The 72,089-nt window shown below is 36.0% G+C and overlaps 2 protein-coding genes across 2 annotated transcripts; both read right to left on the bottom strand.

Moving 5' to 3' along the window:
* Positions 1-18,651: 18,651 nt before the first annotated feature.
* On the bottom strand, positions 18,652-20,220 carry LOC113326216. The gene is made up of 4 exons (XM_026573984.1): positions 19,840-20,220; positions 19,568-19,750; positions 19,272-19,467; positions 18,652-19,178 (listed from the first exon to the last, which is right to left on the bottom strand). Exons 1-4 carry the CDS (start codon positions 20,218-20,220, stop codon positions 18,652-18,654), a joined length of 1,287 nt encoding a protein of 428 aa, XP_026429769.1.
* Positions 20,221-50,915: 30,695 nt separating this feature from the next.
* LOC113326215 lies at positions 50,916-54,995 on the bottom strand. Its single transcript, XM_026573983.1, has 6 exons — positions 54,899-54,995; positions 53,615-53,749; positions 53,407-53,507; positions 51,647-51,742; positions 51,321-51,569; positions 50,916-51,218 (listed from the first exon to the last, which is right to left on the bottom strand). Exons 1-6 carry the CDS (start codon positions 54,993-54,995, stop codon positions 51,057-51,059), a joined length of 840 nt encoding a protein of 279 aa, XP_026429768.1. The 3' UTR covers positions 50,916-51,056.
* Between the last annotated feature and the right edge of the window lie 17,094 nt (positions 54,996-72,089).

Here is a 72,089-nt window from a genome sequence, read left to right as displayed (position 1 = left end):
TGTTGTTGCGGAGATATAGGGAGCTCATTCGTTTCATCAAATCGATCACTTCCATTATAAAGGAGCTAAGTATCAATAACTTTTGCTTATTTGATTTTTCCTTGTTTTTGATTATTGCACCCAACAATCTTAAGACATTTAATTTGTAATAATCGAAAATGGTTGGTTGGTTTGTGAATCATGGATGTTAATTGTGGAGTGAAAAACAAAAAAATTTTTGGTCAGCTGTAGAGTTTCGAGATTATCTCTTAACCTAGAAGGAATTTCGATGAACCCTTTTGACACAACGTAGTAGACATCCTGATAGTTACCCACGTAAAATTTCAGAATTTTTGGAGTTGTAAAAGTATTTTTTTGATTTTACAAAACAGACAAATTCCTGAAAAATTCTGACGGGCAAACTTTTGTTGTTAACTAAAGTATTTTTTATGGGGTAATCATGAGTTTTTTGATATGGTGGTTCAAACGAAGTTTGTAAATCTAGATATTATCTTCAAAACTCATATTTTATCTTCCGTTTCGGAACTAAGGTTTGTGAGATGTGGTGTATTAGGTGATTGGGAAATTACCGTGTCCGTGGTCAGAGTATAAACGAAGATTGTGACATGAAATTGAAAAGGAAAATGACTACCGGGCGCATGTGGATGAACACAAATCTTCCATAGATTAAAAAGGCGGGAATATCAAAAACAACTCTAACCGTAGTCTTCATAAGAAAGGTATGTTTCGTAAAACTGAATCCGACGTTACTTTAATTAAGGGTGATTGTTATGTTTGTAAAATTCCGGGCCATACGGTAGTAAAGTGTAGACAACATAAAACCTTAATAAGTAGAAAGTTAATGCTAATTTAGTTGAAACAAATTAGAACGAGTTTATTCACATGATGTCGGAAGTTATTTTAACAACCAATGTGAGAGACCAGAAGGTGGACTCTGGAGCCACCAAGAATGTTTGTTGAAACAGAGACCTGTTCACCTCCTATCAGAGGATAGGGGATGTCGAGAAACTCTTTTTGAGTAACTCATCTGCAATAGAGGTTGCATAAAAGGAAAAGGTCGAGCATAAGCTCATATCTGTAATACTCTCACATTGAATGAAGTTTTCATGTTCCAAGCATATGCAAGAATCTTGTATCTTGTTCTATTGTAGATGGAAAAAGATTTAAGATCTTATTGAATCTGGAAAACTTGTTGTAACAAGGAAGTTATTTTTTAAGCAAGAGTTATAGGACTTTGGGTCTGTATAAGCTTAACGGAAAAATCTGATGATGTGAACATAGTTGATTCTTGTGTTTTCTTTATGTGATTGATTGTTTTATGTGGTAAGCTTGTAACCGTAAAATTATAAGTCAATGCTTAACTGGATAACATAGGTTGCGTACCCAAATTTAGTTTGGACTTTGAACACAAAAGTGAAATCTGTGAAGAATCAAATATGCTTTAAAACCTTTTAGCACAAATGTTCAAAGTAATTCTAAGCCTTTAGAATTAATTTAGAATGAGTTCAACCCAAAATCATTGTGGTAAAAGATGGTTTATAACTTCCGTAGATGATTGTACGAGGTACTGTCTTGTATACTTGCTTAGGGATAAGGATGATGCCTTAGAAGCCTTAAGATGTATAAACTTGAAGTTAAAAACCAATTAGAAGCCTTGAACATAACAACTGTATCCTTAAGAAGATGATAATTGTCATGTTGATTAGTTCAGGATTACCTGCGACCTTGTGGGGGGAGGCAGTCATGTTAACTAGTATATCCTGAATAGGGTACCCTTAAGGATCAGATAAAACTCCATATGATTTATGGATAGGTAGATGACCTTCTTATGAATGCGTCGAAGTGTGGGGGTGTTTGACTAAGTTTTCCATTCGTCTTCCTAAAAGAAGTAGATAGAAACCAAAAATCTTGATTGTGTCTTCATATAAGGTATGCTGAGTATACTTCTACATATAGATTTTTGGTTGTGTTCTGATTTTTCAGACTTTGGTGTGATTTTTTCTGACTTTGTTGTGAATACTATTACATAATTTAGGGATGCAGAGTTCTTTGAACATGTTTATTCTTAAACCTGTACCTCATTAGAGATGTGTTGTTGATCCCCTAGATTTATTTTCAAATAGTCAGAACTTATCTTAAAGGAAAATAAAGTTAAGGCTGAGCCTAAGAGAAGTAAAACAATTATACTTGAGACTTCTTATGAAGCCGACTTCATAACATGCCTAGCTTAGTCTAAGCCCTGGACTTGTAAAGAAGCCTTGATATCTACTGAAACCCCATTCTGGTAAGAAGCTTCATTTAGTGAAATGGACTCAGTCTGTCGGAACCTGACTTGGGAGGTTTATAGTTTACCTCCAGAGAATAAGACCATGAGATGTAAATGAGTCTTTAAGAGGAAACATTAGGTATATGGAACTGTAGAAAAATATTAGGCTAAGTTGGTAGCAAAAGGCTATAAACTAAAAGAAGGTGTATATTTCCTTGATTCTTATTCACATGTGACGAGATTTACTTCCGTTGAGATGCTAATTGTTATTGTTGTCATAAACAAATTAGAGATACATCAGATGGATGTTAAGACAACGTTTCTAAAATCGTGAATTAGATAAAGAAATTTACATAGACCAACCTGAGGACTTTGTAGTGAAAGGTTATGATGACAAAGTTTGTAAGTTGAACAAAATTTTGTATGGTTTATAAAATAAGCACGTAAACAGTGACATGGAAAATTTGATCATATGATAATGTGTAGTGGATTTAAGTTAATGAATCTGACAAGTATATTTACAAGTAACTTGTTAAGGATACCTGTGTGATTGTATGCTTGTATGTTGATGATATGCTTATACTTGATACAAACATAGATGTGATTAATTCCACTAAAAACATGCGCTGAATGAGAACGTTGACTTGAAAGACTTAGGCCCTGTTGATGTAATCTTAGGGATGATGATTAGAAAATAATCTAACATATGTAGTCTTTGTCATTATCATTATTTTGAATTTGTGCTTAAGAGATACAATCAGTGTGATTGTAAGACTGCTTGTACTCTGTACGATTATTCATGTAGACTCAAGAAAAAAGGGTAATGGAGTATCTTAACTTGAATATTCAAGAGTTATAGGATGACTGATGAATTTAATGAACTGTAAGAGTCCATACATTGCCTATATTGTGAGTAAGTTAAGTAGATATAATTGTAGTCCAGAGCAATAACATTCAGATGCACTGAGTAGAGTATTATGGTACCTAAAATACTCTATTACCATTTATTTGATTTATCAAAGGTATCTTGCTGTCCTTGAGGGACTTTGTGACGTAAACTGGATAGTTGACTCAGAGGAGTCTAAGTCTACGAGTGGATATGTTTCACTCTAGCATCAGAGTTTGTTTTTGGAAGATTTACAAACAAACATATATTGCTCAATTCATTATGGAATCTGAGAGTATTGAGTTAGATAAAGCACGAGAGGGGGCCGAGTGCCTAAGATGTTTTTTAGAAGACATTCCTCTCTGGCATAGGCCTGTGCCAGCTATATCTATACATTGTGTTAGCCAAGATATAATAGCTAAAGCTGAAAATAACTAATCTCAGTCGGCGTTATTTCCATTGATTGGATAAAGTCCAAGGAGAATATCGCGCAATCTTTAACGAAAGGTTTATCCCAAGAGATAGTTAGAAATGCATCGAGGGGGAAGGGGCTTAAGCTCATAAATTAAACTTGCCATGAAGGATACTCAACCTTGCTGACTGGAGATCCCAAGATCAAGGTTTCGAATGAGACAACTAATTTGTGGTGGGTAAAGGTAAACACTATCAGAGAATTTTATTCTATGTCCCTTCCCTATGGTGTAGACGTGATAGTGTGACTGCATGTGAAGGATGACTTTTAAGAAGTCTTAATGAGTTCTATAGTTTCAATTTAAGATTGAAATGGGGTGTAGCAGTAACACTCTTTATGGAAACTCACCTATATGAATGAGCAAGTGGGACGCTTCCTATGAGAATATGAGCTTTGATTCTCTAGAGCATTCTCAGAAACAGGATATGTCCAGGGCCAAATTGGACAAAACGGCACGAGCTTGGCAGCAATCTTGGAGATATCACCCGTGGTTGTTATCACGAATTACATCAAATGCTAGCAGTTCAAGACATAGTTCACTGTCTCTAGCAAGTAATTCCGGTAATATCTCACTAAGCAAAGGTTCAAGACCTCATGGACACCTCTGCCTAAAATGGTATTTCCTGCGCTTTTATGTGATTTTCGTTTTGATGGTTTTGGTATTACTGTAACTTAGGACCTAAAGGTCACTAAGGGTTCACTAGTTCATGCTTTTTCACTTTGGTGAAAGATACCTATAGTCTCACCATGTGAGAACTAAAGATGAAAGCTCTCAATACTATTATGATCTATGCAATCGATAGTATGACCCTGGGGTCAACACACTTTTGTGTGAAGGAGAGGACGTAGAAATGACTAGTATGATTTCAACACTTGCACGATCAGTCTGTTTGGATCGTGAGGTTGGGATGTTGATTTACCAAGATCTATCTGTGTTTTCATGTTTTATTGAGTTTTCATTCATGTGGGGGATTGTTGGAAAACGATTAACAAAAAAATAACTTTTTAAAGTTTTAATAAAAAATTATTACTTATTGTTTTATTTTGTGAATGAAACTTTTTAGTCCCACATCGTGGAGTTTCCAATTTTTAGTAGTTTTAAGAAACTATATAAACCTTTTAGTCCCACATCGGGGAGTTTTTCTTCTTAAATTGTTTTATTCCATTATATAAAGAAATTCACTACTTTTGTAAAATCTATGAGAAAGGGGTTGCTCTATATTTTAGAGGGACCCCTAAGGGAAAATATTTTATAGCGTTTCTTAAGAGTTCGCGATTTTCCTTAACGTTTTTTTCGGAGTTGCCAAGCTCAAGTTGAGCATCTACTACATATGCTAGTAGTAGGTGTAGTAGGGTGTTTTATCCTGGAGATATCCGTCCTGTGAGGGCTATAGCATCACTCTTGAGTGTAGCCGGGAGCAAATGTCTTAAGGGCAAAGTGTTGAACACGTGACTCACTCTGTTTTTCCCAAGTTTTGCCTTGTTGTTGTTGCTGAGATATAGGGAGCTCATTTGTTTCATCAAATCGATCACTTCCATTATAAAGGAGCTAAGTATCAATAACTTTTTCTTATTTGATTTTTCCTTGTTTTTGATTATTTCACCCAACAATCTTAAGACATTTGTAATTTGTAATAATTGAAAATGGTTGGTTGGTTTGTGAATCATGGATGTTAATTGTGGAGTGAAAAACAAAAATAATGTTTTGGTCAGCTGTAGAGTTTCGAGATTATCTCTTAACCTAGAAGGAATTTCGATGATCCCTTTTGACACAACGTAGTAGACATCTTGCTAGTTACCCACATAACAGACAAATGTTCCTGAAAAATTCTGACGGGCAAACTTTTGTTGTTAACTAAAGTATTTTTTATGGGGTAATCATGAGTTTTTTGATATGGTGGTTCAAACGAAGTTTGTAAATCTAGATATTATCTTCAAAACTCATATTTTATCTTCCGTTTCGGAACTAAGGTTTGTGAAATGTGGTGTATTAGGTGATTGGGAAATTACCGTGTCCGTGGTCAGAGTATAAACGAAGATTGTGACATGAAATTGAAAAGGAACATGGCTACCGGGCGCATGTGGATGAACACAAATCTTCCATAGATGACAAAGGCGGGAATATCAAAAACAACTCTAACCGTAGTCTTCATAAGAAAGGTATGTTTCGTAAAACTGAATCCGACGTTACTTTAATTAAGCGTGATTGTTATGTTTGTAAAATTCCGGGCCATACGGTAGTAAAGTGTAGACAACATAAAACCTTAATAAGTAGAAAGTTAATGCTAATTTAGTTGAAACAAATTAAAACGAGTTTATTCACATCATGTCGGAAGTTATTTTAACAACCAATGTGAGAGACCAGAAGGTGGACTCTGGAGCCACCAAGAATGTTTGTTGAAACAGAGACATGTTCACCTCCTATCAGAGGATAGGGGATGTCGAGAAACTCTTTTTGAGTAACTCATCTGCAATAGAGGTTGCATAAAAGGAAAAGGTCGAGCATAAGCTCATATCTGTAATACTCTCACATTGAATGAATTTTTCATATTCCAAGCATATGCAAGAATCTTGTATCTTGTTCTATTGTAGATGGAAAAAGATTTAAGATCTTATTGAATCTGGAAAACTTGTTGTAACAAGGAAGTTATTTTTTAAGCAAGAGTTATAGGACTTTGGGTCTATATAAGCTTAACGGAAAAATCTATGTAACAAGGAAGTTATTTTTGAACACGTGACTCACTCTGTTTTCCAAGGTTTTGCCTTGTTGCTGTTGCTGAGATATAGGGAGCTCATTTGTTTCATCAAATCGATCACTTCCATTATAAAGGATCTAAGTATCAATAACTTTTGCTTATTTGATTTTTCCTTGTTTTTGATTATTACACCCAACAGTTTGGACATCCTAATTGAAAGTGCATCTTGAGAGAGGAAAATAGAGTCCCTGATAGTCTATATCATAATCTATCAGAGAAACGACTGTCCATCAAATGATAAAAATTATCACAGAGTTAATTTACATTTTATTGGCAAGGAGAAGAGAAACGGCTGGGTAATTGAATGCGAAGAGGAAAAAGAGAAAGAATGTGATTTAGGGCGTGTAAGAGTGGAATGATGTACTCCGTGGCCCAATCGTGACGGTCGTTTACATGGACAAAATGTAAATCTATCCACTGGTTAAAAATCACTTTTTCTCACCATATAGAGAAAAAACACATGGTATTGGCTCAATCTGGACCGCCCTTTATATACCTGAAATGTAGATAACCGTTGATGTGGAAAAACACCATTGTCCCTTATAATATAGATAAAGATTGAATTTGGTGTAACCAAACTTTTGGTGGTCGTTTTCATTGGATAAAATTGTCCAATTACTAGTGTATCCTATTTTTTTAGGGGTATAATTGGCAACCAAACTTTAATATAACATATCTAAAAATCCGTTCCTTTGAATTTTACAAATTGTATCTGGTTGGAATGGTTTAAAAAAATCTACACAATGAGTATAAACAACAATATCAAATTTAGAGTTTTTACGAAAAATTCGGAGGTGTTTATCATTTTAGGCATAATTTTCGAAAATTAAATATATATATTATTATGCAAACCACCACAAAAGATACACAATAGTTTATGTAGCCATATTTTGGTTTATGCATCAACTTATTTTCCGTTGCAACTAATAAAGCAATGTACTCCCTCCGTTTCAAGAAAAATGACACTTTAACTTTAGGCATAATTTTCGAAAACTGAATGCATAGACATTATGCAAACCACCACAAAGGGTCCATAACACATTATGCAGCCATATTTTGGTTATGCATCGACAAATTTTTTGATTCGGGGAAAACTGATACTTTCACCCGTATCAGAAAAATGATACTTTCATGCCATATCAGGAAAAATAATATTTTCATACCAAAAAGTAAACCAAAAAAAAATACCCCCAGGTATCACCACTACACCAAAATATATACCCCCAAAAAGATAGTTCATCCATTAGCAGTTAGAACAATCTTATAATCCATCATCCTCAGTCATAATCATCTGTCGAATCTTCCTCGTAGAAGTCATGTCCATTATTTTCCTCATCTTCATCTTCATATTCCTATTCTTCCTTATCTTCATCCTCTTCGTATTAGTCGATGACTTTACTTGTCTCATCTTCCTCATAGTCTTCATCATTATCGGCATTATCTTCAGCATCCACTAGTGCTTGAGCATACTCCTCCTCTTCCGGATCAACATGCCCCATGAGAAAGTTATGCCAATTGTGTGCTTCTATTTCTTCCTCCAAATCAGCATGCGCGAGCTGCTCAACCTCCTCATCTGGTGAGTATGGCTCAGGCACATGTTGAAAAGGTTTCCAATCTGGTTCATCCTCTGATTCAACATCAAAGGCCAGAAAATCTACTCGTAGAGGATATTGCAACATACTAGCTGCAAGTAATGCATGTGCATGACGAAACTGTTCGTCTATGAACTTTTCATACTTCTCTTGAAAAGCAGCTTCTTCAGCAGCCTTCCTCCGGCGTGATGCTTCTTCCTCTTTAATTTTGATCCCTATATCATGACATGTGACGAAGTCGTTCATACACTTCCGTAGCCGTGTCAACTGCTCATGGGTCATGAGCTCAACCAGTTTATAAGTCTCATTAATATGATTCTTGGAGCTGCCTACCTCTAGTTCATTATCCGAACAACAGACCTTAGGTTTCTTTCCTTTCATGTCTCTCTCCCTCTCATGTGACGAATCAGGACTCCGGCTCCTCCTTGACGCCATACAGCAGTGTATAAAAAGTATTGCTGTAAAATAATTAATTTGGTGTTAAACATAATCAAATACATTACAAGAGAGACAACAACTTGCATTTTCATTGGAAAACAGATTGGATCCTAGAAACAACAACAGAAACAATCTGCAATTTCACTCAAAAATAGATCAAACCCTAGAAATAAGAGAAAGTTAACAACAACCACAAAACTTAAATCAAACACATCTTCATAGTAAAATGTAATTCAAACAAAACTCTTATCATGATTACACTTAGTTCTTAAACCAGCAACGCACCACCAACACAAACAAATTGTTCACACTAGATAGTGTACCACAAAACAGAGTAAAAAAAAATTAAAATAATACATTAAAAGCTATTACACTTCTCTGCATTCTCTTTGTAATAAAGAAAAAAGGATCATTAGAAAAAGAATCCATTTTTATGCAATCATGAAGAGGAAGATGAAGAAAAACATCATTTAAAAGAATACAAACCCATACCTGTGTAGATCAAGATTGACGAGTGTGGTTTACTGAAAGATTCAGAAGGAACTAAAATTAAAGATGATTTCGTTGTTGTTTTCCAGCTCCTGAACTATTGAAGAACAACTAATAACTACTAGTTTTTTTGTCTCTGGTTAGAAAACATAAACTACTTTCCCAAAGAAAATGATTTTGTTGGGAAAGGGGGTGTTTGTTTGGTAGTGATAAAAGGAGATGTTGGGTGGAAACAGGGGTGGAAACAACAAAGTAATTTACACAGGTATCTGTAAGCAAATATGTGTAGAAATGGCGAGGGTGGTGAAAAAGACAACAATTTGTTATTGCACAATCTAGAGTCAAACATGGGGCAAATTTTACGAAACATCTGAAAAAACATAGAGCTCGGAGGTCTAAATACAACTCTAGATCTTGCAATTGGAATCTTCATATATTCAAGACCAGCATTCTGGTCAAATGCAAAGTATCTTGCAATTGGAATCTTCTTACAATCAAGACCAGATCTTGCAATTGGAATCTGTATATCACAAGCAAAAAAAATTTCACAATATGACAAGAAAAATATATACATGTATATATAGTTATAAAGGAACTTACGGATTGCACATATATTGGAAAATTTTCATTTCTTGCTTTTTGGGAGACGTTTTTGCTTCAAAAATTTACGTAGATGTGGTTCCTCTGCTAAAATATCTTGAAAATTGTCGCAACCTGGTATCTCTGTTTTGTTCACGTCTTCCGTCATTCCTCTTCTAATCTGGATGTTTTACGTCTCTGGAGTAGAAAACTTGGGCAGCATCTTCAGTGAGAATCACAGACTCGTCTGAAATATTGTTACGACTCTTCAATCTTGAAAGATTTACTAAAGGAAAACATGAATCCTGACAGGTATTTCTCCCATTCTCTACCTTCACCCAATCACAGTAGAAGACAGTTTCTTTAAATGTGCCATACTTCAACTCTAAGATTTGTCTGATCACCCCATACCACCGGGTTAGGTTAGTAACATGTCTTTGGTCCCTTTTTGATCTCCTAAAAGTGGTCGATGCAATCAAGGTGACACCACTATCCCGGGTCTTAGCCTTTTCCTGGTTTGCTTGGGAAAAAAAACTAAATCCATTCACACGGTATCTTTTGTACTCTTTCTGAGATACCGGACCTCTAACGTAACACCACAAATCTGTATCCATTTTTTCTCCTGTTCTGAGCTATGAAAGAGAAGAAAATCAACACATCATCATACTGCATCATTATTACGCTAACAAACGGGAGCGTCAATGCAAACCTCTTCATACAGCCAAGTAAGGAACTTGGTTTGCATCTAGACTTCCTCCATTGCAATCCCATCATCTTCACAGTTCTCGGAATAGTCCCTACATTTAGCATACATAGTATTAAAATATAAATTGAATAACCTATTCTCCACATACAAACAAAACACGGCGAACCAATACATGTAATAAACATCAAGACCTTCTGGATTTTGCCTGCATCCACTGAATAGGGCTCACCTGAACTGGATTTTCATCAAGCAGAGAACCCACGTCATTGAATTCGTGTTCATCTTTTAAGAAGCGCTCCAGATTTACTTTGTGACCTCCTTTATCAGCATTTTTCATGTTCTCCATGGCAAATCTAACACAGTCATCCAATTCAGCCGACTTGGTAATTGACCCTTCAATATATCTATTGTTATTTGGGATGTTTTTGCACTCCTTCATTGCGCTGATTCAGCATGTACATGTAAACTTCAGTATAAAAACAACAAAAATACATAAAAATAAAGGACAAAAAGGTAAAATATCAATTCACCTTTCGAATGGGTACATCCATCGATACCTAAAAGGTCCACAGACAAAATCCTCATCAGCCAAATGAACCATGTTGTGCACGCTTATATCAAAAAATCTAGCCGGGAAATACTTTTCCAGCATACACATGGCCTCTGCAATCATTCACTTAGCCTAGTTTAGATATTCTCTGCTAACCACCTTTGAGCACAAAATTCTAAAATACAAACTTACTTTTTGAAGCGCAGTATGGAAGTCTCTCTCCTGAAAAGGCATGTTGAAGCATAACAGGTAATAAGTACCCCATAATCACATGGTAGTCATGTGACTTCAAGCTGCTCAGATTCAATTTCTCCATATTTACATTGTGACTTATATTCGACGAAAAGCATGTGGGAACTTTCAGATCTTTAAGAATCTGACAAAAAACAGTTTTCTCTTGTTTGCTCAAAACAAACAACAGAACCATCTCCACTCCTTTATTTTTTTTCTTCTCTTTCCACTCTCCACAATTTAGTTTATTCTCCTTCAATTTGTCACGATGATTCCATGCAACAATAGCCTTAATATCCTTATCAAAGATAGTGTAGATAATGTGTTCCATGACGTTCTTTTCTATGTGCATCACGTCGACACAATTCCGTATAGTCAATGAACAATACAAATCAAGATCACAAGGAATACACTTCTTCAAGAAAGCACCTGTGACAAGCTCAGAATCACCTTCCTCTTCATCAGACTGATATCTCTTTCGTTTACCTGTCTTGCAGGCCACTAACTTACCAGGTTCATAATGAACATCGACTAACTTCTCAAGCGACCGTGCTCCTGTAAGTCTCAGCGGTGCACTATTATCATCCCTTTTTTCCAATCAAAAAAGAGTCTCATACCTAAATGGGTGCCTTGACTGCCGTAACCTAGATAAGTACTTCGGGTTTCGTCTGCGCAATAAATACACTCACAGTATCCATGAGTGGTATATCCACTTAAAACACATTGAGAAGGAAAGTCATGAATCCCAAACATCAGAGTTGCTTTTAGAGTACAATTCTCCATTTTCAAAGAATCAAAAGCTTGTACCCCTGGATGCCAAAGTTTTTTTAGCGTACGTGTTGACCAGTGGCCGCAAAAAAAACATCAATGTCTTGACCCGGTGAATTACGCCGAGGTATCAACAGATTCATCATTTGGAATTCAGAATTCATACACATAGAAGGCGAAAGATTATAAACCACAAGGATCATAGGACAACAACTCCAACTCAAATTCTGTGCATCATGAGGATTAAACCCATCTGTTGATATTCCAAGCCAAACATTTCTTCCTTCCGCAGAAAACAACGGAAACTTCATTTTCATTTGTGACCACTGAGATGAATCGATTGTATGACGCGTATATCCGTATGAAACTTGCGCTCGATCGTGCCAAAACATTGCATATGATATCCAAGGTAGAGAATAAATTTTCTTTAGTTTTTCGTTTACAACAAAGTATATCAGCACTTAGCAAGGTTCATTTGTCACCACAAGACCATATTTGGTAGCTTTTAACTTAAACCTTGGAGTTTTGCATACCAGACACTCTATTAAATCCTGATTCTCCTCATAATATAGAATACAATGATTCTCACAAGCATGAATAGCTTTTGCTTTCATCCTCAGATCCTTAAGCATTGACCTCATAGCATCATAGTTTTTGGGAAACTTGTTAGGTTTCAGAAGCCACTCACTTAACAATTCCAACAAACTGTTGACAAAGTTACTCGAAACTCTATAAGTTTTCTTCACAATATGTAATTCTACCATAGCAGAGAGGATTGTGAGATTGTCTTCACATGAAGAGTACAACTTCTCTGCCGCTATGATTTGTACCTATTATAGAGCTTATCGACATATGTATCTTCGAAGGATGATTTTCCAATTTGTGTTCCATCATGGTCATGATGAATACCAAAGGAATCGCCAATAAAATCATTCAAATTTAAACAATCTGATTGCTTATCAGGCATTTCTTCGACTACTACCTTCCTCTTGGAACGACTTGTTAAAGCATTATCCTCTCTCTCACCATGTAATCTCCATATGGTGTATGTCTTGTCGACACCATGCTCATAAATATGAGTCCCAACCAGCGAGAATCCATGTCGATGTCTATTTTCATACTTTCTACAAGGGAAAAAACACGTTTTTGCACAAGTACCATTTGCCATTGCAAAATCAATGAATTTTCTAACCCCTTGTTTGTATTCTAGGCTAGAATTTTCTATTATACGCATCCAATATTTATACACCAAATTTAACATCCTACAAACAAGCAAAATACTATGTCTTAGTAACCTAAGTTTATCAACTAAACCTAAAAACTTCACAGATGTATCAACATATTACAGTGGAATAAAATTCACAACAACATCTATAATCCTAAATTTCTAAAACTAATAAACCTCAGATGTTGAAAAACGTCAATTAAGAAAACAATAAAAGAAATATCTTAATTAGCTGAAGATAACCCAGGAGAATCGATAGATTTAGAAATCTTAATCAAACTCAATCCTTCTGTGATAACTCGATTAAGCTTAAATCTTATATGAAATCGACGAGTCACGAATGAATCGGTTGAATCAATTTTGTTGATGAAGTTTCCTGCAACTGAATCTCAAATTGAATCTGATGAATTTTCTGGTGAAATTGATGGCAGCTGCGGGGATATACCAAGAAGTCCGTGAGATGTGAAATAAATGGAGGTGAAGATATAATATGTAGTAATGTCTCAACCGTTTTGCTGTCAACGCCTTAAGTTGTTTATCTACCTCCCAACTGATTTTTATTCTAATTTTCAGACATATTAAATGAGAAACTAATTTCATTTTAATTTGTTTTCTTATTTTAATTTTTTTTTTCTGATTTTCAGTAATTAAAATGAGGAGTTATAATGTCAAAAATATTTTGGAGAAAAAAGACAAAATCGTTGAGAGGATGGGTAGCTCTTGAGTGTGAGAAGGATTTGGGAGCTGATAGTAGTAATAGAGGCGCTAATAGTAATAAAGGACGGTAACAATGTAACTTGTAAATTTAAATTGAGGAAAGGAAGGAAATTACCCACAACCCTCCTGAAACTCTGTAACATATACCAAAAATTGTAACGATTATCCAACGTTACAAAGTTACCAACGTCGATACGACGTTACTTAAAAAAATCCGTTACAAAATCGATCGTTACAAATTCCCTGATTTCGTGTAGTGAGACATCACAAAAAGTTATGAAATTTGTGTGGCATCTAAGTTTGCAATGTTTTCATACCAAACAACTAGTCGATATAATAGTAAGAATGTGATCGAATTTGAGTTCTGACTACTCTAGCATGCAACCTATAATTTATGTTGTACTGGAAGTTAATATGTTGAGTGTTGATGCATAAAAATAGTTACCCCTTAGCGGGGCTAGGAACCCTCTATGGAAAGGATAAGCCCTATACGAAACATACGGATTTGGGAAGTAGGGCCTAAGTCCACAAAAAAATATCCATAAAATAGAAAGGATGAGGAAGGAATTAATGGAAAAAAAAGAAGGTCACGTTAGGAGGAGTGGCATTGGTTGTAAATAAAAATACTTGACATGTGGCATGATTTCATGGAAATAATGGTTTTGGGAAAATCCTATAAAAGGAGGACATAGTACAATGGAAGTCAACCTCTCTCTCATACTATTCCTGGAAGGTGTGACTAGAACGGGTAGGACTAATCTCATATCCACCCATTAATAGTGAGCAACTAGAATGAATAGTGGGTCGTTACTGGACAACTATTTTTTGATATTTGTATGTTTTCTATATGATAAACCAATGATAATGTGAACCTGTATAAATCGGTAATTCTACGACGTTAACAGTTAAAGGAAAGGAAAATATAGTACTCAAGTTTATGTCATGCAATAAGATTAGTTTGACACAAGTGCTACGTGTTTCTGACATTTGCAGAAATATAATTTCTGGCGGTTTACTTGTGAAACATATATGTTCTGAAGTTAGAGTTTATGTCAAATGTCTTCGTTATATTAAAAAAAAAATAATATATATTTGGAAAGCGTTGTCTTATTAAAGAACTCTTCAAATTAAATGGTATTACAGTTATGTCAGAAATAAATAAAAATAAATATAGGTATATACTTCCTCCACATACATAGTAGAAGCTAGTTCAATTTCTCATTAAAGAGTAGGTGATATTAATTATAATCCTCTTAATAGATTGGTAGATATGGAATAACTATCCAAGTGTGATATACACATCACTAAAAGATATGAAATTTGTGTGAGATAGAAGTTTGCTAAACTTCCATATCCTAGCGTTAAATACATAACCATTGAACTTGAAACATACCGTCGAAGGACTTAAATGGATCCAGTAGAGTGGTAAGAAATATGTTATGACTTTTATAGATGATGGTACAAGGTATATTGCCAAATTTTCTTTTTAAGAAGTAAAGATGAAGATCTTGAAAATTTCAAATTTATAAAAATGAAGTCAAGAATCAATTATGTGAAACTAGCGGAATAACTCATCAATTAACATCATTATATTCTTCATAATCTATCAGTATTTTGTTACACAAGAATAAAACATTAAAAAATTAAAAAAATTAATATTCTCTTTGGAAAATTTCTGGAGCACATGAGAAATTGTTTTGGGTGGGGACGGCTATACATAATGCAAATTACATTCTCAACAAGTTCCCTCAAAAGAAGATTGAAAAGACCCTTAAAATTGAGCAGTTTGAGATATGGCGTTTACTCAGTAACTAATTTAAGTTAAATCTTTTGGTGAACCGTCAACTTTTCGCATTATAAGAACATAATGTTTTTAATGAACTAACATAAAAAAATGAAAAAAGCTTCGACTGTTGTTTCTGGAAAATAATGCATTTCGAGTGTTATTCCGAGAGTTTGTGTTACTTGATTGTGTTCGACTGTTTGATGTTATTAGAGTGCAAAGATAACATCAAAGGTATTGTTGTGTCTTAACTAGACTTCCTTCGAAATTCGTTTTGCACCGGTGACTCAAAGTTAAAGTTTCCAGGAAAAAGGGTTGATTAACTCTCTTGGAAATTTCTTGGCCATTGCGAATAATGTACGTGAATTCACTGTTTGCTTTTAAGATGTTTGACAAATTGTCTCATTCAAATCCAGATCATTATTAGAATGAAATGTAACTCATACTTTCTAACCAGGGGATCAAACTAGATCTATTCTGATATTTGTTAGACGAATCAGTTGATCTAGTAGATCTAACGAACGGTTGTTGATGAAGACTGGATCAGCTGATATTAAAAGAACATTCACAAGTTTTATTAACTGCAGATCCAGTTTAAACTGTAGTGATTAACACTACAATTGCTAATCAGAATCAATATATAGGATCTACACTGAGATTGAATGATAAAAACCTCAAAGGAGACAGAAGAAGAAAAAAACACAATAATTCTATCCACTGTCGAAAAGAGATAAACACTCTAAACATAATAAATTTTCCCCCAAGGAACATGTGCCAACCACACTGAACAATGATAACTACACCGGACTGACCTTACAAAGGGGTGCCCAAAACACTAACTCAAGACATACTAACTTAGGAGGGGTGCTACAGATCATGGGACATACTAACTTAGGAGGGGTGAAATCAGGTAGAACCAGAAAAGGGGTTGTAGTTACCTTTTTCTTTAATTGTTCAAAAGCTAACTCGGCAGCTGAAGACCAAACAAAACTATTCATTTTTCTTGAAATCAGGTAGAAATTGGGTACTTATCTTTTATAGTGATGGAGTTGAGCTTGCGATAGTCCACGCAAAAACGCCAATCACCATCCTTCTTCTTGACTAACAACGCTGGAGAAGAGAACGAATTGTGGCTCGGCTGAATGACTCCCGCCGCAAGCATCTCTTGCACCAATTTCTTAATTACTGTTTTTTGCACAAAAGGGACGCGGTAAGGCCTCTGATTCGGTGGAACTGAGTTTGGTAATAAGGGAATATGGTGATCATGTGCCCTCTCTGGTGGAAGTGATGTAGGCAGTTGGAAAACAGATGAGAATTCTTTTAATACTTCAGTAATTGGAGCAACAGTACTGCTTTAAGTAGTTGCACCAGATATGGAGGACAATTGACCAATCAAAACTGGTTCACCACTGCGAAGCAGTCTCCGAAATGCTTTGGCTGACATTAGAGAAACTTGAGATGCTTCCTCCTTGAGACCTACCAATTCAATATCTTCACCCAGACGTGGAGTCTGAATTGTCAGCTTTTTGAAGTCAAACATCATAGGTCTCAATTCTCGCATCCAATCCACACCGAGAACCAAATCACAATCACCTAAATCAAGAAGGTGTAGGTCATGAGAAAATGTATGACCCTGCATAACCCAAGTGAACTCGGAACATTTAACTTGACTCAGCAATTTATTTTCATCCGCTACCGTGACCTACAAGGTCTGAGTTGGAAATATAGTGCAACCACTCTGTTTGGAAACTGATGGATTGAGAAAACTATGAGTACTGCTACTGCCTATTAGAATAGTCATTCCTTGTGTCTTCACTTGTCCTCTAATATTTATGGTAGTGTGAGAAATGTTACCTGCTAAAGCATGCACTGATATTTCCATTTCTTCGTCCAGTTCTACAATTGATGGAATAGATCCTTCTCCTACTTCTTCAGAAGGAAAACTCTCTTCATCATCAGCTACTATTGTATACAATTGTTGCTTTTGACAGTTATGACCCTTTATGTATTGTTCATCGCAGTTGTAGTAGAGCCCTTTCTCCCTCTTTGCACGCATTTCAGCATAAGTAAGTCTCTTCACATGCTGCAATTTTGGGCTTGTGGTGGGACTGGTAACAGTTGGTGCAGTGACTAAGGGAGTTAGATGTGAAGGTTTGTTGGAAACTGTTAATTTCTTGCCCCCATAAGTAAACCTGTTTGAAAATCTTGGCTGAGTTTTAGCAGCTTTGTCTATGATACACTCATGTCTCCTAGCTAGGAAAATAGCTTGTTGTAAGGTAGTAGGTGTAAACATCTGCACTACCATTCTTATATCTTCTTTCAATCCACTAATAAAACTATGGATGAAATAATCTTCAGAGAAGGATGAATTCTTAGCTAACATCAAGGTTTTTAACTCTTCAGATTTTTCTTGATTATCCAAGATTGTATTATTTTGATCTAGTTTGTTAAGTTCTCCTACCACACTATCATGACCTAAGTCTTGAAATCGAGTGCAAACATCGATAATAAAATCTTCCCAATACAAAGTACCCTTACCTGCTTGGTAGTCTTGGAACAACACATTTGCTTTTCCATCCAAGTAGAGGGTAGCCATATGAACCTTCTGTTCATCATTTATCTGATGTAGAAAGAAGTATTTCTTGCATTTCCTGACCCAAGCCCTAGGGTTCGTTCCATCAAAACGACGGAAATCAACTTTAGGTCTGTAATTGGAGAAGTAAGCTTAACCCATCTGATGATTTTGAATTACTTGCTGAGAATGAGAAGATCTATATCCATGAGACTTGTTTCTGGAAAAAGAATCAGAACCCTCACCATATTCCATATTTGGTACCCAAAACACTAACTCAAGACATACTAACTTAGGAGGGGTGCGATCATGGGACATGACATAAACACCACAAACAAAATCTTACATGGAGAAACAAAATCACAGACTCAAAACATAAGAGAAACCCACAGGCGGAATTAAAGACAAGGAACATAAACACAATTAACAACATCTTCTTGGGAGGACCAGGTGGCCAGTCATGTGGTAACTTTCTCCTCCATCTTGATGAAGATAAGGGCATGAAGGAGTGAAGTCTCCTGCTGGCAAACGCATACTCCATGCTCTATTTGGATCCTGAGTCGCGAACTTGGTCCAAGTAGCAGTAGAATACTCGTACCTACTGTGTGTAATTCGCGTGAATTATTCCACATCCCTAACATGATGTCCACCCTGGTATTCTCCATCCTGGTATGTTACTAGGTGATCATCGGGAAGATCAATAGAAAAAATATCTCCATAAGACCTCACAGAGTGCTCGAATAGAGGCAACGATATGGGATCAACAGATACACCAGCAATATCGGAAGTCACAACAATGCTACGGCCATCCGGACTGAAGCACGGATGGTTCACATGCCCTGAGATATTGCTTCCACTAGTCATCACTCTTACCAAAACATCTGGATTGTCCCACTTCACCAGAAACTCCGCGAAGTATCCTGGGTCAAGACCCTGGTCTGATTCTGGTGCACCTGCAGGCTTGTCACGGGTTGATGAAAATACTATCCAATCTCCCTTTGGCGACCACTGGCAATGTGTATCAGTCCATTCCCCTTTTGTTAGCCTTCTTGGTTCCCTTCCATTGACCACCCCTCGTTTTGAATCTTCCATTATGTATAGATTTTTGAATCCGTCTTTCCCAGTTGATCGGTAAACTAATTTCTTCCCTGATGAAGTTTTCAAATCATTAGTACATACAGTTGCGAAAGCACGTGCTTATGGAAAAGGAATTTGTAATTTGGTGTAAAGCAAATTATTACCATCTGGACTGCTGGATGGAAAGGCATTATTATGCTGATCTGTAAGCGCATGACACTTACGTCTATACTTCGATACGTGCGTGATAGCGTTGATGTTCACGTTCCTTCTCATATTAAAAGAAGGTCCAACACATACATACAATGTGTCCTCACATTGGTTCCAAACTGGGGAGAAGAGTCTGTCCGGTCCGTCCTCCTATATAAGCAAACCCAATTACGTTTCACATGATAAGTAACAACATATTTCTGCAACAATTCATAGGAAACAGAGACACACACATATGTTATAGACATACCTCGTATGCAATATGCAATCCATTACTATCAGCAACCCAAACAGCTTTGAACTCATTGTCAACAAATGCAAGCCTTTTTCCATATTTTGAAATTGTTGGAAACACTCCTGACACTCTGAATAGACCTACATCTGGTAATGAGGAGTCAAGCGTCTGAAATTGTCTTTCCACTGCTTGATCAAACTATTTCCGGCACAAAAAACGTACAACTACTTTAGCATACACTTCATAAATAATAAATAATGGATTGATAGCTAATTCAAATTAATTACCGAGAGTTTGTCGCTCCTTCCCCGATGGTAACCAATGAGCTTCCCACCATCAATCAAAAATGGGTTAAAGTGATCCGCTTTTGATGATTTAGTATTTTGAGTGATTTTTGTGCTACTTCCGTTTCTTGAATCAAAAATCTCAATCTGTCTAAACTGGTCCACGACACGTGCTGCGCCTAACCCCTGTGATTCTTCACGAACAGTTACAACAGCCACTCTGTTCGGATCTATGGCTACAGGAGTGAACCCGTCGATATTTGGCGGGGTTACACGTTTTACAATACCAGTGCTAATTTCAACCCGGTATACACCCCAGAATACGTCCTTGGGGAACTTTTGCGAATATGACATTGTCACTTCCCCAAGTCGGCCACCCGCCATTCTTTACAATCATCTTGCGAGTGTGGGGTGACTTTACGTCCATGGTATAAATGTTAGTCTTTAGATCTTCGATTTCACCTTCCCAACCACCTGCTTTTCCATGGAATGATGCCACAGCTATCATCTTTTTGGACGGTGACACCGAGGGGCTTAAATCAGCAGTCTCTGATTTGGTATACCCGCGTATGGACAGTGACAACAAAATCAGTATCATCATAAAAAGGCATGGAACTTATAACTAATAGTAACAGAAGAGAGTACAAACCTGGTGGTGTGAGACGGTCAGGTACACCGGTCTGGAGATTGGTTTGATAAACGGCAGTCCAAGGCTGGCGACGTTCCGTAGCTGGTTCCTTAGTGCTAACATAGATGAGATGATTATCAGTAAAGCAGCCACCATCTTCCAAGCAAACCTTTTTGAAATCATCAGTGACGCCGAAAATTTCAGTAAACAGGTAAACTTCGACTTTTGGCGGGCTCTGAAAGCGGAGAGCTACGTGAAGCAATTCCAGCCTGTTTCGCTCGGAGACGAAAACAATGCCTGAAAGATTACCGTTATCTACATCAGCTTCTTTACCTTCGGTTTTTGATCTCAAGTTCGGGAGCTTGAGAAGTTTCTTGAGAGCATCCTTTGGAATTTCTCGGCCGTTGTAATTGTATTCATCTTTTTTGTCATCAATCATGGGGAGTTCATCGTTCTCCGTTGGCTTTGGAAGTGGGAACGGGCATGAGAATATGTCTAGTGGCACCGGTGTTCTATAGGTTGCAAAGAAAGCAATGCTACCTCTCTTATGTCCAACCATCTGCAATTATAAGAGTCAAAATGTATCAGAAAATATTCCAGCTAATTCTCAAACTAGTAACAATTAAGAGAGGAGTAATAAAGAAGAATGAATGAGCTGAGCACAACCAAGATAGTGCTTCAATAGCTGAAACATTTATTATTATGTCAAGGGATTAGTCGTTTCACTCGAATTCGTATATATACATGAACAATTAGCAGTTCCTAATTAACAAACATATTAGCTTTTGTAAATATTTAAGAAAAAACGTACCTTGTGCAAATATTTCTAGCAGTTCTGAACTGGCCGGTAGAATGGCGACTCCACACTCCGGTGGCTGCTGGTTAAATGGCCGGCCGGTGAGATGAAGTAGAGGAAGAAGGTAAAAGTAGAACGAAAAGAATTTCTAGTCTTGGATGTGGGAGAACATGTCAATGTTGGGTACTCAATGCAAGGATATCTTTTTATATACGCTCAACATAAGCGTCAGTTAATGCCAATTAATTATATCCTTGAAGTTTAACCACGTATGTGAAAATGAGACCGGAGAGGACTTGCTCGACAAAGACTTGAAAACTAATAGTAAGGAAATTAATTATAAAAAGAAAGGTATATGTAGCAAATGCCCCTGGTTACCCGGTAGATATCTTGCAGCTGAGACGTGATTATTAGATTATTATTATTTGCTTGACTCTACTTGGTCTTGGTGGTAGCTTTTTTGTTTGTACGTAGCAGACGTCCTTGTAAGACAATGTGGAGTTTGTTTTTTTTTTTATTTTTTTTATTTTTTTTGCCAATAATAAAGTACTTACTGTATAAAGTGAAGAGTCAAGACAGTCAAAAACTGCAAATCGCGATCACGACTGAGCAAGAGCCACTAGGACGAAATAGGAGGCCGGCCTTATCTTCCACGAATGCATCCGACCCATTTTACTTGCATCTTCAGTCTCTACTTTGTTGTTGGTCGATTTTATGGGGCCGGTAGGGGGTAAGCTCGTCTAAAATAGAGGGTGGTGGGTGTTCCCGTGGTTAGCAAATGACTAGACTATCCTTTCATTTTTAAGAACAAAAAAATAATTTAATTCAAAAGGAAAATAATTTAAATTTTGTTTTATTTTATTTTTCTTCATCCTCCATCCAAATCTTTAAAGATTTGACCGACTTGGATGGCCAACTCAGTTATTTTTTATATTAACTCTCAAAAAATTGAATCTTTTTTGCTTTTATTAATTGATTAAATAGTTGGAACACCAAAAAAAAATATAATATAAACTTTTGTATGAAGAACAATACAAAGGGTCGGCTAGGAAATTAAAATTGACGTAGCCAAATCCAGAGTTCGGTCTGAAAAAGTCAAACTTGCCGAACCCAATGTGTTTTTCTTCTTTACATACACGAAACAGTTTAATGATTTAGCTAGTTTAGGATTTCAAAATTGACTGGCTAATAAACACTAAAGAAATGGTTGACAAGGTTGTTTGATTTCACAACAATGTAAAGTTTCAATTCATTGATCAGTGTATTTTATATACACGGTTACAATTGTGTTTACAAAAATAAGGAAAGGAAAATAACTAAAGATCCGGAAGACTTAAAACAAGAATAACAACAAAATAGGGAAACAAAGTGTGTACAACAGAATGTCGTTATAGGAACGACAACAGAATGTCGACATACGTCGTCATAGTAGTCTGATTATTCTAATACCCCCCCTCAAGTTGGAGCGGTAGAGCCCGAATGAACGCCCAACTTGGTAACCAATCGGCCAAACTGTGGAGCACCTAAAGGCTTTGTAAAAGTATCTGCAAGTTGATCGGAGGACGGAAGATACTTCAGCAAAATCAATCCACTAATCAACTTCTCACGAACGAAATAACAATCAATTTCAATATGTTTAGTACGTTCGTGAAATACAGGATTCTGAGCAATATGAATTGTTGCTTGACTATCACAGGAGATGGTGATAGGAAGAGGACATGAAATGCGCATGTCATTAAAAAGATATCGCAACCATTGTAGATCAGCTGTTAAGTTGGCCAATGCACGATATTCAGCTTCAGTCGAAGAGCGAGAAACCGTTGGATGCTTCTTTGATTTCCAGGAAATAGGACTGGAACCTATTGTAACTAAATATCCTGTGGTAGAACGCCTAGTTATAGGACATCCTGCCCAGTCTGAATCAGAGTATCCATGTAAATAAAGATTATTGGACGAAGAAAGAAAAATACCATGTCCAATGGTACCTTTAAGATATTGTAAGACACGATGGGCAGCATCAAGATGAGCGGTATGCGGATGCTGCATGAATTGACTCAAATAATTTACGTCATATGTAATATCTGGACGAGTGACAGTAAGATACAAAATTCTTCCAATAAGACGACGATAAGAGCTGAAATCAGGTAAATCCTTACCATCAGTAGGTAATAACTTAAGATGTGTGTATCCATCGGAAATGATGAAACACGAGCTCCTGTAAGTCCAGAGTCCTTAAGAATGTCAAGAATATACTTTCGTTGACATAGAAAAATACCTTTAGAGGATCGTGAAACTTCAGTGCCTAAGAAATATTGAAGACGACCAAGATCTTTAATTGAAAAATGAGAGGCAAGACGTGATTTAAGTGAAATAATGAAATCATTATCTGTGCCAGTAATGATGATATCATCTACATAGACAAGGACAAAAATAGATGTTATGTCTTGATGATATGTGAAAAGAGAATTATCACATAGAGATTTCTGAAATCCTTCCTGTAATAAAACGGAGGAAAGTTTGGCAAACCATTGACGAGAGGCTTGTTTAAGACCATAAATGGATTTCTTAAGTTTAAAAACTTTGGACTCACCTTTTCTAGCTAGACCGGGAGGAATTTTCATGTATATTTCTTCATCTAGATCTCCCCGAAGAAACGCATTATTGACATCGAGTTGATGAAGAGACCAATTTTTAATTGCCGCAATAGACAGTAGGACGCGAACAGTCACCAGTTTGGAAACAGGTGCAAAGGTGTCATAGTAGTCGATTCCTTCTTGCTGAGTGTATCCCTTTGCCATGAGACGAGCCTTGTATCGTTCCACGGTACCATCAGATTTAAATTTGATTTTAAACACCCATTTGCATCCAATGGATGTTTTCCCTGGTGGCAAATGAACAATAATCCAAGTGTCATTTGCTTTGAGAGCCATTATCTCTTTTGCCATTGTTGCACGCCATTTAGGGCAGTGAGTGGCTTGAGAAAAGGATTTGGGTTCTGCGGACAAAATAACCTTAGTAAGGAAAGCTTTATGAGAAGATGAAAACTTGTCGAATGACAAATAATTAGTCATAAGATGAACTGAAGTTGAAGTACATTCAGTAGAAAAGCAGTGATAGTCTTTTAAATAGGCTGGTGGATTCCTAGCACGAGAAAATCGAGAATCTGTAGGAGCTGCAGGTATTTGTTGCAGATTTGAGGAGTCCACAGAAGGGACTGCAGGGGCTGATGAAGGAGCATGTGTAGGTCCTGGATCATCTGCAGGGATAGAGGTAGAAGGAACTGCAGTTACAGGCGGAAAATCTGTGCATGTAACAACAGATGCGTCTGGCGAAGAGAGAACTGGCGTGTTCGACGAACTAGAACCGGGAGATTTGCTGCTCGGCAAGGATTGTGAGAGAACTGGAAGAGAAGGAGGTGCACTGGGAAAAGGATCAGTGGCTGCAGAATCCAAGTTACTCAGCAGAGAATCAGTAACATTGGAGTTTCCTATATGGCTGTCAGGAACGTGCATGGAAGGATCATGCAGTGAAGACTGTGACAAATGCACAGGAGTAGAAGATTGTGAATTAAAAATAGAATTGTAATAATATATTCTGAAGATTTCACAGGTGGGGATGCCTGGAAGTGAGTATTGATATCATGAAACCGGAAACAATCCTCATGAAAAACGACATCCCGAGAAACATATATATTTTTGATTCGATATCAAAAATTTTGTACCCTTTCTGACCATGGGGGTAACCAATGAAAATGCCTGGTTTAGCACGCTGAACAAACTTATGAGAGATTCTCGTGTTTCTGCCAAAACACAAACAACCAAAGACACACAAAGACATATAGTCCGGAGATTTATGTAACAACAGTTCATGCGGAGTTTTGTGAGACAGAACTGGTGTGGGCATTAAGTTTATTAAGTACGCAGCGGTGAGAATACACTCGCCCCAAAAACGAAGAGGCAAGTTGGATTGAAACCGTAATGAACGTGCAACGTTGAGAAGATGTCGATGTTTTCTTTCGACAACACCATTCTGTTGTGGTGTATAAACACAACTGGTTTGGTGTAAAACACCGTTTTGATGGAACCACTTTTGTAATTCAGTGGATTTGAACTCAGACCCATTATCAGAACGAAAAGTCTATAATTGAAGAATGAGAAATTTATTGATACCAGAGGAGACGCTGGTAATAGAATGACCAAACTGAGTGATCACAAAAGCAAAAAAATATTTGAGAAACTTTAAAGTTTCGGATTTAGTTTTCATGAGATAAACCCAAGTACACCTAGTATAATCAACCACAATGGTAAGGAAATATTTCGCACCAGTGAATGATTCAGTTGCAAAGGGACCCCATATATCAGCAGGAATTAATTGAAAAGGTCGTGAAGACAAAGAATGACTTTTATTAAACTTCAATCGTGTTTGTTTTTCCATAGGGCATACATCACATGAATGATTAAACCGAGAGCTAATATAAGCAAATTTGGAAGCTAAAAAACGAAAACAATCCATACCAAGATGGCCGAGACGGCGACGCCATTGTATCTTTATCACTTTCTGCAAATAAGTCTGTTGATACACGAAAACAATCTCCGTGTTCATGGACAGGTCCTGAAAGATATAATAATCTTTTGATAATTTGAGACAACAATTCGTTGAACTAGTCAATTGACTAACCGAGATTAAATTGAGTTTGAAACTAGGAATATAAAAAACTTCCAATAGTTTGAGAGTCGGAGACAAATCAATATTGCCAATATGTGTCACGGAGGTAAGAGATCCATCCGGCAGTTGCACACTAATTGGTTTGGTAACCAAAGTATAAGTAGTAAATAAAGAAAGAGATGAACATATGTGATGAGTAGCACCACTATCTATTATCCAAACATGATTCTAACAAGATAAAATAGTACCTGCAAAGTTTGCATAGGGGCTAATATCGATACCTTCATTGGCTGGATCCAACAGCGAGAGAAGTCGGGCATACTGGGCTGCGGAGATAGTCGGTGCAGGAACAGCCGGCATAGGCACAGACACTGGTATGGTGGCAGCAGCGGGAGGATGAGAATCAGAGTCTCTGGGCTTTGGTAAGTCTTTTGGATATCCATTCAGTTTCCAGCAGGTGGCCCTGATATGACCGTGCTTGTTGCAATGGTCACAAAAGGGGCGTTGTCGTTTGTTATTTCCCGAGCTATGGTTGTTGTTTCCTCCAGGTTATGCAGATAACCTTTGGGTTCGATAATCACCACGAGAAGCATATAAAGTTGTTGATTCAATCATAGGAAAAGAGGAAGAATTGATACCTTGTTGCTCTTCCTCCTGCCTAACATGGTTGTAGATCTTAGCAGGAGATGGCATAGGTTCCATTAAAAGAATCTGGCTTCGCAGAGAGGAAAATCTTTCATGTAAACCCTGCAAAAATTCCATCGATCTATCTTGATTATGATGATCCACATAATTTTTACCTGCTCTGCAGATGCATGGTTAAATCGGCCTGAAGGTATCTAGATGATCCCAAAGAGTTTTGAGTTGAGTATAATACATCGCCACATTCAGATTCTCTTGCTTTAATGTTGCAATCGACTGCTTGATTGCATAAAGCTTGGATGCATTGTGATGTGAGAACCGGGACTTTATCTCCAGCCATTGTTCACGCGCGGAAGGAAAGTTCTGTGTGCTGGATCGAATCCCTGGATCGACCGAGTTGGAAATCCAACTTCCAACGAGATCATCGCAACGCGTCCAGTGAGAGATGTCTGTCGGGTTTGTAGGTTTCACAATAGTTCCATCTATGTATCCTTTTTTTCCTTTCGCACTAAGTGCTTTCATCATTCCTCTTCCCCAAGTGCAGTAGTTTTCACTATTAAGAAGAGGAGTATAGATGACTGATGTAGGATTATCAGAAGGATGTACATAATATGGACTTGATGGAGTTAAAAAAGTATCTGTTTCAGGATTAACTTTAGGAGGGTTTAGATTTGATTGATCTTCTGCTAGAGTCATGATGATTAGGATTCTCAAAAAAAAAAAAAAATTAAGCTAGCTCTTGTATACCATAAAGAAATGGTTGACAATGTTGTTTGATTTCACAACAATGTAAAGTTTCAATTCATTGATCAGTGTATTTTATATACACGGTTACAATTGTGTTTACAAAAATAAGGAAAGGAAAATAACTAAAGATCCGGAAGACTTAAAACAATAATAACAACAAAATAGGGAAACAGAATGTCGTCATAGGAATGACAACAGAATATCGACATACGTCGTCATAGTAGTATGATTATTCTAATAAACACGATGTTTTTCCAGCACCACAAGAAACCTAACCTATTGTATCACCCAATGGTTATGGTATAAACCCCTATTAGTGCCGCGACAACCTATGCAACAAGAAGTTTATTATTGCACCTACTCTCTATTACTGCAGTAAGAGATTATACTTTTTTGCCACAATTTTTTCATATTGTTCCTACAGTTGTGTGGAAAAAAATTCATTTTGCAGCAGTAATCTTTTAGCTGCACCTGAAAAGTACAGTTACTAAAAGTTTTCTTTTGCAACACCCGTATTGAAAGTGTAATAGTATGCAGTCTAGCAGTAGGTAGATTTTTTTGCAGTGAGAGGGAAAAAATCCTATCATAACCATGGGAAATAAAAAGTTCACCTGACGAACTTTCATGTTATTCTTCACATAAGAAGAACATACTGAGTTCATTTATAACAATAAAATAATATATAAATTTTAGCAGGTTATATTTATTTGTTATAAATTTCAAAATTTACCTAATTATTACTAAGGTAAACAAAGACATTGCCTACATTTTTTTTAATTGGTATTTATATTACCTTTTTTTATATGAGAATTTATTAAATAAATATTGTTTAATTTTTTATGGGAGATGTTAGTATTTTGGTTGTTCCACCAAAAAGAAAAACAGTCAACTCACCGTAAACGTGGTTGGACACCATTGCTCTTATGCTTCACGGGAACTTCCGGTCCAGATTGACATTTTGGATACCAACATTTTTCTGAAAAAAATAATGTTATATATAAGCCTCTTTCATACTACCTTATCGTCCTTACCCAGACTCGAAAGCCTACTTTTTGGGATGAAAATGAGAGGGTACCTTGTACGACGCCAACTTTTACGTTCGTGAACCTATATCGAAAATTTCTTGTACAATCAATAGATACAAATAAACAAAAAAGATCCTTGAACCTGATTTTGAAATAAGTTCAACCTAGTATGTACACCACCTGACTTCAAACAAGAGAAAGTCAAATAATTTATATTTCAAGCCACAAATCCCCCCACCCCCCACCACCGTTTATTTGTTATAAATTTCAAATCCACTGCCAACTGAACCACCATTTCTTGCCATATTATTTACTGGAAAGCCAACACAGCTCGCACCTGCATCACTTGCACACTGCACTTGCAATCCTTTCAAATGAAAAAAAAATAGAAACCAATAATGAACGCGTCATCAACGATGACGTTTATTCATCCGTTGTCGTATTCCTCTCATATCAAATTTACAGACAGTTCAGTTTAATGATTGAATGCAAGTATGCAACATCTTAAATTAACTCTTACAGATCGAATCAATCGACGACCACGATTTTAGTCTTTTTTTTTGAAGTCTATCTTCATTTGGGATAACTCTAGCACCAAGATGAACACCCAATGTCTAATCAGTAACATTACATATTTCGTCAGCAGTCGGAACATGAACTGACTGAAAGATATTAAAAAATTGTTGGAGGTTAGGGTATTTCCAATTTAAGTTTTCAAGTAATCTAGACTGAATGGAAAGAATTGCTAGTCTAGTAGTCGAGAGATTTTGATGAGGAGCTAATTTAATTAAGTTGCCTAAAACAAAATTAGTAGTTTCAAAATGGCCTCCTTGAGTCTGAGTAAAACTTCTTTGAAAGCTTTCTTGAACTCCCATTTGGTACCCTTCCTGAATGGCTTGGAGAATTGCATCATCTTCAGCACCAAAGTCTATGTTGGATTTATGCATCTCCTTACCCCATTCAATGTCTACATATGCTCCTACGACTGCTCTGGTAGCTCTGCGGAGTCCAATTTTTGTGTCCTTATAATTTCTGGCTCCCACACATTGGCCTGACAAGGACATAACAATAAGAGCAAAGTTAGTATAAGGAAGTAAATCACCAGTAGCATTGTTAGTATTGACTTCTATAATACTAACGCTAATGAGGATTCCAAACTTTTATTTATGATGTCTTATGAGTATGGAATTCCTAGAATGATCTACCATACTATTAACTTGATAGTACAAATTATTGAGAATGTGCCATAGATCATGTTAGATCAGTTGAAAGAGCATACATGCTAAGTTATTTTTAAACCAAAACTAGCAGCATAAAGGGATATATTTATAAACAACAGATTACATCTGACTTTCCAAATGAACCGACAAGTAGTAGCATAAGTGGCATTCCGGCTGGCATTTTGGTTGTGATCAATAAACCAGTTATTGAACCACTTATGGAAAGAGCAAAAGTTACTGAAAAGCTGATGAGATCTCCCAAATAGTCTTCCCAAACTTCATAAGAAGCAGGATAAGTGAGGAGAACATGAGTGATATCTTCCTTGGAATTCTTGCAAATATTGCACATTAGATCAAAATAAGTAAGGATGTTGGTTTGGATTTGTTGGTCGTATACCATGAACACATTTCCATATGAATAATTGGATGGATGGAGAAGTATCAAGATTCCAGATTTTTTTCCAAGGAGAGGTGAAAACATCATTAACATACTTATCTGCAATCTTCATATCATATGGAGATTTAACAGAGAAGACTCCTATGTTAGTGAGGCTCCAATTTATAGTGTCTTCAGTGTTAGTATTGTGTTGATTAAGAAGGATATGTTGCTGGACATCCTGAGTGAACCAAAGAGCCAGATTTGTTGTATCCCAGTCACCAGTGTAATTGAAAAGCTGGCTGACATAAATAAGATTTGTTGGGCAATGAGATGGTTTTCCGAATATAATAATTTTTGATATTAACAATGCATTCAAGAATACCTATCTAGATCTAAGAATCAAAGGGTTTTGGTTTTGTATCCATTCTTATAACCTCATGATTGGGGAAGTGGGAGGCCTTCATAGCGCATCTACAGAGGGAATGTGGTTCTGTGATTAGTCCTCAGGCTATTTTAGTGATCATGGAAATGTTTAAGAATTCCATATTCTTGAAACCTAAGCCTCTTAGATCTTTTGACTTGTTGCTAGCATCTCAAGCTATGTAGTGGAGACCTTTAAGTTTATCCTGACCTTTGTTCCAAAAACAGTCTCTCTCTGAATAGCTTTAATCTCCTTACAGGTGGCTTTTGAGAGCTTGAAATATTTCATTTGATAGATGCTTGAGGTTGAAGTGACAGATTGTATCATATTGACTTTTCCAGCAGTTGACAAAGTAGCTTTCCATCCATCTAGTCTATGTTTTAGTTTATCAATGCATGGCTTGAAAGCTTGCACTTTTCTTTTGTTGGTGAATAGTGGAGATATTAGATACTATCCTTGATGGAAATTTTTTGGACTTTAGTGATGCTTATTCTGTCAGCAATATCTGGATCTGTGTTTTTACTAAAGAAGATACTAGACTTAGCAAGGTTAATTTATTACTTTCCTAGAAGACTGAATGAAGTCTTGAAAAACTTTGATAAGATTGTTGCATTCCTCCAAATTGGCTTTACAGCATATCATGCAGTCATCAACAAAAAGAAGGTGGCTGATAGAAGAGGCTTCAGTGCTTAGCTTGATTCCATGAATTAGGTCTTGAGTTTCAGCATGAATAAGATATCTTGACAAAGCCTCCATAGAAGAGGAATAGATATGGACAAAGAGGTTTTGAGTTTTGAACTATGGGAACGCAACTTCTTAATTATTTCTTCGATAAAATCAATGGAAGACCCCGACGCCTCTATGAGTCCACCAAATTACCGTTTTACTAGTACATGTTAACTGGTTCCTTTTAAGTCGGTGTTATCCACATTTTTTCCAAACCATGTTTTATGGGTTGGTGGAATTCAAGAAGAACGGTAACCAGATATGATAAACATGGGAAAGGAGAGAGTTGGCGAACTAGAGGGTGTTATCCACACCATGGAAAATGGCCTAGCTCCGCCCCACCGCCCCAGTACGAAGGGACGGATGTAGGGGCCTAAGGGAGCTATATAGGCCACCGCAACATATGCTAAAATGCACTTTAACCATGGAAAAATTCATAAAATATAAAATAAATTAGCCCACCCAAGAAAAATGTCCAACCCCCTATGTATTGTTGGAGAATTTCATGCCCTGAAGAAACGAACCTCCGGGTAAACAAAGTCTTGTGCTCGGTTGATAAATTGCTTGGTTAATTTAGTAGACTTCTATATCTCAGTGTTAGGATATTTTCCAACAATCCATTCTACGTTTATGTTCTCTTGTGATTGATCAGAAGAAAATTTTGCAAAATTGCGTCTTTGTTTTGTTCTTAGGTGTCGCGCTAGGGGATCATAGAGATACCTAGGGCAGTAGTGCTGCAATTCAGGTATTTTACAATCATTTATCGTAATTGCATATCTGAAATTGACATGAGTATAATTGAGTGTTTATGTGGGAAAAATTAGCCCACCCAAAAAGAAATTCATGGTTTCGTCGTGAAAGATAAACGTTAAACGTTATTCTGAATATCGTGCTAGAAAACGAAAAACTCCAATTAAAAGCAGACTGAACACTAATATTAACAGCGTAAATCAAACGGCATTCAGAGTAGCGTTGAGTGTTATTTTGAGTAGCGCCCCCCGAGCACTTCTGAGTGTGCCAAACGTTGTTTTAAATCACCGACAACTTATTTTTATTTGGTTAAAAACTTCTTACAGCACAAAAATGTATTGTTTGTTTATCAGTTCAATTTTTTTTAAAATCTAACCTAAAAATAGAACCTAAAAAATTCAAAATAGAATTTATAAACATGGAAATAAATACCTAAATTATACTATATTGGAACCGATAACATGGAAACATGATCCGATTTTCATTTCATAGATTTAATTACGCTGTAGATTTCCTATTCAAGATCACTGCAGTTCCTTTTCATATGTGGGCACCCAATATTTATGAGGGTTCATCCATGGACTGAAACAATTATAGACTAACTATAATTAAATATTTAAATTAAACTATATTTTAACCAATAAACTTAAAAGCATGATTAAATCAATTTATCTGTTTTCCGTTCTCAAGATTCTTCATCGGTATGATAGCGAGATTTAATCTCCGGTATTATTCTTAACAATTTGGTAGACTTGATTACGTGATATTTCTCTTCTTTTATGTTCGAAATATAGCGTTTTGGCATGCGTCTGTTAAACATATATAATCTCTCATATATAAAAGATCAATAATTTAAAATATGTATATAATTGAAAATAAGAGGCCTCATTGAATAATACTTACAACTTCTTCTAATGTTTATCCTCAATAGGTATACTTTTATAAATTGAATCTATGTGGCCCATGTAAATTTTGATTTCTTTTTTCATCGCCGCAAACCTATTTTGTTTATATAATTGATAGACACATTTTTGTTTCTGATTTTTCTCAATTATATATATTGTTAGTGCTCATTTTTATACTTATTACGGTATTTTATGTCTTTTTAGGTGTTTTTGGATAAATAAATTTTGCTAAAAAATTGGCTCAAAAAGTGGCATTTAAACCTCCGGAAAAAATTACTAAAGGTACCTCAAAAATGTGTTATTGGCACCTGGAAGATTTGATAACTGCACCCAAGAGTTTCACTATTTACCCCCTAAAATTACTAATTGCACTCCACAAACTGTTATTTACACCCCCAAAAATTACAATTTGTACCCCCAAATGCTAAATGGACTCCGTTGTCCGATAGGGGCACCCATCTTCTTCCCATTTGAAATTAATTTCAGCGTCGAGATTTGGGACTGTTTTAAGGAGATTCAATCAGAGATATGGGATGGGATTCTTATGGCAATACATAGTTGATATGGTTGTTATAATAGATCTAGCCCAGAAAATCGGGTTTTGGATTAAAAATGAAGAAATTTATTATCGGGTTTTCTGTTGGTGTTATATATGGAAGATACGTGGATAAAAACAAGATATATTCTTTTATATTTAGTTTCCATCGAGTTTAGAAAAGTTTTGAATATATCAGGGAAGCAGCATGAGATAAAAAATGAGAAGAAATAAATCCCGTGACTTATGAAAAATAGAAGATATTTTCCGATTTTTAGAACATGTGATGTATAAATATAAGTGGTTCGACTCATAGAAGAGGTATAAAATGATTGGGGTCGATAAAAAAAAAGCTTCAGAGAAATCTGCAGCAGCAGAGTTTCAGCAACTGACTATCTATATTTACCAATCGTTAATCATCTTTTTTTTCTCTATAACAGTCTGTCTGTAACATTTATACAATGTTGTAAACTTTCTGTGTTATATATTTTCATTCTGAAAAGACGACGACACCTAAATACACCACAATCTTTTAATATCAACTTATAAGTTTGATACCAAGTGTGATCGTCTATGGACAAATTCGAGACAATACGACAACTTGATATTCACTTGATAATAGTTATGACCCGAAACTGATTTACTATAGGATCAATATCAAGTGATTGAACCATAATATTATTTGCTTAATTATAATAAAAAATTATAATGCGGAAGTAAAGTAAATAACACACACAAGATTTTGTTAATGAGGAATGCATAAAAACCTCGAGACCTAGTCCATATTGAACACCAAATTGTATTAAGCCTCTACAAACTCTAGCCTTCTATCAATATTTTGGACTGGAATATCGTTGGTACTGAATTAAACCGTCCCAACAACTCAGTTGCAATAACGCTCCTTACGCCTCTTGAATCCCAGTAGGACTCCGCGCAATTCATTCCCTTAGCTGACGTCTTTTACATCCTAAGAGTTGATTCAACTCAATTGAAGACTTTAAACCAATCTTCCTCCCACAGATAAGCCTATACTTGTCAGTTCATTTTTTTATCAGAGATCAAGATAATACCAGAAATCAATTGCGATAGAAAAAGTCTAGCAAACCTCAAAATTCGGTCTTATAACTCCCGAAGAGCATACTATATTATGATTCACCTCACAAGTATTAAACTTGTGGAATCACAAAGTCTAAGACGAGGATAAATTTTGGAATACTATTTATCTTGAATGATGGAGCAAGCTCACCAATATAAAACAATATCAGGATGCCCAAACTATCAAACATAGTTGGACTTGGCTTCACAAACCCCTAGGTGAAGTCGTTTTAGTTGTTAAACCCTAGAAGGGTTTAAGGGAGAGGATGACACTAGTTTGCAACTAGGACACACGATTCAAAATTTCATTTGCAGAGGTTCTCCTTTATATAGACTTTCAAAGAATAGGCCATTTAGGTTTAATCTAAGATAGCTTTGGAACCAAGCAGACAATATCCAACGTTAGATGAATCTTTGAAATTACATTAACATAATAATATATACACTCTGGTTAGGATGAACCGTAACTGAACCGTGTACAAAGACAACATTCATGAATGGTTATCCGAAACTAGCTAACTGAATAATAATCTTAATCATTTTCATATAACACTTAAGACTTTAATCTTGTGTCACAATCATGTAATCAAATATTTCTATAGTGTTTTTAGAGAATTTTTCAAATGCTAATTATCTCGTAGAAATAATTTTATGTGCACCTCAAAATATTCGATAGGGTAAGTACGTGTACTTCAACCTTGTTCGTGATTATTTTCGTCATGGTATGTGTACCGGGTGTATGTACCCTTAAGACAAAAATAAGTTCCGGAACTTACAGAACTTTTCCGCTTTCTGTAGTGGGTATGGATACCACACCGCCTTCAAAACCAACAGTTTTTTTGTGGTATCTATAGTAGGCATGCGACCATTCCAGGTTCACTAGTTCACAGACTTTTTATGGTATGGATACCGGGTATGTGTACGACTAAGTCATTGTCGAACTATAGCCATGCTGGTATATGTACTGGGTACATGTAGTGTGGCTCCGGACATATAATAGTTCTCCCAGTTTGTGAAATTGTTATACATATTGTCTTGTATCAAAAATTACAGTAGTTCTATATTTCTCTCTAAATCAATTCGAAATATTTCTAAATAACATCAATGACACATATCACTGTTCTATGATATATTAGAAAGATAATCTTGAATCACGATTTTGATTATGAACAATAAATTGTTTTTAATCGAAACTCATCAAGTATGAACAAATGTCCATTAAGCTTAGTCATTATATATCGAGAATGTTATTACCAAGATAAACTTACCTCTAAATTCTTGATATGCTTACGATAGTCTAACTAGTCATATGCATAGATAAAAATATGAGTATAACTTGAGAAACATGTGGCTCAGTCTTCACTTACCTTTTGTTGAAGAAGTTCTCCAAAATCTTCGGTTGATCTTCGTCTTCAAATGGTAAAACACAATGATGAACGCATTGATGTCTGATTCCCAACTGCGCTTCTATCATAATCCGTTACTTTGTAGATGATGTAGTTTTTAAAGTGATAAGTAGAAGTTCGTTCAAAGACTTGTACATATTTGATTTCAGACTTAATTTTGGTTTCACTTAATGTTACGAGAGACTGGGACTCAGGATTCCACCAGTAAATCCATTCGTGCGATTCATATAGTTATTCTATACAATTATAGCTCAAATAGAATATTGACTCTGTTTCTTTGCCAAGGTAGATTTTTGAAAAGCAACGACTATAAATCTAAAGCATGGGATATCAAAAGACTTAACCTAAGTATAACCCATCAATTGAAATCACAACCGTTCAATAAAAACCATAAAACAATTAATAATCCATGCAAAAAGTCATGAAAGAATTAAATATAATTACCACACGTGTGAAATATGGCTTCCTCCGTCATCCCAGTGTTGGGGTTTAGCTCATGATGTCGTACAAACTCTGAAAATATAGAAACATGGATCAAAGAGTGTTTAAAGATGGAAGTACAAGGAAAATCACCAAAACAGATCAATTGCAACGTTTATATGCGTGTCAGATCGACTGTTACTAACGATACAGAAGATATAAGACTGCTGGGAATGATACTATGTGTGTCGTGGATAAACCACACTTTTCTGCGACTGACTTGGGTCGTCCAATGTTCTTCAGCTTCGTCTTCTTCCTCCTGCTGCTGCAACTTTCTCTGCAGCGTGATTTCTTCGTACCAGAGCCTCCTCTAAACTATGTAAAGGCCCCAAACTCCTCTTTTCTCCCTGTTATGACTTCCTACACCTTTTATATCCACCACAAGCCGAATAAAACTCGGAGAAAACTTCTTTTCTTCTCCCGCAGGTCACGGTATTTCTTCCCTTTTTATTCTTTTTTTTCTACGTCAACTGAGTTGGTATCGACTCTTTTAATGATAGAATTAAATCTCCAAGGGAAGATATTCTCCAAATCCACCAGATAACTTCCTAAGATACGCCGAATAACCCGTGATATTCTCCACCTCTGTTTTCTTCCAAGTGACGTTTCTTCCTTTCTTTTTTCGATTCCGAGACAAGTACTTATGCTGTTTTAACCTAACATGATATTCCCCATCGAACTGCGACAAAAACTCCATCTAAATCTCTCGAAATTCTCCAACAAAATCTTCCCAAAAATAACTCGAACAACCCGAGTAACTTTACTTCCCTGTTTTGCTTCCAACCGATATCTATCCAAATTTAGTCGAAGTAATGGCTTATACTGGACCTGTTTAGCATTAACAGGCCTAAATAAATCCAACTCGGCGATTGAATCTCTCTACAACGGCTCCAAAACTCAAGTCCAAATCTGTCAGTGTCTGCACTTGATTTCCCGCCAAAGTTTAGATCTCAAACAAAGAGGATGAGTGCCCCTTAACCAACTGTCGGGTGCCTTTAACACTTGGGGTGTCCTGGTTGTAAATAACAAGTGGGTGCCCCTTAGTAATTGAGTACCCCTTATCCAAATAAGGGGTTCCTTTAGTGATTTTCTCCCACGAACGCAAATACCACTTTTCGAGCCAATTTTCCCGCAAAAGCTTATTTCTCCAAAAATACCTACAAAGACACAAAAAACCATAATAAATACAAAATCGAGCACTAACAATATATACAATTGAGATTATATCAGACACAAAAATGTGTCTATCAGTAGACTAGAAATCAAGATATAGTTTTGGTCAACTAAATTTGACAAAAATCTTGATATAGAAACACTTGTGAGTTCGACCGAGCAATGCTCTAACAAACGTGGTTGCACACCACTGCTCACATGCTTCACAGGAATTTCCGGTCCAGATTGGCATTTTGGATACCAACTTTCTGAAAATAAGAAAGTTATACGCCTCTTTTGCACTACCTTACCATCCTTACCAAGACTCCAAACTCTAATATCTGGGATGAAAACGAGAGGTATCTTTTACGACGCCAATTTTTTCGTTCGTGAACCTGTAAAGAAAATTCTTTGTACAATCAACAAAAAAGATCCTTGAACCTTTTAGGTTTTATTTCTTTTTTATTATTTTATTTTTTTTTCAAATTAAGCAAATTAGGCTTAGAAAAGGATAATAGTCTGCTTGAATTGGCAGAAGGAAAATATAAGGTCTATAGCTAGAAACAAGAAGAAAAATTCTTTTTGGTTATGTTGTATTAGGTGCTAGGCGAGGCGAGGCGCCGTGAGAAAAATTAGAAGAATTTTTTCCTCACACCATGGTTCCTTCGGCGTTTTATTATCTAGGTTCCCCTTGAGCGACTCCTGCGCTTATAGAGCTTTTTATGACATAGGTTCTTGACCCAAGAACCCAGAGAATGAGCAATATCATTACAAATTCTGAGTTGGAAAGAAAATATACATGCTACAAGACTAGATTGAATATGTCTTTAAATAAACCATACGTCCATTGGTTTCCCATAAAATTCCCCAATCAAAATTGGTCAATAAAATTTTAACATCACTTTCCATAATGATACGAATAAGTTGGAGTTCCATTGCTTCTTCAAAACATCCCAAAAGGCCATGATTTCTGCTTCTTATTGAGATTAAACTTCAAAAGCAATGGCACCACAAAAACATGCTCTTATTGAGTAGCCTGCACCACTGTCCAAGGAGATACAATCAAAGGCTTCATCAGTATTGTTTTTAAATCTATCCACAGGGGATCCAAGTGGCAACATCAATGACATTGACAACTAAATAAGAAGATAAGGCATGGTTTCTAAAAACTATCATGGCTCGAAATCGCAATAGCATGATTTTCCTTCTTCGTACTAAATATAAGGTTGTACTTAATACTCCACATTGGCCATATACGAGAAACAAGCATTTTTTCTTTTTTGGAGTCTTCAGACAAAGAAGAGACAATATTAACAAGACAAAAACTAACCAATCATACACGGAAGAATTAAAAAATTTAGTAGAAATGAAACACATGGGAAAAGAATGCCAAACAAAGGTTGCAAAGGGATACAAAACCAAATCATAATTAAAATACGTAAATTAAAAACCATCACCAGTCTTAAAATTATTACAAACCATTAACAGTCTTTATATTTTACTTAATTAGATATCAAAATAAAAAAAAATATTATGAAGGAGTATTAGCTTTAGGAGTATTTGTTGCAACAACAACATCACTGTCTACACCAACAGCTGCATCGGAAGCACCACAAACACTAGCAACTTGCACAGCTACAGCTTGTGCTAAAAATTCATCACCAATTTAAAATTCTCCTCAAGCTCCAACGATCTATAATTTCTTGTCTCCTCCTTTCTGCAAAGCTGTCGAGCATCCCAAGATCCTCGTAGACAAGCTTATCTGCAATTTTCAAAGCATGCTCTGGTTTGTTCTCTTGATAAGATACAACTTTGTATTGGCTCAGTGCACAAGACAATATATGTAATTCGATTATGCCTAAAAAATACACAGAAGAAAGAAACCCTAGAAATCGATGGACACACGATGGATCTACAAAAAACGATTCTGGGTAGAAATCATATATTTTGATTTTTAAAAATGGGTTTTTAATGTGTAAATCAATGAATAAATTTTAATAATAGAAACAGGTTTGATGAGGATTTTCCTTATCTTTGTTGGAACGGTGATAGTTGGACAAAATGATTTATTTATTTATTTGGGTTTACAGATTTGATAAAATTAGAAGAATATGGAAAGGTTTTTTTTTTTTAAAGTTTAGGTTATTTTGTTTTTAGCTGGAAATTGTAATGATTTATAGCTATTACTGTAGTGCCATGGTAAAACTATGAGAATGTTGATAAAGAACCCCTCTTTGGGGAACACAAAAAAAAAAATGCCCCTGTTATTTTGAAATATGTTAAAGTACCCTCACAGTTAGTTTTTCCATCCAGTGTTAGTTAAGACTAATTTACTTTACATATTTGCCCTTTACCTATTGGCACATTGATTTTCTACATTATTTTTCAATTTTAGCGAGTCCGGTTCAGGATCGTTACACCGCTTTCAGGTTCGTTACATAATTTTCCAAAATGGCTCATTATTTCCGAGTGTTTTGGGGTTTTTGGTTTGTGGAAAATTGACCTTCTACAACATATTTTAGGTTCGTCGAGTCCGGTTCAGGATTGTTACACCGTATTCAGGATCGTCATATCATTTACCCTCCCCATGAAGAAGATCTAACTCTGGGGTAGATATGACTTTTAATTAGAATGATGACTTCCACCTAGCGCTTAACTGGATAGAATTTTTCTTCGAGGCAATATAACAAATTTTCAAAAAGAAGGGCTACTTTTTTTTTTGTAATGTGAAAAATTGGGATACTTTAATAAAATTCCCTAAAATTATTGGGTAATGATACTAGTGATCTGTGTTCGAAATTCGCCAACATCAACTTCTTTACCGATTAAAAAGATAAAAATAAGGATTTGTATTTGGGAGCGGATCCCTGACTTAATTTTTTTTTTTACTTAACTTTTCACGTTAGTTTCTTTCCGTAGATCTGTTTATATCGGACAGTTTAAGATGATGACCCATTTGAACTTGGCTCAAGCCAAGCCGATCATGACAGACCTAACGATGGTTTTCTTCTTTTATAAGTTTTATCTTAAGGTCAAACAGGCCACTAGTCTAATATTAACTATTAAGCTTCGTGAAATCCAGATATCCTTTTTAGCTCCTCTATCGACATCCAAGTCCAAATTCTCTTTTTTTTTTTTTTGTTAACAAAGTTTCGAGTTAATAATAGTTTCGGTAGTATGTTTTTGCTAGTTAGTTATGAAATTGGATTTATGAAATTGATTATTCGAGATCATCCATTAATGATCTTTCATCAACAAATGGCTTTTGCCTTTCATTTGAGGATGACACGGTTTCTAGTTTTTCTTATCAGACAAATTAATAGATTTGATTTCAGAGGCATTTTAAATGGAGTGTGATTATCGGCTCAGCATAGAGAAACAATCACATGAAGGCCCTGACAAACATGGCATATTGATATCGTTTTCATTTACAAAAACAAAAAAACTAAGTTTTTATGTTCCAGAATCATTAGCTTAAAGAGCTACAAATATAAGTAGAGAGAAACTTATGTCATAAACAAATACCTAATGGTGATTCCTACTTTAATTTGACTATTTTTTTTATTTTTTGAGTATAAAAGTTAATAAATTGAAAAATAAAAAAGTAACATACAAAGAAAAAAAGATCATAACAGAGCAGACAAGAACCTATTAGGATCCAAGCTCATACAAGAAAAGAGCAAAAAAGAATAACAAGCAAGCCATAAAACAAACGATCTAACCATACAAATTGCGGCGAGACAAAAGGCACCTTCAATATTTCTTCTTTGCTGATTTCCTTTGTCCTCTGCCTAGCAAATCATTGCTCAGCACATTCTTCAATCCTAATTTTTCAAGCTCCCTTTCCTTCCTAGTTTTCTGGTGCTTATCCGTTATTTCAGTGAAGATGCTCTTTTTTGCCTCTTTTGTATCCCCATTAGGTGCTCCTAACAATGCAGAGAACTTAAAAGGTGCATCTATCTGTTTAGAACTAGTCTCCTTGCTCCTTTCTTCTCTTGAAGAGTTTATAGCATTTTCTGCATCAGATTTTTTCTTTTCTACTCTTGCAAAACGGACCTCTCCTGGTTCACTAGCATTTTCAATTGAAATTTCTTCCTCACTTAAGTTAGCAAAAGGAATTTCAAAATCAAGAATGTTGTAAGGGTTCTGAAGAACTGTAGATTCTTGCATTACCTTGTCTCATTTTTTTTCCAGATTTCTTCTTCTTCTTTGGGTTTATCCAATTTCCTTCAGTTGGTTTAGGAGCCAAATCCAGAACATCATCCCCTTTAGGACTTTCTATTCTTTCTAGAGTAGAAGAATTGTTGATTTCAACCACTCCTATTTGTTTCCCAATACCATGCCCCTGTTCAATTGTGACATTCTCTTCCCTTGTTCCTACATCTGCAATATCAATTAGGATACTAGGGGTTCTCTTTGGAACATAAATGGTTTTAGTCTTTGGTGCAAGTTTACACTTATGACTAGGATGACCAAAACTCTTACAGTGAGTACAAGATGGGGGTTTTCATGGATACTCAGCCCTCACCACAAACTTTTCATTATCAATTATGTAAGGAATCTCAGCTGGATAAGTACAATCAGTATCGACTTCAACACATATTCTCGCAAAATTCATCCTAGTCTTCAAAGCTGTATGAGAATTGGTCATAATAGGTCTACCAACTACACTAGCTAATCTTGCAAAACCCATCTCATTCCAAAGGTGAATTGGGACATCACTTAGATTCATCCATATTGGGAGTGAACGAATGAAAGCAATCTTTTGTTCAATAAAAGTCGTCCAAGGTCTAATTATGAATAAACGATTAGCAATGCAGATGGAACCAGACTCTAAGATTCCTGTTCTATCTTCTTCTTGAACAAACTTAAACAGAAAAAAAATTTCTTCATGAATAGTCATGGAAAAATCTCCCTTAGTTTTCCAATTTAAGACTAAAGTATTCGATAGGAATAACATTCTCTCCTTTAATTTGACTATCAATTCATCGAGTTTACTAGCAGATAATGATAGACATAAAGTATTCGATAGGAATCGTGCTTTGAGAGGTGGGTTTGGAAGGTTCCTCAAGGAATGATAATGGTGAGTATTTGAGAAAAGAAGATGATTCATTTATTTTTAGGTTAAAATGGTATTACAATACTTGTCGGTGCCAATTTTACGTTAACAGTGAAGTGAACTATGAAAAAAGAATTATCGGCTCCTAGAGCCGAGCTGGGTCTTTATTTAGGTATGTTTGAGTTAGTAATTCTGTACGTCATATTTAATAGAATCTAAGGTAGGCAACTAAAGTACAAAATTAAGTTAAAAAATTTAAGTCGCCGGATCCGCTCCCTTTGTATTTATATAAGTTAGGATTAGGATTAATTAGAGGTTAGATTAGATTTTTTTCCTAATTTATATATCCCACAGCCATTTCTACAAATTGGGAGAAAAAATTAATAGGCTTCAAAGAACTCTTATAGGCCCAAAATAGCCAAGAAATTATGTCCACTCATTGAAACGCCAACGTTTTAGATGAATCAAAAACCAGACCTCAAAGCGAGTAATACCCTGGAATTGTTGTGATCGATCTAAGATGGAACCAGTAGGCATTCTCTCTTCTTCTTTTTTTCTCAAAGGTATTTGTCAGCAATTAGAATAGTATTATTGTTAAGGATCGAGCAAGAATAGGAGAGTATAAACGCGGAAGCATAAAATGATTACATTGATATTAATTCGGTGTATTTTTTTCATTGATTCTTCAAGCTATTTATACAATCACATGACTTTGTTCTCAAGACACAAAGCTTGGTTCTCAAGATATTCAATTCAATTCCTAATATAACTCAAACTAAGCTAAATTATATCTCCTAATTATAGTCTCTTATTATATTTCTGATAAACGCATTTATGTGTCTATTTTCATATCGATTTTCTATATTGTTAGTACCCATTTTTGAATTTATTTGATTATTTTATGTCTTTGTAGGTATTATTTGGAGAAATAAACATGTGTGTAGAAATTGGCTCGAAAAGTGGTATTTGCACCCTCGGAAGGAATTACTGAAGGGACGCCAGAAGTATGTTGGAGACACCCCAGGACATGTATTATTTACATCCTTCAAATGGATAAGGGGTACTCAGTTGATAAGGGCCACCTCAAGGCAACTACTATTTGCACCCCATCAGTGGTTAGGGGGAGACCACCTTTCTTCAGAAATTCAAAAACTAAATTTGGCGGGAAGATTTGCTTCACATCTGCGTAACTGCTGGATTGGGTTTTGAGGAGATGTGGTCGGAGTTTTTGTTAGAGTTTTACCTGGAATGTCTTATCACATCGAAACAGGCTTGGTAACGGGCCCTAATTCGAAGGAGAAAGGTTCTTCACGTAGCTTTCCTAAGACAGGGGAGTTAACTATATCGGGTCTTCTTGGATTTTGGGGAGAGTTTTGAACGAGATTTAATCGGAGATGATCATGGGTATGGACTGATATTGGCCTGTTAACGTAAATCAGGTTTGGTAGTTGGTTTGAGATCGAAGAAAAAAGAAGTTCACCGGACTTTCTTTACAAACAGGGAGAAGAATTATTTACGGGAATTTTGAGTGAATATTTGGGAGGATATATTATCTAATTTGTTATGAATCTATCAAAGGAAGTTGTTGTTGAAGAAGGAAAGACTACAGACGCGTAGACGAGCTGGCAGGTAGTTATTTTCGTGACTTGTTGGAGGGTGAAAGGAAAACTATTTTCGAATATTTCTTTCCTTGGAGGTTGCTGTGAGGTATAAATACAAGTGCTGGGAGTCTAAGATGGGGATCGAGACCTAGTAGAGAGTTTGGGGTTGATACGGAGGCTTAGGGAGAGACAACAGAGGTCTCTGCTCAGAGAAAGAAAGTTGCAGAGTCGTTTCTGCACTTTCAGGGAAGAGAAGGAAGAAGAAGAAGAAGAAGAAATGACGTCCTAAGTCGGTCGCAGAGAGGTGTAGTTTAGTTACTGCAGCAGAGAAGTATTGTTTAGGAGGCAGTCTTATATTCTCTGTAGTCCTTTGTAACAGTCAGTCTGGAACGCTTATACACGTTGCAATTGATCTGTTTTATCTTTTTCTTGTATTTTCACTCTGTTCAAACACTTTTGAGCCATGAATAAATATGTTGAGCATGTTTTTGATATGAGGAGATTAACCCAACACTGGGACCACGGAGGAAGCCCTTTTTCATCATTGTGGTAATTCTATTAATTCTTTATATGACTTTTTGCACTAAAATTGAATTTATTTATGATTTCTCTTGAATGGTTGTGATTTCAATTGATGGGTCATGATTAGCTTAAGTGTTTTGATGTCCCATGCTTTAGATTTACAGTCATTACTTTCGGAATCTACTTTGGCAAAGAATAAGAGTCAATAATCTTTATCATATGAGCTATAATTGTGTAGAATTGATTTTTGAACCACATGAGTATGAAAATTGGCGAAATTCCGAGTCTCAGTACCTCTCGTTATTGTGACAACTGTTTTTTGTGTATATATTTTCTTTATTATTAAGTCTGAAATCGAGTCTACATAAGTCCGAGTTGAACGAACTTTATTTACCACTATAAAACCACATCAATTTTTGGCGCCGCCGACGCGGACTTGTATTTAGATTTGTTTTAGATTTCTTTTTATTATTTTTGTTCTTTTTTACGCGTTTTAGTATTTTCCGATTCTTTTTAGATTTAGAGCGAAGCTACAAGGAAATAAAAAGTGTTATAAAAGGAAAGCATCGCCAGAGAAGAAAAGAAAAGAGGAATCTGAAAGGAGTGAAGAAGAAGATTTTGTATATAGTTATTTTGTTTTATTTTTAGAAACTGTAAATAGGGTTTTATTTTTGTAATTTTTCTTTTCCTTTTTGGACATTTTTATTTTTGGATTTGGACATTTTTATTTTTAAACCCTAAGGAAGGGTTAAAATTAAATATAAACTATTTGCATGGAAGGACGACAATTACGATACTGTCTCGGACCCTCGGGTTCGTACACTGACATAGGAGTCGGTGGCCTGAGTCGACTCCAACGATTCATAGCCCGTCTAGTACGGGAGGTAAGACTCTCCACCCACGAATCCCCTGTCAGTGGGTTTTATTTTGTGTGACAACTCACACTCCTGCAGTAGAATGTCGAACCGGTATTACAATAGCCAATACAACGAATATCCGACTGAGTTTCAAAATGGACGTTACTACTTTGACCATAGTGTGAATAGTGGTTGGGAACATCATCCTTTTGAAGATTATGGTCCATACCATGGTGAGCCCAATTACTATCCACATACGCACCGGTCATATGAGCAAAATTCTTATATTTCTCCTTTAGAAGAGTCTCTCAGGAAATTAGAAGAGTCGACACGTAGGATAACTGAGATGAATAACTTAGTTTATGACGAAAGAAAACTTTCTATAGAGGAATCCCTCAATATGATAGCTGAGACGAACGAAAGAATTGCTCGAAATTATCTTAATTTTCAATACAGTGTCTCCAATAATACCCTTGAAAATGAGGATAGTTATTTGCATAAACAGGATGACGAGGATAAAATTGGTTACACTACTTGTTTAGATGAGGTTCAACCATTTTCATGTTATTATAATGATTATGATGAGGACAGTGTTGATGAAGAATTTGAAATAAATAGGCATAGTGATCAGGAATTTGCTACTCCAACTGAGCTTAATAATAATATTATTAATTTCTAGTTAAAATCCAAATAATTTTAATAATTATTCACCTATTCAAAAGGACGAGGATTTGACTAGAGATACCCCCGTTTTAGACGATGTAGTATTTCCTTTTGATTACGAAGCTAATAATGGTTTAGAGGAATGAGTGTATTTTGAGTCTAGCGATTTAGAAACAATAGACTTAGAAAAAGAAAATGAACTCGTCGAGATGAGTGAGGATGTACCTGACTTAGAAGAATCAATTGACCATTTTCATGAATTAGATGACCTTGAAATTAGGGAAGTTGTGACTAGTCTTTCTAGAGACACTGAAAACTCTAAGTTTGGGGGTGATTATCATTCTCCATGTGATTTAACTCTTAGAAAGGTCCCTCACTTGGGACTTGACATATGTGCTTCAACCATTTTACAAGATTATCTTCATACATGTTTTCCTGAACCTAGTGATGTCCACAAGAAATTTCAGTTATTAGAAACCCATCCTCTGGTTGATGTGGTTTGCCCAGGCTATGATACCCAGATTGACTTTGTTTTCCCATCAAATATTTTTCTTCCAAATGTAGGAATGTTTGATTTTCAAATGTGTCGAATATTAAGTTTTGAGACTAAACCTAATTACTTTACGAGATTAGGGTCGACATACTTGTTTAAGGAAGATCACCACTCTCATTGTGGTCAGCTGTGTAAGTCAAATCTGATTGACTTAGAGGATCCTCAATTATTCAGGTTATTATTATGTGCTTCTAAGTTTTTATTTGAGTTTTTTCAGATTCTAGAACCTGAACATTTGGATCTAACCTATGAGGAAATGTAACCCATGAAAATATTTTATTTGGACCCAGTTATAGAACCTGAACCTGAACCACAGCTAGATGTAGTTGTCTTAAACAGGAAACTAGACAAGGGTGTGCTTTATTTGTTTGTTTTCTTGACAGGTTGCAGATTCCTTTTACTTGTGATAGCTTTATTTGGTTTTGATGACCCACAGATATTTCAGTTATTATTTTATGATTCTATGAGGTGACTAATCCTTTCTTAGTCTGGCTGAAGACATTAAACTTAGCACTTCTTGGGAGGTAACCCAATACTCATGCAACACGGTAATATCTTTCCTTAACTCTTTTGCTTCAAATGGTAACAATTTTTCCTTGTTCATTCTTTTAATTTTATCTTTAGAATATTGAGGACAATGTGAGATTTAAGTTTGGGGGTATGGGAGAAACTTTTTAGTTGCATAATTAAACTCCAGAGCCTAGAAATTTATGCTTATTAAGGATGATACTAACCAGTCTAAGTGGATGGAAGCATCTTGGTTGTAGGAGTTGAGAAACCAATCTGATTAGATGGAAACATATAAAGAGTCTATTTATAAAAGCACAGAGCTCAGGTGTTAGAAATAACATGGTAGTTTCGCCATATCTCATTGAGTCTTTTTCACTTTTATTTTTATTTTTTTCGTTCTTTTTAAAATATGTTTAGGTGGGGCTCACGATTCAAGTTGTTACCATTGCTAGGGTGAAATAGGGTGGTTGATAAAGCCAAAAAAAAAAAAGTTGAAAAAAAAAGAGAGAAATTGAGACCAGACCATCAGACCAACTGGAATTCAATAAAGTTGACCACTGGAACCCTTGTATATGCCAGTTGTGTTGACCTATTGTTAGGATTATCGACCACTGATACCCTTGTATATGCCAGTGTGTTGATATTAGTCAGACTGGTATCTCAGTCCATTAGGATAGGTTCATTATAGAAGTGGCCTTCAGACAGATATGTGAAACACCGTTCACCTTAGTCAACATCAAAACCATCTATGTTTTTCTATATCCATCTTCTTAATCTATCCATGTGATTTGTTTGATTCTGAGTTTGGATGAGACTATCTGTGTAGAGCTCTGTCACTTCATATGAATTTTAGTATGCTTGAGTGCGAACTCGTGTACAACAATTGGAATTTCGCATCAGGGTACTTCCTCCTGTAGTCAATAAGTATGCCAACCAAGGAGATTCTTTAGTGCCTTACAAGGTTCTGTGTAGATGGCTAGGGTCTGGAGTATAAAGGTTTTGTGGGTATACCTCTGGTAAGCCCTCCGGAGACAACACTCCGCCACTAGGGCCACCTAGGGGTTTAAAGGCTTGTTGCATACGCTAAATGCAACCAATGTTGCCTGCGACAGTGAGTTAGGATTTAATTTTATAGATTAGATTTGCTCGGGGACTAGCAAATAATAAGTTTGGGGGTATTTGATAGACACATTTATGTATCTATTTTCATCTCGATTTTCTATATTGTTAGTACCCATTTTTGAATTTATTTGATTATTTTATGTCTTTGTAGGTATTTTTGGAGAAATAAACATGTGCGTAGAAGGAATTACTGAAGGGACGCCAGAAGTATGTTGGAGACACTCCAGGACATGTATTATTTACATCCTTCAAATGGATAAGGGGTACTCAATCGATAAGGGCCACCTCAGGGCAACTACTATTTGCACCCCATCAGTGGTTAGGGGGAGACCACCTTTCTTCACAAATGCAAAAACTAAATTTGGCGGGAAGATTTTCTTCACATCTGCGTAAATGCTGGATTGGGTTTTAAGGAGATGTGGTCGGAGTTTTTGTTAGAGTTTTACATGGAATGTCTTATCACATCGAAACAGGCTTGGTAACGGGCCCTAATTCGAAGGAGAAAGGTTCTTCACGTAGCTTTCCTAAGACAGGGGAGTTAACTATATCGGGTCTTCTTGGATTTTGGGGAGAGTTTTGAAGGAGATTTAATCGGAGATTATCATGGGTATGGACTGATATTGGCCTGTTAACGTAAATCAGGTTTGGTAGTTGGTTTGAGATCGAAGAAAAAAGAAGTTCACCGGACTTTCTTTACAAACAGGGAGAAGAATCATTTACAGGAATTTTGAGTGAATATTTGGGAGGATATATTATCTAATTTGTTATGAATCTATCAAAGGAAGTTGTTGTTGAAGAAGGAAAGACTACAGACGCGTAGACGAGCTGGCAGGTAGTTATTTTCGTGACTTGTTGGAGGGTGAAAGGAAAACTATTTTCGAATATTTCTTGCCTTGGAGGTTGCTGTGAGGTATAAATACAAGTGCTGGGAGTCTAAGATGGGGATCGAGACCTAGTAGAGAGTTTGGGGTTGATACGGAGGCTTAGGGAGAGACAACAGAGGTCTCTGCTCAGAGAAAGAAAGTTGCAGAGTCGTTTCTGCACTTTCAGGGAAGAGAAGGAAGAAGAAAAAGAAGAAATGACGTCCTAAGTCGGTCGCAGAGAGGTGTAGTTTAGTTACTGCAGCAGAGAAGTATTGTTTAGGAGGCAGTCTTATATTCTCTGTAGTCCTTTGTAACAGTCAGTCTGGAACGCTTATACACGTTGCAATTGATCTGTTTTATCTTTTTCTTGTATTTTCACTCTGTTCAAACACTTTTGAGCCATGAATAAATATGTTGAGCATGTTTTTGATATGAGGAGCTTAACCCAACACTGGGACCATGGAGGAAGCCCTTTTTCATCATTGTGGTAATTCTATTAATTCTTTATATGACTTTTTGCACTAAAATTGAATTTATTTATGATTTTTCTTGAATGGTTGTGATTTCAATTGATGGGTCATGATTAGCTTAAGTGTTTTGATGTCCCATGCTTTAGATTTACAGTCATTACTTTCGGAATCTACTTTGGCAAAGAATAAGAGTCAATAATCTTTATCATATGAGCTATAACTGTGTAGAATTGATTTTTGAACCACATGAGTATGAAAATTGGTGAAATCCTGAGTCTCAGTACCTCTCGTTATTGTGACAACTTTTTTTTGTGTATATATTTTCTTTATTATTAAGTCTGAAATCGAGTCTACACACACTAGTACAAATCTTTACATTGGCCACACTTAATCACCGTGTCCATAGGCTTTTGGTCATGGATTTTTTTCACTCCAAAAATGTGGCATCAGGTGCCGAGACAAAAAGGTATCCCTATGGCTGCATAAACTTTGAGTGGCTATAAAATATGATTAACCATGGCCATAACTCTAAAACCGTGTCTATATGGTACTCAATATTTTTTTGGTAGTTAAGCATTTTCACTATCACCGTGGCCATAGGATCCTTATAGACACACAATTTAATTATATGTGGCTAAAGTTTACCTTAAAGTCACGTAAATTTTATTATAGTCGTGGCCTTTGTCATCAATTGGACACGCAAAATTCATTTTATCATGGCCAATTCATGAGTTGCGGTCACACTAATTTTTCTCAACCATGGCCATCTCTATCATTTGGACACACGGAAAATAATTTAACATGGCTAATACATGATTTGTAGTCACGTTTAATCTATGGTACCATGGCCATCCATATTTTTGGACACATGATAAACATTTTACATGGCCAATTAATAAGTTATGGCTACTAAAAATTTGTAGCACCGTGGCTAAATTTTTTCGAAAGACACATCAAGTGTGTTGAATGTAGCTATTGTTCACCTTTTGGATACATCAAGTGTTTTCAATGTAGCTATTGTTCACCTTTTGGACACATCAAGTTTTTTGAATGTAGCTATTGTTCAACTTTTAGACACATCAAGTGTTTTCAATGTAGCTATTGTTCACCTTTTGGACACATCAAGTTTTTTGAATGTAGCTTTTGTTCACCTTTTGGACACATCAAGTGTTTTGAATGTAGCTATTGTTCACCTTTTGGACACATCAAGTGTTTTCAATGTAGCTATTCAAAAATCACCTAAGTAACCATCCATAAAAAATTAATGAAGACTACAATTAGAATTGTACCAAAATAATTTCATTTCACAATATAATAAACATCTCAATCTGATAATTGTGCAGTAACCTTGAGAAAACAAACTTTCAAAGAGAGACTTAAAAGTTTAAACATCCAAATCCTATAGTCCACGACTATTTCTATTAATAATTAGGCTGCAGTCTTGAGTCTCTTGCTGGATCTCCGAGACTTTAGTTCCCCGCTCTTCATATATGAAGGTTTCTTCTTCTTTGTCTTCTTAGTGTTTGGGTCAGAATCATATTCATCGTTTGGGTCAGAATCATGTTCACCGGGGTCTGAAAGTGGATGGCCCTGCAGCAAGCCAGTGGATGTATAATTAAGGGAAAAAACCATGTTAACAGTTATATGGTCAGGATGCAGAAGGTAATAAACATGTATAATAAAGCAACTTACACTAGAGCAAGAGATCACAAACTCTTTAGGCCAAGCTACTATAGATTTTTCAGCATCCTCTACTGTTTTGAGATGAGTAGATGGGACTGGCAAACAATGATTCTTTAATATCGACTTTTCAACCGTCACTCTGACACAATCATCCCGGAGTGGATCTCCATGAACCTTCTGACCTGGCACTGATGGAAGAACCGAACCCCATGCAATGATATTTCTCAGTGAAGCATGAGCCAGTTTGCATTTACCAATCTGCAAAACAGAAATGTTATATTGACGTCAACAGATTCAAATCTCAAAATGCTTAAATGCCTGTGAAAAGGACATACCGTTGAAAGTTCAGTTTTGTCTTTCGATTGAGAATTGTCTGGTGAACTAAGGGGTAGATGCTCAGATGCAGGAGACTTTTGTTTGTATTTTCCAGACTAAAAATATACGCTATATTAACATCAACAAAAAATGGAACTCTCAAAGCACTATATATTTTAAATACCTGCAAAAGAAACATACCATTTGGAGTTCAGAACTATCTTTCGATCCCGTAGACTGAGATACATTTTCAGATTCAGGGTCATTTCTATTTGTATTAGATTCATTCCTTTCAGTCGGAGAAATGCTTGTAACAGGGAATTCAAGCATAAGAGACTTCTCTCTAATAGGAGATTTCTATATAGTGCAGTTGACATATTAGATACTACAGAATTATTAGGAAATACATACTTAATCAAAATTACTTGGATGATGTTAAACATACCCGTGCCTTTTTGATTTTGATTTTTTTTCAATATGCCTTGAGATTTTAGCTGAGACATTAAGCTGCTCATCATTTCTTCTTGTGCCTTCATTGCTGCCTTCATTTCCTTCATTTCTGCATCCTTCCTATCTCTCTCCATTTGGTTCGCACGTCTTTCATCTTCCAGTTGTTTCTTCAGTTCAATGTGCTCCTTGGATGCTCCTTTCCGTGGCAGGTGCCAGTACGTTGTTGGAGTCACTCCCTTGCCTATACATCTTACACGCCCAGCATGTTCTTCCCCAAACACAAGGGTGATAGAATCATTGCCTGGTTGTTTTCTCAAAGTTCCATCTTCCAGCTGCTTATCAAAATCCTCCTGCACAAAAAAGAATTAAGGGATTAGAAGTGATAATCAATTAAATCAAAATTATTTTCACATTTACTCAAGCACAAAACAAATAGCTAGATAGTTTCAGTCGTCTTACAAGCTGAGCTGCTTTTTCCCTAACATCATCGTCATCGTATTCTCCATTTTTTTTTGATGTGCCTTCCTCCATAGTAAAGACCGTGAAGGATTTTCATCTTCAAGGATCTCTTTCTCATTAATCTAGTAATTATAAAATACACAAGAAGAAAAATTAGATAGATAATACTATAATTTAAACTGGAAATAATAATAATTTTGTATAACAAACTGGACTTACTAATTTTTCCAACAGCCCTGCATACCCTGCTCTTCCCGTCCTGTGGTTATATTTGTGGTTCTTACGCGCCTTAGCTCCCCTAATGGACAACTCCTGAGCATACAGATTTAAAGAATTTCATTCATAAAAAAGTTAGACTAATTAATGAAATTAATATCAATATTTCCAAACTAAACGTGCAATATACAACCTTGCATTTATCAGACAACCTCCACTTTACGAACTTGTCCCATTGTTCTTGGTTCACAATGACACGATATTGTTTAGGAACAGTATTTAGTTTAGCAGGTTTACCCAAATTGGGCACTATGAACTTTACATACAACTTTCTTCTGAAGTTGCGCAAATGTTCCCCAAAATATTTCATAATTTGTCTTCTCATAGTCTCCTCAATTTCATAAAACCGCTGCCAAAATATGGAGATGTTAACGGCAGGTAACAAATTAATAACAAATATAGTATTAAAAATCAATATAGATCAGCATATACATACCAATAGTTCGTGCCATAACTTATCCCTCATCACTGAATTCACTTCCTTCCACTTCAAGTGCCTTAGACCAACGTCTCGACGTACCAATACACCCATGTAACTAGCAATTTCAGCTTTATATTTCCCCTTAAATCGACCAAAATTATCAAATTCTATCACATGCTTCTCGCCGTCAAAATTTTTCTTTAGCTTCTTCAATCTTGTTAAACCTCGAACATTATTCTCCTTAGACTCTACTGTATTGTTTGGAGCTCCTGTGTCTTTTTATAGTTCAAAAACCCAAAATAAGAGTAAACATGGTGTAAGAGTGTACTCATATTTTTTAAGTCCAAAGCAAACAAAAACAGACAAGCTAGTATAGCATTACCAGGCTGTTCAGGACTTTCAGTCGATTCATCATCAGAACTGGAGCTATCACCATCGGAACCGGTGCGACTACCATCGGAATCTTCGTCTTCATCCTCTGACTCTCCTAAATTCTGCAAGGCTTGAGCCTCCAGGGCTGCAGTCTCATTTTCAGCATACTCATCATCATCATACTCTGGCTCCCAACTCGAATTCTCTTGTGTAGTCATATAGGAAACTGCATATACATGTATATGATTCAATCAAATAAGGTCTGAATTCTTTTCAATCAAAAGTCAAAAGTTATTAAGCTAGACACAAGCAAAAATTAAATAACAGTCAATTAACATGGTCTTGATTATGTCAGTACTAACATGGTCTTGATTAGTATGATTAGATGCAAGAGCAGGATGCCGTCTCAGAATTGTTAAAAGATATAACAATTAAAAAATTATTAATCGCTGAGGTTTTTACTAGAGCATTGAAAGAACTCAAGCAAGACTCCAGTTCAAACATACACAATTATGTAAACCTACCAAGTTCCCTAAAAACAAACGACGGATGCCGATCTCCGACATAATTATAATCCCATTATACAAAATGTCAATGACTCGGGAGTATACACGACAGATGGAAGCTTACTGACCAGCTAAAGTTGATGAAAATGAGATAAAAATGTGATTTCTAGTGGTTTCAGGGAGAACCACAGAAGTTTAAACTATTGGTTTGCAATGTGAAAAACATTCATCAGAATAGACAGATAAAAAAACCAAGGAATAACATTCAATTGACCTAGCTCTGACATAATTATAATCCCATTATACAAAACGTCAATGACACGGGAGTATACACGACAGAGAATGTGGCCAGCTAAATGAGATAAGAATGTGATGTCGAGTGGTTTCAGGGAGAACCACAGAAGCTTAAACTATTGTTTGCAGTGTGAAAAACATTAATCAGATTCATCGGAAAAGAAAGAAAAAAACATAAAAGAATAGCATTTCCATAACCATAGAAGACTGAGTTGTTATCCAGCCACTATGCAACTTAGAATACAATCTGCATAAAGATCCTAAGCATAACATAGGAAAAGCTTAAACATGCATGCACACCATTGTTCTTCTTAATAAGAAATAAACAGGTGCATAAACCCTGCTTTCAATGAATCAAAAATTAAGAATTAGGGTTTGAGTCAAAACTTAACCTTTGAATCAATTGGGTCTGATTCAAAAATTAAGGTTTGAATCAATTAGGGTTTGAATAACTAAGCTTTTTAGACGAAAGAAAGATTGAGAACAGGATATACCTTTATAAGATTTAGCCATGCAATTCCTCAACACCATACGGCCCTTTATAAAGTCGCACAGATTGAATAATCCCGCCGAAAATATTTTGCGTTTCATTTTCATCCGCTCAAAATTATTTAGGGTGAACTGAAAAATCGATTGAGTTTGGTCTACGATTTCCTTTTTTCGGAAAAATCTCCTAAGAAAATACCATTTGATTTTGATCCTACGGTAGACCTAAAAATATTTCCAAACTTTAGAAATCCGATTTCCCTTTTTACTCTAACAAATCTCAATGTTTCCCTGATTTTAAGCCTAGAACTTTATCCCCTTTTTACTCTGCTTAGGTTTCTCTAGTTCTCTCCGCTCTGTAACTCTGGTTTAGGAGGAAAGATAAAACGAACAAATTTTGAGGTGTTACATAGCGTAAGATAAGAGGTTCTTCCATATTAATCTAACTATTGGTTGGGCTTGTGATAAATATATTCACCGTTAGATTTACTATGGACATCCTATTCGATGCATTTTGAAATAACATAAGTAAAATCGTAATGGACTGGGCTGGAGTGTTAGCTTAAACCATGTAATGGACTGGGCTGGAGTGTTAGCTTAAACCATGTAATTGACTGGGCTGGACATAAATGTGGCATAAATTTTTTCATTATTTTTCATTTTTTACTTAAATTTTTTTTCATTTTTTCCTTTTTTTTTCTTTTTACTTTTTTTTTTATTACATAATCAAAATTTAGTTACATAATCAAGACTCGACACTTCACCTGAAATATTGATCGATTCTGAACGAGTTCGAGTAAAACTGATGAAAATGGAACTTCGTCCTTTGGAATCGAGACACGGAAAAATTTAGTTATTACATAATAAAAATTTAGTTATTACATGATCAAAATTTAGTTACATAATCAAGACTCGACACTTCACCTGAAATATTGATCGATTCGAAACGAGTTCGAGTAAAACTGATGAAAACGGAACTTCGTCCTTTGGAATCGAGACACGACAAAATTTAGTTATTACATAATCATAATTTAGTTATTACATAATCAAAATTTAGTTATTACATGATCAAAATTTAGTTACATAATCAAGACTCGACACTTCACCTGAAATATTGATCGATTCGGAACGAGTTCGAGTAAAACTGATGAAAACGGAACTTCGTCCTTTGGAATCGAGACGACAAAATTTAGTTATTACATAATCATAATTTAGTTATTACATAATCAAAATTTAGTTATTACATGATCAAAATTTAGTTACATAATCAAGACTCGACACTTCACCTGAAATATTGATCGATTCGGAACGAGTTCGAGTAAAACTGATGATGAAAATGGAACTTCGTCCTTTGGAATCGAGACACGGAAAAATTTAGTTATTACATAATCAAAATTTAGTTATTACATGATCAAAATTTAGTTACATAATCAAGACTCGACACTTCACCTGAAATATTGATCGATTCGAACGAGTTCGAGTAAAACTGATGAAAACGGAACTTCGTCCTTTGGAATCGAGACACGAAAAATTTAGTTATTACATAATCATAATTTAGTTATTACATAATCAAAATTTAGTTATTACATGATCAAAATTTAGTTACATAATCAAGACTCGACACTTCACCTGAAATATTGATCGATTCGGAACGAGTTCGAGTAAAACTGATGAAAACGGAACTTCGTCCTTTGGAATCGAGACACGACAAAATTTAGTTATTACATAATCATAATTTAGTTATTACATAATCAAAATTTAGTTATTACATGATCAAAATTTAGTTACATAATCAAGACTCGACACTTCACCTGAAATATTGATCGATTCGGAACGAGTTCGAGTAAAACTGATGAAAATGGAACTTCGTCCTTTGGAATCGAGACACGGAAAAATTTAGTTATTACATAATCAAAATTTAGTTATTACATGATCAAAATTTAGTTACATAATCAAGACTCGACACTTCACCTGAAATATTGATCGATTCGGAACGAGTTCGAGTAAAACTGATGAAAACGGAACTTCGTCCTTTGGAATCGAGACACGACAAAATTTAGTTATTACATAATCATAATTTAGTTATTACATAATCAAAATTTAGTTATTACATGATCAAAATTTAGTTACATAATCAAGACTCGACACTTCACCTGAAATATTGATCGATTCGGAACGAGTTCGAGTAAAACTGATGAAAATGGAACTTCGTCCTTTGGAATCGAGACACGGAAAAATTTAGTTATTACATAATCAAAATTTAGTTATTACATGATCAAAATTTAGTTACATAATCAAGACTCGACACTTCACCTGAAATATTGATCGATTCGAACGAGTTCGAGTAAAACTGATGAAAACGGAACTTCGTCCTTTGGAATCGAGACACACAAAAATTTAGTTATTACATAATCAAATTTAGTTATTACATAATAAAATTTAGTTATTACATGATCAAAATTTAGTTACATAATCAAGACTCGACACTTCACCTGAAATATTGATCGATTCGAACGAGTTCGAGTAAAACTGATGAAAACGGAACTTCGTCCTTTGGAATCGAGACACGACAAAATTTAGTTATTACATAATCATAATTTAGTTATTACATAATCAAAATTTAGTTATTACATGATCAAAATTTAGTTACATAATCAAGACTCGACACTTCACCTGAAATATTGATCGATTCGGAACGAGTTCGAGTAAAACTGATGAAAATGGAACTTCGTCCTTTGGAATCGAGACACGGAAAAATTTAGTTATTACATAATCAAAATTTAGTTATTACATGATCAAAATTTAGTTACATAATCAAGACTCGACACTTCACCTGAAATATTGATCGATTCGAAACGAGTTCGAGTAAAACTGATGAAAACGGAACTTCGTCCTTTGGAATCGAGACACGTAAAAATTTAGTTATTACATAATCAAAATTTAGTTATTACATAATCAAGACTCGACACTTCACCTGAAATATTGATCGATTCGGAACGAGTTCGAGTACTAATTTAATTTTAATCGAATAATTTATAATTTAATTTTAATTGAATAATTTATAATTAACTATAATTTAATTTTAATTAAATTTGTGTGGGGAAATAATTTAACTTTAAAAAAAAAAAGACAAACACATGCTCGGTTTTGATGTTAACAATGTAAAATGGGTATCTTCTCAAACAGGCATGTACGCCTATCAGTTCATCCCTAAAATCTCTAAATCACTTCATCCATATCTCTCTATCTTAAGGAAAAAAATTCTCCAACTGATATTCTGGCAGAAAATAAGGGGATTTTTAGGGAAGATTTAGTCTTCAATTTTGGAAATATTTCTGCACCTCCATAGGATGAAAATCTGATGAAATCAAGAATATTGAGAACATCTAGCGGTAATAATCCCAGTCAATTATTTTTTTATTTGAACCCTAACCTTTTTATTTTGGGGTTGAAATCAAAAGAAATAACTTTTGGGCGGGATTATTGCCCCTTGATGTTTTAGAATATCTATAGATTCAACCCTAAAATCAGTCTGATTTACTCCCATCTTAGGTATGTTGTAGCATTCATTCTTAGATTGCTGAAATTCTCATTATACTAGATGATTTTTGCGTAGTAATAAGTGTTACTATGTTACTTTTTGAATTTTGTTGTAACCCATTGCACTCTGTGTTAGCTTCATCTGGTTCCCTTGATGTTAGTCAACATTGATGCTCTCTGAATTTGTTAGTCCTGACAATCTCTTTTGAGCAACCAGGTACTTGTGAGGCTGAAATACAAACCAAGGAGGGGGTAAGAAGGAGCATCACAATATGTGGTAGTGCCTAAACCCAGTTTATACTGGAGGTATCATTCTCAAACCTTAAAGTTATTATCTCTGATAATTATCATGATAGCTTGTTGAACTGTAACCTCATTGTAATTTAGTTAAACCTCTGAACTTTTCATGCTCTGTCTTGAATGATATACCCCATGTTTGCCTGAAATGTTGTTAACTCCTGCAACATATAGAATCTGTTGAGTAAAGTTTGTGTCTGAAGTTTGTGCACTAAAATTCTTTTTCGCTGCACTAAAGTTTGTGTCTATTATTTTTCCTGCAACATATAGAATCTGTGCTCACTACTGCTTTGTTGTTCAGTACATCATGTTGAATCTGTGAGCATGTTTCATAGAACTTATCTGGTGATGTTATCCTATTAGAGGGACTAGTAAAATGGGTAGCTAAATGGGTGATGTATTGTAGCTGAATGGGTGATGTTTCATTCAATCTGGTGATGTTTCATAAAACTAAATGGTTGATGTTATCCTATTTGTTTTTGAATCTGTAGCTAAATGGGTGATGTATTGTAGGTACATGTATTTGTTTTCAATCTGTTTCAGGGGTGTCATTATTCTTCAGTGAAAGCATTGAGTTTCCAGTTCCATGAGAGACAGATTTAGTGATTTGCTTTATGTATAATACTATCGTGCAGTTTCGAGCATTTTCAGTTAAGACCTTTGGAAGAATTTGAAAATTTGCAATGATAAAATTCTTAACTTTTTGCAACAGTTGCCTGGGATTTGTTGTTTCTGGATCTAATTTCTACTAAATCAGCACTTTGAGACGAGGAGAGAAAAGCCAGAAAAGGAAGGCATTTTTTAAAGAATCACTAAAACTGACTCAAAGTTACTTATAGGTATGTTTTTCAAGCCTTGATGTACTATGCACCAGTGTTAAGTACTTCGTATTTTTTTTCTCATTGTCATTGTGCAATCATTCTTCATGAACATTAGAGCTCTTTCTCGACAGATGTGACTTCACATCTGTCTAAAGAAGAAGATTTGAGCTCCCAGAGATATAAAAGTTGCCAACTATGTCAATTATAGAACTAGGGACATACTACTTATGATCTGATATTTCTAAGTTAATCAATTAGAGTACTTATTTGAAATGACATTTTGATTTCTAAGTTAATCAATTAGAGCACAGATCAGTGTTTACTCTAATTTAACAAACACACTGACCCTAGAGCTGCTGCAATTCATTCTCGCGAAATCTCCCAACTGCGGCTGACATACAGACCCTTCAGTATGTGTTATTCCAAAACTTGAAATGACTCCATTTACTGAAAGTACTAGACCAATTTTCCTGAGTTAATACTGGATGTCTGATTATGGGTTTGTGTGGCATGATTATCGGTTTGTATGAGGGAAATTGCATATTGCCTGTTTCATCTGTTATTACCATGTTTGTCCATATAAATTTTTTATGTTTCAAATGGTGCTGAATTTATTGGTAATTTCAAGACTTGTATGTATTTCTGAATTGATTTATCAGTTTTTGCTTTCATTGGAGTGCAACTGATGGATCTACTGGTCTCTTTGCGTTTCAGAATGGATAAATCCTGGATGAGTACTGATAGAACGAAGAAACGTTATAGAGAAGGAGTTGCGGCGTTTCTGCGGTATGCTGTCAACCATCTCAAGGAGGAGGGTGAGACATATGATGAATTTCTTATGTTGTGTCCGTGTACAAATTGTTTAAATCTCTGTGCATGCTCCGTTGGAGACGTAGAAGATCATTTATTCGTAAATGGAATCGATCAAACGTATACTATTTGGAATAAGCATGGGGAAAAGGATGAGGCAATAACTAGTAGTAAGCCAGTTAACGTCAACAATGGTATGCACGCTGAATTTGAAATGGGAACTCCCACTGATGCTCCAGACGAAGATTTTGGAATGGGAACTCCCACTGATGCTCCAGACACTATAGATATGATGCAGGCTGCAGAAGAGTTCGCAGATGACCCTATAAAGTTTAAAAAGTTACTTGAAAATGCTGAAAAGCCCTTATACGAAGGATGTCCCAACTTCACAAAGTTGTCTGCAATTGTGCAGTTGTTTAAGTTGAAGAGTAAGCACGGTGCATCAGACATGTTTTTTAATGAATTGTTACCCTTGTTAAAGGACATGCTTCCCAAAGAAGGTAATTTAATGGCGAGGAGTACATATCAGGCAAAAAAAATATTGAAATCAATGGGTTCAGGGTACACAAAGATACATGCATGTATCAACAACTGCATTCTTTATTGGAATGAGTACAAGGATGAAAAAGTGTGTCCTACTTGTAAAGCACCCAGATGGAAAGTTGACAGGGATGGTAAAGTTTACGAGAATGTTCCAGCAAAGGTATTGTGGTACTTCGACATCATCCCAAGATTTCAGCGGCTGTTTCAATCGAAGCACACAGCAAAGATTTGATATGGCACGATACCACTAGAAACAAAGACGGTGTTTTACGTCATCCGGCAGACTCACATGCTTGGAGAGAGATAGATAACAATTTCCCAGAAATTAAAGGTGATCCAAGAAATCTGCGGTTAGCTGTTTCGGCTGATGGAGTTGATGTAAACACAGGCACCAAACATCACAGTGTATGGCCAGTTTTGGTTGTGATTTACAACCTTCCACCGGGGCTGTGTATGAAGAGAAAGTTCATCATATTGTCGTTACTTATAGATGGTGCGCCAGGAAACAACATCGATGTCTTTTTAGAACCTCTTGTTAAAGATTTTCAATTCTTATTTGAGAAGGGAAAGAGAACATGGGATGCATATGCCCAAGAAATGTTTACTCTACGTGCAGTTGTTTTGTGGACGATAAACGATTATCCTGCTCTTGGTACACTATGTGGTTGTCGCTACGCTGGATATCATGGTTGTGTGGTGTGTCGTAAAAAAACGCACAGTATTAGGCTTCATGACTCAAACAAGAATGTTTATGTTGGTTATAGAAGATTTTTACCCTATGAGCATCCGTTCAGAAGGCAGAAGGGGGCATTTGGCGGAAAACAAGAGTGGGAGACTGCTCCAGAACCAATGACCGGGGAAGAAATATATGAGGAGGTAAAATGTATAAAGAATTCATGGGGAAAGAAGGGGACGAATACTCAAGGGGAAGACGTGCAGGCTACACCTGGAAAAGGTGGAAAGATGAAGCGCATCGGAAAAACGAAAATTGAGCGCATCAGAAAAATATCAAAAGAAGTCGATAGGTCAGGTGAGGAAGAGGAAGGCAGGGAAACCACTTACTGGAGCAAGTACAACATATGGCAGCGACTACTTAGATATTGGCGCTATAATGATGTCCAACATTGTATTGATTTCATGCATGTCGAAAAGAATGTGGGACAAAGTCTTGTTGGAACGTTGCTGCACAACGGGAATACAAAAGATGGATTAAACGCCAGAAAGGATTTGGTGCGTTTGGGGTTAAAATCGGAGTTACACCCTAAGACAGATGACAAAGGAACGATACTTCCCGCAGCATGTTATACATTAACTACGGAAGAAAAAGACATATTCTTGGAGACACTATCCGAGTTAAGAGTTCCAGAAGGGTATTGTTCGGATTTTTCCACCCTTGTGAACCTAAAAGAGCGTAAGCTGATCGGACTCAAATCACATGATTACCATATGCTTATGCAACAATTTTTGCCCGTCGCTATTCGATCAATTATGCCTACACCTGTGAGATATGCTATTATCAGGTTTTGTTTCTTTTTCAGATCAATATCTGCCAAAGAAATCATGGTGGAAGAGCTAGATAAATTGCAAGAGGATCTCTGTGTGACGTTATGCTTACTAGAGAAGTATTTTCTTCCATCCTTCTTTGACATCATGATTCATTTAACTGTACATCTTACCAGGGAAGTGAAGTTATGCGGTCCGGTTTGCTTTCGATGGATGTATCCTTTCGAAAGGTGTATGAAGGTTATAAAGGGGCATGTGCGAAACAAGAATCAACCTTGTGGATGCATTGCCGAAGAGAATGTTGCAGAAGAGACGATTGAGATATATTGTGAGTACCATAAAAGCATCAGGACAATTGGTATTCCACTAGATAGGCATAATACATCTCAGGAGGGAGAACCGTTATCAGCTGAAGAGCCGTGTATAGTTACCCCTGAACAGTTGAGACAAGCACATTTCTATGTAATGCAGAACACGCCTGAAATTGAGCCTTACATAGAGTAAGTATTAATTTGTTTTTTTTTCCTGTTTTTTTTCCTGTTTTTTTTTTGTACAAAGTATAATAACATTTGGTTATTGTACATACCAGCCGACACAAGCTATATTTGGAAACTAACTATTCTACTAAAAAGCGAGCATGGCTAGAGAAAGAGCACTCTAACACTTTTGGCGCTTGGTTAAAAAATGAGGTAATAGGTCATAGAAAAAGTGTCTTGTTTGATGTGTTATATTCCTTTAAACTCAAGGTTCATCCTAATAATGAATTTCAGGTTGAAAAAGAGTTGGCAGACGACAGAGAAAGTATCTCAGAGAACTTAAGATGGATATCACACGGCCCGCACTACGAGGTAACGAAATACACTGTATATCGCATCAATGGATATCTATTCCGCACAAGATCCCGTGATGGTAGAATTCACCAGAATAGTGGGGTTAGCGTTGCAGCAAATGACATGCACATATCTAGAGATGATGATGTTACATATGGTAAAGCCTCTTATTATGGTGTCTTGCAAGAGATATGGGAGTTAGATTACTGTGAAAGAAAAGTTCATCTGTTCAAGTGCAATTGGGTTGATAATAAACGTGGGGTCAAAAGAGATGCTCTTGGCTACAAGATTGTTGACCTTACTATGTTGGGATACAAAAATGATCCTTTTATTTTAGCCTCACAAGCTAAGCAGGTATTTTATGTCAAAGACCAGTTAGATAAGAAAAAGTCTATTGTTTTTGTGACACCTCCCAAAAATTATAGAGATGACGATGGCAACGATGAGGAATTCAGTACAGTAATCTTTTCTGCGAATGATAATATCTTGCCGTCTGTAGATCCACAAGACTTGGGTAAAGAATCCCGAAATGATTACTTCCGAACTGACTGCCGAGGTTTACTTATACGCAAGCCAAAATGACACACTCCCGCAGGTACATCGCTTTATTTCCTTTAATCTGTGGTTATTCGGTTAGTGACATGATATTGAAAGAACGATAAAGATGGAACTTATGTTTAATCCTGTTCCTTAGCATGCTTTCTGTATGTTTGCGTGCTTTATTCTTTGTAAAATGAATAACATCATTTTATCCGTGTCTCATATGGAACTTCAATTGAAATTTCTACTACTGTACTTTACAACTTGCTACTCTGGTCACTTTTAAATAGATATCCAAGAGAATGAGAGTTGGTATGTTTTTGTCCTATTGCTTGAATATATTTATGGGCACATGCACTATAACTACATGTTGTACTTGTATTTCAGAAATCTTTTATACACTTCATAACATTACTCAAAGCATGTGGTGAAATTGAATTCCAAGTACCCAAATTAGATTCGTAACCCTGTAGATATATGATGGAAACTCCAGTTCATTAACCACAAAAAAAAACATTTAAAATGATGGTGCTAAAGGTCTTATGGTTCTCAATTTTATGGTGAAAGCATTTGGGGGCGGGACTGATGCTTTTTCCTAAGTGAATTGCATGGAGCGGTTCACTTGCTTGTGTGAGGAGTTTGTATTGTGTAGCCTGTGAAGAATAGTGAATTTTAATCTCATTTTCCTTGTTCCAATTTAACCCTCAACCGTTTTGAATACCATACTTGACAGGGTTTTTCCCATATCTTGTGAAAGTCCTCTTTGTAAGAAGTCTTGACCACAATTTATGTTGAGTTGGGCTGACACCTTGTATTAATTGTTGTGCCCTCGTTCTTTCTTCCTTGTTTTTTTTGAACTCAGAACCCTATTTTCCTGTTGCAGGTTCGTTGTGGCTATTCAACACTCTACATTGTCCCTGAGCTTTGACGAAGTCATTTTTATGCCATCAGATGCCTCTATAAGTTTGACACTCGAATTGTAGGACACGAACTCTGCATCTAAAACATCAAGAATTTGATTATGGGATTGTTTTGTCTTGTTATATAAAGAGCAAAAGAAATGCATTCCTACTGCAATCGTAGTTTTGGAGTGGCTGGCTCCAAAATCAATTTGATGTAATATTTTTGTTTTTTTCTTTTGGAAAGAGGTAAATAAAAAATATTGGTTGTAGATCTAAATTTTTTCATTAAATATATTGGCTAAAAATATAAAGCTTTTGTGAATTGATAAGTTAAACAGGTTTGGTTGGTCTCACAGATGGCTCCTGTCGTTTGCAGTCCCTTCTAGATTTGTATGAAAAGTTTAAGATATGGTTTCCTATTTTGGATTTTGGCATGGTTATATATCGGGAATTTTGGGAGAAAGTAACACAACAGAACTCCACTATACATGTTTTATTTTCACAAAACACCCGGCTGCACCCGCTGTATTGCAATTACCTTGGAAGCCACAATCACTTGTAATGTATCCTTCTATACACCAGAGCTTGAGGTTTCTTTATTGCAGTGAACATGCATAAACATTACCCTAGCATATGTTGCTTGAAAATTAAGCATACTAGGAGCATTTGGCCTAGAAAAGACTCGGTAACAACCATGGCTAGTACTTTAAAAGTTAAAATTCAATCTCATGTGTCTAATGGATCCGACGCTATGTTCACAATTTGTTTTTCGTGTAGCCATATCATAATCCTCCCAAAAAAAATATGGAGTAACCATATGTCAATCTTTTGTCATGTTTGATATAATGTGTCAATTCCTTAGTATATGCGTGTCTAATAAACCAGATATTATGGACACATAAACAAACCAATGTGGCTAAATAAATCCTCTTTCCGTCACAGTCTAAAAGGTGTGTCTATTGTCATCCGACACTTTTGACACATACAAAATTATTTAATGTGGCCATATACGCATCTATGGCTACATGTGATTGGATTAAACTGAAAACCATGACCAAACGATACCCTATGGATACAGTTGATGGGTTTAGGAATAAACCCATGACTAAATGGTGCACTATGGCTACATGGTAAAACAAAATGTGGCTATAGTTATACTGATGACCAATAGCCACACAAATAACCTGAAACGTGGCTGGACTGTACACTAAAAAACGTGGCCTATGTGAAGGTTTGTACTAGTGACAAGTCCGAGTTGAACGAACTTTATTTACCACTATAAAACCACATCAATTTCCTAATACCCTCCCTCAAGATGGAGAATGGAGATCACGAATGACCATTTTGGACAAAAGAAATTTAAATTGAGTTTTTTTTTTTTGTTATTCTTTTTCTTCTTCTTCTTCTTCTTCTAACGTTTTTGCGAAAATATCTTCCAATCATAGTTTATGGACGTTACGGTATCTACCATAGTTTAAGGACATTTCGGTCCCCTTCTTAGTTTAAGGAAATTACGGTCCCATCTTCATAGCTTAAGGACGCTTCGATCCCCTTCGTAGTTTAAGAAAATTTCGGTCCCCTTCGTAATTTTTGGACATTTCGGTTCCCTTCTTCGGAGTTTAAGGACGTTCTGGTCCCCTCCCTATCCACCGAGCATCATTGCGCATATTCTATTTTATTTTTTCTTCACATCTTACTTAATCAAGAGTCACAACCGACAATCGTGATGTTTGCTACGTCTGACATTCTTCGGTTCACAAACCTTTCTTCTCTTCTCAAATACACATGTTGCTTCATCTTCATGATTACAACTCATAGGATTTTAACCTACTATTGTTGTTCTTTTTCTCATCACATCTTGGTGATTACTTCTCTTTCTTCACAACCTTGTAGTTGTTTCTTTTTCTCTTCTCTTCTCTTCCCTTCTGTTTGTTTCAGTCAAGCTTTTGTTGCGAAACTGTAACACTTCTTTGTTTTCAAGATTCTCACAATCTTTCCGTCACGCTTCTGCCGCAAGCTATGACTATTTTTCTGTTATACTATTTTTCTACAATCTGTTTACTTGGCAAACACAGCCTTCCAATTACATTCACGTCTCTAATTCACTTGATAGTCTTTCATCTTTCAACTTAAATCAACAGTAATAACTCGGAGTTCTCAGCCAAAACCTTACCTGAACTCCTCCTTTTGATAGCCACGGAATGACCACTTTGTCGTCGCGACTCAATTTTATTATTGCATCACCATTACTAGTAGCAACAATTTCTTCTTTCTATTCTCCACTGCCATGAATGTCATCATCTCCTTCCTCTTCTCTGTTCAGCTTTGAAGAATTGTTATTTTTCTCTGTATTTCTCGAGTTCATCCCACTTCTCTGTTTTCTCACATCTCGATACCGTTGGCAGCATATTATATTTTACGTTCATTATGCGGAAACTAGTAATGTGGGACTATTGTCCTTTCACAAGGGAGGATAATTGTTAAAGTCTGCGGCCCTTTCATATTATATAATGAACTTAAAATATAATGTGAAAGGGCCGCTCCACTCACAGTCAATTGGTTTTGAGTTGGATGCCGGCAAACTTTAACATGGTATCAGAGCCAGGCCCGTACACGGGGTGCAGGCCCGATTTTGGCCGTGACCGAATTTGTCACATGTGCACCCGTGACTGGTCACTCGTATGACCTGTACGTGGGGTGGACCGTGACCGAATGTCACCTGCACGCCCATGACCCACACGTGCGTAGGTCCATGTGTTAGGCCGAATGACTGGCCTTACACGTGAGGAAGGATGTGAAAGGATAATAGTCCCACATCACTAGTTTCCGCATAATGAACTTAAAATATAATATGAAAAGACCTCTCCACTCATTGCCAATTGGTCTTGAGTTGCATACCGTCGGACTTTAACAATTATCCTCCACGCTTGCATATTTTTCCTAAAATGTAAAACTCAATTGCTTTCTGAAAGGCCAGTTAAAGAAAATAAAGAAAAAGACAAACTTAGATTGATCCATCGTCCTACCCCCACGTTGATGAATGGTGGAGCCGGGTGAAAATGTCACTCAGTCGACTCAGTCCAGCTATTTTAATTCCTCTGTGAGAAAAGAAAAAAAAATGCAATAATCCATTAATCGGCATTTATCAGATATAAAAGGAATCAATTGACAATAAACCGATAACCTGTCAAATGAGGAATCAAAAAGTTATCCAATAATGAACGCGTCATAAACGATGACGTTTATTCGTCCATTGTCGTAATCTTCTTATGTCAAATTTATAGACAGTTCAGTTTAATGATTGAATGCAAAATCTTAAATTAACTCTTTACCGATGGAATCAATCGATGACCGCGAGTCTTGGCGTCCACTAAATCACTAGTCAAGTTCTTGGGAATCTATCTTCCTTCCTTAATGATGAACAGTTTATGGTTTGGAGGGTGTATATGAAATCTTTAATAGGACTGTTATGAGAGTGATAGACTGTAACAGAGATTAGTTTCTTGACTGATAAACTTAGCCAAGATATGGGCTAGAGTTGGTATACGGGAGACCATTGTTACATTGTAATACTGCATAAGTTGAGAAACAAAAATTACTAAATCGGCTGGAGTTTTTTTTTCTTCCTTTCTTTTTTAAAGAAATTTAGAAAGGATTTGAATTAATCGGACCATGTGGTTACATTGTTCCAATCATTCTTCAAATCAGCCAGTAGACAGTTCAATCTCCACCTCGCATGCAACGCCGTCTCTAACATTTTGGAGGCCTAGGGCGAGCACTTGGAAAAAAGCCCTGTTTTACATATATGTTAAGAAGGAGGGCTATTTCCCCTGAAATTTTTTGCACCTACACACTTTAAACAACAAAATTTTTATTGAATGTTTAGTAGTTTAGCAGCAACCACGGATTGAGTAAAAAAAAAAAAGTAAGCAGCCACGAAGATCAGTACAACTAAGGTACTCTACAACACAAATTCTACTCCCTCCGTTTTCAAAAAATAGGTTTGTTTTCTTATTTGGGTATGTCAAAAAAATAGGTTTTTTTTCATATGTGAAAAGTCAAATGTTATGATTTTACTATTATACACGTATAGGGACCATTTCTTTCTTAATATTAAAGGGGGATCACTTCTCTCTCTCCCATTTATCTTATATTGAATGAGTAGGAACCAAGAATAGATTAGGAAAAACATGAAAAGGTGACTACAATGATTGATTTTTTTAATTTTTGTGAAAACCAAATAAACCTATTATTTAGAAATGGACGAAATAATATGTAAAACCTGAAGCAGTTAAACAAAGAAATTCAATCAAAGTTGTTATCCATAATTCTAATTTACCAATAAATATCACAACCATCTAATGAGGTGGCTACATTGAATTGAACTATTCAAATGATGGATCATTAAGAAACTTGAGAAAACACATTCCAAGAGTTTGCATGCATTGGAAAGCATTATTGCAGTCTCGAAATTCCCACATTTGCTATCAATTGAGATGTTAACAGTTTACCTCAATTTGTTGAATATTTGGCAATTTTTAAATTAGATTATGCAAAACACGATCCATTTTTTAGACACTAATAAAACTTCATAATCCCATCTAAATGATTATTCATAGGAATATAATTTTTGTATATGGTTGATCTTTTGTCAGTTTTTCTTGTTTATTTAAGATAATAGAGACGTGCTGCTCATTCTTCCAGCGTGAGTTATTCATCGGCATGTCTATATAGGTGGCACAAAGAAATTTGGGCCATTCTTATTTCTGGGCCTAGGGCGGTTGGGTAAAAGACAGCCCTGCTCGCATGTTGTTTGTACCGTCTATCATAGATGAAAAGCTCGCTAATCAAGTTCGTCTAGCTCGTGAAATAGAAGTTTCCAGAAGTTTTCTTTTTCAAGTTGCTTTCGTAATCAGTTTATATCAGAATTATGATACACTACACTACATAAAAACATGTATCTCGAACAAGAAGACGTGAAATTCTATGTTTGCTCAAAATAAAAGATTATTGTAATCCTTATATCAATATAAATTATCTTCCTTCATGGATGTAGGGGCGAACCTAGAAAGACTGAAGAAATATTTTAGGCCCGGGCTAATGCACTTAATGCACTGAGGAAGATCTAAAACAAAAGAAAAAAAATCGCTTGTAGACCAGGAAGGCTACCTGGACTAAATCCCTAGTTAGCCCTCTCATATGTTCGTCATGCATGGATGCAGGCACAACTTTCCGAAACACATTAAATTTTTGTCTGCTTTATTCATCTTTAATTTACGCTTTCTAACCCTTAGTTACACCATCATTATCAAATGAATTGTGTTTAGTTTCTGAAAGTAATTTTGGGTACAAATATTGGCGCGTACTAAGTGGATTCATGTAAAAAAATTATGTTTTTCCATTGAGAAAAGTGGAGCAGAAATCGTGAATGAAATTTCATGCAAAAATAAGCAAGAATAAAACGTTAGGGTTCAGAAAAACTGTTGTGTAACAGTTGAAGAAAGCATTACGATAGTTGCTTAAACTATTACGAGAGTTGAAGAAAGTGTGGCGAAAAGGCTTATAGAAACCGTTGCCAAAGGTTTCTTTCATCCAACCATTGATTTAGATCCAGCATATTGGATCCGCCAGATCAACGAAATTTGGTCCATAGGGTCTTTCCAACCTCAGATCCAGTTTCAGGTTCACCAAACCGGTTCAATAAGCTTTTGTATGTCAGCACATACCACGTCAGTGGTGACCACTTCCATGTCAGCAATGGAGGTCTGGTCTATCATCGCCACAACAGCGCTAGTCGCTTCCACGTCAGTAACGTGATCCAGTTAGAAAAGTTACCACATTACCATGTTAGTAATTATTGTCACATCATCAAATGTATTGGTTTTTTTTAACTGTTGCCACATCATCAACTTACTTCAGTCAGCGGTCGCCACATCAGCAATCTTGATCCAGTCATTGCCACATCTGGGACAACATGTGCGCTTCATGAAAATTTTGTTTCTTTCATAACTTATTCGTTTAAATCTAAGTTGAGTGATTTTTGGCGCCTTGGAATCATTTTTCTATTCCCTACAATATGGAAGCGAAAATTCTTGTGTTCAAGAAACTTTTATACGCACTTGAGACAACAACATGATCGAGTACGAGATTTGTGGATAATAAAATGATGGAGTTCAAAGTTCGTTGGAGTTGTTGCTTGAAGTTCGCCAACAACATGATCCATTTAAGATATTGCAGATGAAGATTTATGAGACCCTTAAATATTTAGCCTTGCAACACATCGCAAGCACCTAAAGCCTCACTTTCCACATGAGCACCTAAGTCTTGCTTTCACAAGCATAAAATCTTGGCTTGCACGCGATTATGAAAACTTGCACTGATGTAAGCACAAAGTCTCATCTCGACCATGATCCCAACCACTGATGTTGGTCCAAAAACTCATACTTAACACAAGAAACAACCATCCTTCCCGAGAAGCGAGCGCTATATCCTTGTTACTTTGCGAGAAAAAAGCTTTACCACAATTGCAAGCACATTGCATTATACTCAAGACTCGACTAGGTCCGAGCATCACAAGTACAATACTTGGAAAAAAGTGTCTCTTAGCACGTGAGAAAATTTATTGCAGGTAACCACAGTTGGGGCTTCTTTGTAATACATATACAAACGCTTGGGGACGGTCGACGCAGAAGGAAAAACAAACTTCTTAACCCCCAATAAAGTGGAGATTAATAGGGGGCGATGTTTGTACATATACAAAATACACAGAGTTCTAGGTAAGGTAACAATAAAAGACTCATCGTATCCTAAACTTTAAGAAGACACGAAGTTCTAGGTAAGGTAACAATAGAAAATTATTGTAATCCTCATATCAATACAGAATCTCTTCCTACGTGGATGTAGGCACAACTCGCCGAACCACGTTAAATTCTTTTCTTCTTTGCTCATATTTAATTTATGCTTTCTAACCCTAATTTACACTATCATTATCGAATCAATCGTGATTAATTCTTTAACTTTCCGAAACACGTTAAATTCTTGTCTACTTTATTCGTCTTTAATTTATGCTTTCTAACCCTTATTTACACCATCATTATCAAATGAATTGTGTTTAGTTCCTGAAAGTAATTTTGGGTACAAATATTAGCGCATACTAAGTGGATTCATGTAAAAAAATTGTGTTTTTCCATTGAGAAAAGTGGAGCAGAAATCGTGAATGAAATTTCATGCAAAAATAAACAAGAATAAAAAGTTAGTGTTCAGAAAAACTGTTGCGTAACAGTTGAAGAAAGCATTACGATAGTTGCTTAAACTGTTACGAGAGTTGAAGAAAGTGTGGCGAAAAGGCTTATAGAAACCGTTTCCAAAGGTTTCTTTTATCCAACCATTGATTTAGATCCAGATCCAGCATAT

Source organism: Papaver somniferum, unplaced genomic scaffold, assembly GCF_003573695.1.
Source record: "Papaver somniferum cultivar HN1 unplaced genomic scaffold, ASM357369v1 unplaced-scaffold_10, whole genome shotgun sequence".
Taxonomy (NCBI): Eukaryota; Viridiplantae; Streptophyta; class Magnoliopsida; order Ranunculales; family Papaveraceae; genus Papaver; species Papaver somniferum.
The sequence above is the reverse complement of the archived record's forward strand: the minus strand, read 5'-3'. Positions and strand labels throughout refer to the sequence as shown.

Bases quoted from the DNA above. Each gene is read 5' to 3' on its own strand.
- LOC113326216 (XM_026573984.1), bottom strand. From the start codon at position 20,220: ATGGCGGGTGGCCGACTTGGGGAAGTGACAATGTCATATTCGCAAAAG. The intron at 19,751-19,839 runs GTAATTAATTTG...TGCCGGAAATAG, and splicing joins GAAGGAGCGACAAACTCTCG to TTTGATCAAGCAGTGGAAAG. The intron at 19,179-19,271 runs GTAATAATTTGC...AAACTTCATCAG, and splicing joins TCCATCCAGCAGTCCAGATG to GGAAGAAATTAGTTTACCGA.
- LOC113326215 (XM_026573983.1), bottom strand. From the start codon at position 54,995: ATGAAACGCAAAATATTTTCGGCGGGATTATTCAATCTGTGCGACTTT. The intron at 53,750-54,898 runs GTATATCCTGTT...ATGAGACTGCAG, and splicing joins CATGGCTAAATCTTATAAAG to CCCTGGAGGCTCAAGCCTTG. The intron at 51,219-51,320 runs GTAAGTTGCTTT...GGCTTGCTGCAG, and splicing joins TTGTGATCTCTTGCTCTAGT to GGCCATCCACTTTCAGACCC.